Source organism: Cheilinus undulatus, linkage group 7 (assembly GCF_018320785.1).
Source record: "Cheilinus undulatus linkage group 7, ASM1832078v1, whole genome shotgun sequence".
Classification (NCBI taxonomy): domain Eukaryota; kingdom Metazoa; phylum Chordata; class Actinopteri; order Labriformes; family Labridae; genus Cheilinus; species Cheilinus undulatus.
In genome coordinates, this window is record NC_054871.1 from 38,663,095 (window position 1) to 38,735,183 (window position 72,089).

Consider the following 72,089-nt stretch of genomic DNA (forward strand, 5'->3'; position numbering starts at 1 on the left):
GCACCAAGCCCCACCAGGACCAGGAATTGATCCTATGACCAGTGTGCTGAGGACCACAGCCCCTGCAAATGGGCACCTGCCCTACCCACTGAGCCAAACTGAAACCTGAAACCACTCTTTTTGAGTCTTCAGTAAGCATGTGTGGATAACTACTTTCAGTTTTCCCACTGGGATACAAACCATGAATGAAAGCAGATAACTGATTGTTTGTAAATGTTTTAAAAGTTGGCACATAAGCATTTAAAGAGGGGTGAAAATATTGAAATGTATACTCTAAATGTGCAATATATCCTGGAGGATACTGGCTGTAAATTGGTAAATAATTGTCTTATTTTGTAGAAAGTAAAATCATGAAATTGTGTTGTGTTTGCATATTTGCTTTCCAAATTATGTTTACATATCCGCCTATGTAAGAGCTGATATTCTGATAAGTGGTTTGATTTAGATTGAAATTGTAAAGCATAACACTGCTGGTCCTCTGTGCTGATATTTCAAAGGTCATCTTTCCAAAACTGAGGCTTTGGTGCCCTCTATCTTTGAGTGAAGGCAACAAAAAATAATGAGCAGATCTCTAGTGATCATGTGTTTCTTGTTAATTTGATTCATTTGGAGTAATTTGCAGTCAAATGCAGTCACTTAGTATGACAAAGTCATAAATCTATAATGTACATGGAGGTAAAATTGAGCATTATTCTGTTAAAAGATGCTCCCTGATGCTGATATTGTGAGTGTTGCTGAATTATTCAGTTATAGAAATTTAAAAAAGCAGCGCATCACACGGATTTTTTATTTACCACAGTGTCTACAGGTCACTTTCTTTTGGAATAAAACTGTTCCTTTGTTCTGCCTTTTTCTAACACAGTTGTGGCATGTTGTGTCCACCCGGAGTACTGTTGACCTTCTGCGAGGCAGCTACCTGGTTAAAGAAGTCCATTTTCAAGGCTGTTCTTGCCCAAATCAAAACTCCATTATAGATTTTACCTCCAGGGGAACCTAGGGCTCACAAGGTCCTTGGCAATTTTACCTGAGGAAGAAGCTAAAAGGATTTGAATCTCTGAGGATGGGTGAAGAGAGGGAGGGTGTGAGGACCAGAGAGAGGGTGGGAGACGCACCTCAGGACCCGAGCCCCTAATCTTTCTCTTGCCAAGCAGGGAGCAAAGCAGTGCAAAAAATGGAGATTCAGATATGGTTCAGTGGCACTGAACCCGAAACATCAGGGCCTGCAGAAGTGGTGTAAGAAAGAGAAGAGAAACCTTGAAACAGAAGAGCTGAGAGATTGTTATGAAAGGATTGCCAGGGGAGTCGGTTTCAGCTCCCAGAAACAAGAGCTTCCAATGCATTTAACATATATGAAAGAACAACAGCTCTCTCTCCTCACACCATCCGTAACTATTTGTACTAACAAGACAGATGGAGGCCAAAGATGCAGACAGATCACATCAGGACATCTGTCACTTCATGGCAACAGCCTCCTTAATAAGTGACAAGGCTTCCTCACCCGTGGGCACAGGACGGGGTGGGGTGGGGTTAGTGTCTCGGAGCAGCCGTCAAAGTCATGTGGTGCCCTTTTTTTAAACAACTTGTCCCAATTACAGCCAATCACATGCGATCTGTGCCCTTGATTATCATCCTGGGCAGCAGACATCAAAGCGGCTGTCTATGGGCGCTTGACACGAGGCTGTGCAGTAATTAGTGGACTTCTCCGACGAGTGTTTCATCACCAAATGTTTTCAAAATACCCAATGTCTTCATTTGCAAGCAGTGGGGGGAGGGGGTTCATGTCGGGAGAGAATGATGCCCTACAGAAATAATTAAAACATAATTACAGCTCATCAGCTGTGCAAGTGCTCACAAAGTGCTGTCGCTGAAGATCTGCCGCTTTCCTCGGGGGCATCAGCGGAGTAACAGGCCACATACGGATCTGAAAATTCCCAGCACAGACACGTTTACACCAAATAAATGCTTATGTCTCATTACCAGAGATACCAGGAAGAAAATAAATTGGCCACAACAGACCTGATTTAAATGAGTGTCTTCTTGCTGCAACAGTGATACTTATGAGTGCTTATTATCCTCCATAAACACCTGCATTTATTAAAAATATGTTGTCTGCCAAGGACGTAGCAGGCAGCGCACATCAAACCAGAAACCTAGACTGCTCAGCAGGTCGTTAAAGCAATAACTTGTCTCCTTGGCTGATGTGTCAAACTGTATGCTCTGTAAAAACAAGAGATTGAGGAGCAAGTCAACCTTTTAAATTGACATCATGTTAGCTCTGTCCCCAGGATGCTGCACAGCCTCATGGCCATTGCTTCTCTGATGACCACTTGGTACAAATTTGGCTGGCAGTGCGGTCCTGTAAGGGGAAAAGTGCACGCTAAGTGTTTGTGACGAGTGCTAAGGCCATCGCTTGATTCCAAGGAAGTAATGAAGGCTGGACTGTAGGCGGTGTGTTTTCTTCGTCCACCTGATGGCGGACTTCTAACAACCCCAGTGTCAGGCCGGCTTAAGGTCATGCTTCCTCTCTCTGCTGCTCAGCCGGAGCTATCACGACATGTGTTTGTTCCTCCAAGCCCACAGCCGGGGAGCCAAATGGCACAATCGTCACTATCAAGTCTGCAGTGGTGCTGTTTGTTCTCTGTGTGTAATTCAGACAGGGACTGTTTATATGTGAGAATGCTGGGCAGATCATACTTTGAGCTAAAGACATGCTAGGCTAAACCAAAGGAGGAAACATGATGATATACATGCACAGATAGGATTACTTGGACTCATACATATGAGTATTCTGTCCAATTAGATTAATATATAGAAAATAGTAGAGGGCTCAGTACCAAATCTTGTGGTACTCACTTGTAGTACCTCAGAGGTAACCCCCTCAAACTCAACAGCCTGGGTACTGCCTGACAGATCCATACCCTTGAATGTTTTACCCTTTTATTGCTTTACATATTCTTGGGTTCTTCACCAAGCAAAGCGTTATGGGAGAGTGGCAAAGACAAAGCTCCTGTTAAAAAAAACTGAGATTAAATCTGTACTAGTTTGCCAAAAGGCATGCGGGAGACTCCATGGTCAAGAGGAAGAAAGTTCTTTCGTCAGATGAGACCAAAATGGTGCTTTTGGGCCATCAGACAAGACGCTATGTTTGGCAAACACCAGACACTGCACATCACCACCAACACACCATCCCCACTGTGAAGCATGGTGGTGGCAGCATCATGCAGCAGGGATGCTTCTCGGCAGCCAGTCCTTGAAGGCTTGTAAAGGTAGAAGGTAAAATAATTTTTAGGAAATTCCTGGAGAACAATCTTATTCAGTCTGCAACAGAATTATGGCTTGGGAGAAGATTCATTTTCCAGTTTAAAGACAACATGGTGAATGTTCTGGAGTGGCCAGGTCAAAGTCCGGAGTTCAATCCAACAGACAATGGCTGTTCACACCATGCAATCTGAGCCTGAGCAGTTCTGCGAAGAAGAATGGAGTAAAATTGCAGTGTCCAGATGTGCAAGCCTGAATGAGACAAATGAAAAAAATGGGTTAAACATCCAAGAGTGAACACTTTTTATAAGCACTGTTTATGAACAAATAGGGTAACTTGGAATCATAATAACATTTACATGGGAAAAAGTACTACTGGAATATTTTACAAAGTTAATTTCATGCATTAAATTATTTATTTAACTTCAGTTTAGTCAGTTTAGTTCCACTGACATCAGAGATCTCTTTTTTCAAGGGAGGCCTGACCAAGAATGTCAGCAGTCTTTCATCAGCTGTAATAGTTGCATACAGGGAGTTTGGATTCAAGATTTTTCACGAGAGATTTAAAATCATTCAGAGACACCAAATTTTGCAATTTATAGTTTTCACAGTTCTCTGAACCAAGTGGTCAGTTGCCTAAACCAGCGCTTCTCAACCAGGTGGGCATCAGGGCCCACCATCACCTCATGGTTAGAAATCATAACCCATATTTTTAAAATGTTCAGCCACTAACATTTCTTTAGTAAAAATGATGCAGTTTGGTCTCCAGACGGAACAAATGGAAAAAAAAATGACTAAACAAAGTAGAAGGATAAAACAGACATCATCCGTTTTATTTTACTAATTTTCCCAGTAAATAACATACACGACAAATTGGAAACAGCTTTAGGACCCACTTTTGGGTTCCAACCCACTGAGAACCACTGTCCCACATCATTTTACTGAATTAATCCTGAATTGGCTTTCATATGGAATTCCTGCCAAACTCCAAGCATGCCTTAATGTGTTTTGCATTGAGGAGAGACTTAAGTCTAGTCACTCTGCCATAAAGTCCAGATCAGTGGAGGGCTGCAGTGATGGTTGTCCTTTTGGAACTTCATGTCCTTTTGTCAGAGTGACCATTGGGTTCTTGCTCACATGTCTTACTGAGGTCCTTCTCCCCAATTGCTCAGTTTGGCTTAGGCGTTGTGCCAAACCTTTTCCATTTGAGAAATATGGAGGTCACTGTGTTCTTGAGAATTTTTTGCAGCCTTTTCCAGATCTGTGCCTTCCATGGCTTGGATTTTGCTCTAATTTGCATTGTCAGCTGTGAGGCCTCCTATAGAAAGGTGTGTGCCTACTCAAATCATGTCCAGTTAATTTAATTTACCACAGGTGGACTCCAATTAAGGTGTAAAACATCTCAGCAATGATCCAAAGAAATGGGAGGCACCTGAACTACATTACAAATGTTGTTGCAAAGGGTCTGAATATTTATGTCAATGCGATATGTTAGGATCTTAACTTTGTTGTTTTTACTGTGACAAAGCCTGCAGTCCCAAACAGCTGTTCAGATACACTGAGGTGGAAGAGCATGTGGCTGGTAGCCAAAGTTGGCATTGCAAAATAGTGCAAAAAATGCTTCAAAAACTTTCAATGTAGCATGTAATTGAACATGCTTTTTTTTGGCCCTTTTTAACCTTAAACTTGCAAAATTACACAGAGCAGCTGTACCAGTCTGTGGCGCCCTATAGCCTAGATTCATCACGCACATCCTGCTTTAAGGGGCAACACTCTCTGAAATCTCTGGAGGCCAAAGGCACTACTATTGACAAGTACCTCATACAATACAACTTCAAAAATACAAAAATATCCCTTTAAGATAATTATATTAGCACTAATAATATTATTGGTTCTATTTTTGTTCCTTTCCTCCCCCAAATTTCACTGACGTGAGTTAAGACTGCCTCTTTGATAAATTGCCTCAGACCACATTCAAATCAGGTTTAAAAATACATATAGAAGCAATTGATGGCCTAATAAATTACTGTAATTTCATATGATTCTGCTGTGAAAATTGGTATTTTAACATGGATGTGTATGAGACTTCTGGTGTTTAAGCAGCCAGCCTCAAGTGGACAATCAAGGAATTGAATGTTTTTTTTTTTTTACACTCGCACATTGGCTTCATTTTTGAACACTAAAAGTTGCTGCTTGGGTACAAAAATATATTTTTTCCACCGAAGAAAAGCAGATTTTACTACCACCACTGGCTCACAGTTATAGGCTGGGATAACTACATGATTCTGTGTTTTGAGCGAGCTGTGCCATATTTCTCAGCAGTGTTGGGGTTAAACAAAGCATCACACTGGTGTATTCAGATTACTTTTTGTCGCTTTTGCCATCCGAGGAGCGGAGACTCAAAAGTTGGTATACTCTATGGAGACTGAAAAATAAGTGGGTATACCTGCGTGTAATCTGCGTTACACCTTTACCTATTTAGCTCATTATGTTATAAAGCATTAGCTTGTTCACAATGGTTCACAGGTGAGCCTGATATACCATGGTTTTAATGCTACACAGGAGTAGATGTACATGTTGAAATTACATCAATAGAGATCAGTAACGTCCAAATATTTAATGAAAAAACCCAGAGATTTAAATTCATTTCTCAGAAAGATGTTATCCCAGATTCAGAGTATCTGTATTTTGTTGCACATTGATCATCACTTATCAAATTTCAACCCACCAGTATTACAGATAATTTAGATCACTGGTGGGTGGATGCTATCAAAACTCACATGAAGCGGGACGGGAAAAGTCTTCTGTAGAGAGGTGTGCCTTTCCAAATCCCATACAGCCAGTTTTATTTACCACAGGTGTACTCCAGTCAAGGTGTAGAAACTTCTCAACAATGATCATGAGAAATGGGAAGAACCTGAGCTAAATTTCAAGTGATGTAAAGTCTAAATACTTATGTCAATTGGATATTTTAGTTGTTATTTTTCATAAATTTGCAATTATTTGTAAAATTCTGTTTTCACTTTTTCATGATGGGATACTGAGTGTAGATTAAGGAGATTAAAAGTGAATTTTAAAAGTGTAGCACCAGGCGGCAACATAAAATAAAAAAAAGTGAAGGGGGCCTGAATACTTTCTGAATGCACTGTGGTTGCAGAAAAAAATTGCTTCAATGTTAAGATATGTGCTGACAACTTTTTTCCACTAGAGGACAGCACTGTCAAAGAAATGTGTTTAACATGAACGTCTACAAACAGTGGCGAACTGTACTACGGTTCATGTGTAATTATGTTTGACCAGTGCATTTAGACTGAATGGACAGACTATTCAGGCATTTGGGGACACCAAGACGATAATGCTGAGTACTACAATTAAAAAAAATAAAAACGAATTATTCTCCATGAAAATTAAACTCACATAAATATCTTAAGTTGAGCAAAAATCATAGATTTAATTCAGAAACAGGCTCTCTGTAATCTCTCTGTAAAGTTCCTTTTCTGGAGTGTGTGAGTTTCCAGCTTTAACCTCACACATACTATAAACTTAGAAGGTATTTGGATGAAAATAGAATTTGTATGTTGCTGAAGTTTCAATTTCTCTTAATTATTAATTGATTTTTTCTTTTATTTTAATATTTCATAATTCGGTTGTTACACTGAGGAGGTTTGTGGTAAAAAAAAAAATGGACAGCATAGCTTAATAGCAATTCAAATACTATTTTCTTTACTACTCTTATAAAAATTCCCCATCTTTTGCATTTATTTTTTAAAACAATGTCAGACCTGATCACAAAAAAAAAAAAGAAAAAAAAAGACGTATTTTTATATGCTACATAATGGATTTCCTTAAAGGGGATTATCACAGCCAAACTTTGATGTGTTCTAGAGGTTTTTTTTTTTTTTTTTTTTACTGAACTTCCATCCATCCATCATCTGCACAGCTTGTGTTGTTCAGGGTTGCAGGGGCCTGGAGAACTTAATCTATTTAAAATTGCAATTAAATTGAGTTTCAAACAGTGAGGACTATCAGTGATCAAAACCATCTTTGCAGCAGGTTTTAGCTGAATAAATTCTGCACATGAACAACAGTAGAAGTAACATGGTAATGTACAGTTCCTTTAATTGTATAACACATTTTACAAAGTGCTGTGCAGTGAGGAAAACAAATAATGAGGTAATAAATACATACAATGAGCACACAAACCACATGATAAATAAACTCTTTACAACAATAAAACAAGAAAGGAAAGGTGTAAAAATGAAAACATCATTGTGCGTTTGCTGACCACAAGAAAGGCAAAAAAACTACTACCTGCTCCTTTAAGGGAAAGATAGGCCTATAAGAAATAAAGGCATGATTCAATTTTTCAAAAAGGCGGCAGACAGGAACCTTCATTTATTCTAGTGTCAGAGTGAAAATGTTTTACATGTATACTGAAACTGGAATGCAGACAGTTAATGAGAATACAGGATAACACTGTTGTTCTTTTTGTTTATGCTGTTTTTGGATAATACTGCAGTGGTAGGAGCAAAAAATCTCTTGATGTGGAACACAAAAGTAGAAGTGATGATCTCATGGTCCTCTTTCTATCATTTATGAAGTTTCAAACACGCTTTAGAGACCTCTGACCCTCTGTCTCAATACCTTAGACAGGAATAAGTATCATCTATGATGCTGACAGTTTGGATACAAAAGTCTTTTACCACAAAAAAATGTCCCATCACTGTAGACAATCAACACATTTAATGTAAACAGAGTTCACCAAGAAGATTTCTCTGATTGAATGTCTGTAATAAAAAATGTAAAGGACACCAAGATGCTCTATAGCATGTTATTGTTGTTTTTAACACCACATAAAAAGATCTGGGTGTTTTAAAATTAAATTATTATAATTTCTATGTATTATTAATATATAGTACATTATATTATTATCATTTTTTATATGATAGTTAAAATTTCAGGCCTATAAAAATCTAACATGGCTTGACAACCAAAGCTGGTATTCACAATTAACCTTCTCTTTAAGTCTGAATAAATTTATCTGTATCTATCTGTAGAGAATCAAACAAATCTAAAGTTAAAAAACATTTATTGTTTCAAATTCATAAAAATTCTCATAGTTTTAGTGTGGATGTTTGTGCATACAAAAGGTAAAAAATATATCAGGGACATTTAAGTGTTATACTTTGCATCTATGTTAGTGGAACAAATACGGAGGTCAAAAAATAGCATTGAAGCTAAAAACAAAGTGTCAAAACGGCTTATCGAGTCACCACATGCTGTTTTGGATTAATCAGAGACTTTTTCAATTATTCAGAGACCCTTTCTCCTCTGGCATCACACTCAGGGTGGCGAGGTAAAAAGGATATCATAAAATAATATCTTTCTGTCTTATCAGACGATCTCATGCAGGTTGGCCAAACAGCAGGGAGCAGGTTTGCCCCGTCAATCAAGAATAGTCCAAACCTGCGGAAGATCAGCTGGCAAGACACATTACAGCATCATCACATGACTTATTGGGTAAAAAATATATAGTTGTTGAAGATAGTGTGAATTTAACTGGGGAAATACTATACTCCTGGTTACTAGCAGTGTGATTTTATGAGATATCCTAGCTAAGAAAGGTTTAAACAGTTTGTTTTAAAATGGAATAGGAAAGGCATAAATTGCTAACAAAATAAATATATGCTAGGTACTGGCTAGATGCTAATGTTTGCTATTGTTTAAAGGTGCAGTGCGTTATATTTAGCCAAGTAGCATTTAGTGGACAATCTTGGAAAAAATGAAATTATATGAATAAGCATGCCTATCTAAGTTAGTACTTAACCATCTGAATATAAAAGATTGTTTTAACCATATTAACTTAGAATAAGCCATTTATTCATACACAGGGAGGGTCCCCTCCATGGTGTCTGCCTTCTGCCTTGCATGTTTCTACAGTATCACAGAAGGGAGCAAATTAACCATTTATTTTTCTAATAATAGTTGTCACAGTTACAATCAGAAGTGATCATCCCAATCTAGAATCTGACTGTTTGATGTTGCTAACATTGCCTAGTTTTACACACTGTACCTTTAACAAAAGCTAGTTGGTTTAAAATAAGCTATTTTAACTTAAAAGTCTGCCTCTAGTGTTCCTAAACTCAACGGTAAAGCTGGATGTCCATCAACCAGAAGGTTGGGGTGAAAAGTGTACATTGTTTAGCATGCCTTTTCCATCAGCATGTAAATGTGGTGTAAATGGGTGAGCTTGTAAAGTTCTTAGAAAAGTCAGAAGATTAGAAAAGAGCCATACAAGTCCATTTACCCTTTCCCTGTCAGTTGTCTCCTTACTAGTGGAATGGGGTGGGTTAAAATGACTAAAATATAGTCTACATTTATTTAACTATAAACAGGATCATACAGCTTTAAGACCATATGTTTCCCACACTGGGCAAACCAGCAGTGAAAAATGGTCACCATGTGAATATGATGAATTCACCATGGAATTCCTTTCTACTCTGAATTCATTTGCAGCAACTGGACACAATTTTCCAAAAAATAAGTATTTTTCTGGGGTTTTGATAAGGGTAGTGGAGGTTGCTGTTTCAGATTTTAGTTAGTAATCACCTAGTTCTGTTCAACTGGGTTTAAATATGGTGACTGCGAAGGCCATAATACATGAGTTACTTCATAATCAAAGTGACCTAATCATCTGAAGACCCTGGAGCCTTAATGATGGGCATCTGTGGCATCAACCATTAAAGTGGCAGTTTTTCAGGGTTGAGGATATGGGCTAACTGTCCAAATGTTGCAATACTACCAGAAATCAAGAAGACAGTGTTAAGCAGAGCAGACAACAGCTCAAGCCAGACAAGCAAAATTCAACTAAGAAGAATGCTTTTGAAAATTAGCAGTGTGGTTAGGAACTATAAACATATATATGATGTTACCTACAGCTACAACAGAATAGTTGGGCGGAGATCAGCAGGGGCTGTTTTAGTAATTTGGAGTCCCCAGGCAATCTAGCAAAAAGCAACCATATCAAGTGAAAAAAGTATTTTGACACATCTCTTTTCAGGTAGCAAAGCCAGAGAACTAGAGAACATACACAAGTCTGAAATGTAAATACCCAACAGTTCTTCATCATCCCTTAGAACTGCATCTTCACTTTAACAAACCACATCTAAATATTTCTACATAACTCTAGTCTAGGCATAACTTTTAAAATAAAAAATATATATTCTAACTTTTGGTGTAATACCCGTTCTTCTACCTCAAATCATAAGTTTTTATTTATTGCATGCCTTTTACTACACATTAATCCAACTCATTGTTCCAGTAAGTCTACAGGGATCTACATAACTATAACTTGCTTTGTGATATTTTGGGGCTTTGTAGGGCCTTGGACCTCGATGTTGGGGCCAGGGGTCTTCCTCAGTGATTTTTTGGGATAATTGGAAACTATTTTGATACAGCTTGATTCACTCTTGGACCCTTATTTACATTCAAAATAGACACATTAAAAGTAGGTTTAGGCATATACCTTATATCTGATGCACAACTAAAATGACAGTGTCTTGAGGACCCTTGGAGGACAAGACCCAAGGCAATTGCCTACCATTTCCAGATAGTAAAACCACCTATGGAGATGAGACAAAACTGAATGTAAGTTGGATGGAAGTGAAAGTGAAGTGGAGGTCTTTGCATGACCGCTGTTGCTGGTTGATGCATTTATTTCAACGTCCGTCCTTCCGTAAAGTACGGATTGAAGCATAAGTGTAGTGACAGCTATATTATATGTGCATATCTACTGTATTTTATAAGTTAAGGATGCATAAATGAACCTTGGGACAAGTTATCCCAAACTGTACCTGCAAAAATGCCAGACACAGCATAAAAAAGGTAGTGCATTATCTTTAAGTGGGGTTCAAGCATTCAAGTTTTTCCTGTAGTTTATACTGTATATGTATACTGTCATGACTATTTCTTGATTAAACTCAAAATTACTCCAGTGGTACCAATGTGCTGCTTTGATCATTATATAAATTGCTGATACATCATGAGGCATACGAATACTCTGAGCTTCTTGAGTATAAAAATGACTACTTTGTACCAAAGATGATGCTGGACATTTGATGCCATTTGGGCTGCAATTATCGCCCATCACTCAGACACTTGCATCCATTTGGAAAAGAAACACTAGCTTCCTGATTGATGCTTTCTTTGACCTCAATTGGAAGTGAGTCAAAGAGGTGATCCTCCACGATGAGGCAGCTCCGGCGAAGGAGGCCGCACTGACCTAGCTGAGCCGGAAGACGATCCAGACAGTTTCCTTTCAATTCGAGATGCGTAAGCTGCGAGAGTTGGCCAATTTTCTCTGGAATGGAGGGGATACAGTTGTGGCTGAGACATAAGGTCCTTAGTTTCAAGCACTTGAAAAGTTGCTTGGGAACGACTTCAACTTTGTTGGCGTTGATGGCAAAGTGTTGGAGGTTCTGAAGAAAGCCAACCTCCAGTGGTATAGTAGTGATAGTGTTGTGGCTGACATCAAGGTACCTCAACTTGAGGAGAGTGAATAAGGATGAAGGTAAAGATTCGAGTTTGTTGTGTGAAAGATAGAGCGACTCGAGGTTTTTGACATGGCTTATGGAGAGAGGAATGGTGATGATCTTATTGTGCCAAAGTTTGAGGCACGTAAGTCTTTTTAGATGCTGAAAGCTGATGATCTCCTCGATGGTGCGGATGTTGTTGGATTTTAGGTCAAGTTCTTGAAGGTTTGTCAAACTGAAGATGGCATGAGGGATACGCTCCAGCTCACAGTTCAGAAGTTCCAGTTCTGCAAGATTCAGGATTTTCTTTAGACTGTTAAGCACTAAGAGTTTTGTCCCATCATTGTGGATAACCAATTTAATCAGATGTGGAGACAGATCTGTGATGTTTGTCGGGATCTTTGTGAGATTGCTTTTCAGATGCAGAACCTTTAAGTGCCTTAGATCTCGCAAAGACTCAAGTCCAATCATTTTGTTGTTTTCTGAGTTGAGATTACCAACCAAGTAAAGTTCTCTTAAATTTTTCAACATGTATACCCAGCTAGGAATCTCCCCAACATCTGTGAATTTGACATGAAGGCACCGGAGGTGATCACGAAGAAAGATAAAAGCTGTCTGTTCAACTTTGGCAGGACAGTGATAGAAGTGTAGCTCCTGGAGGTTTATCATTTGTGAGATCTTTGCTGTTATCCTGGCCTCTGGGATTAGCTCTAGTTTGAGTATTTCCAAATCTGTGAGATCAAACACAGCATCCGGCAACCCAGAGAGCATAAAGAGATGGAGCTCCAACTTGTCTTGAGGATTGCGAGTCACATGCTGCCTCAACTTCTCAAAAGTCCATTCGTGGTTCAGGCTGATCTCACGAAGTTTGTTCTCACTCACCTCGGAGAGGAAAACACCAAAGCGCTTCGAATAGAGCTGGTCATACTGGTCAACCATGTGGAGGAGGAACGCAAAGTCATTTTTGACATCTGGAATGTCACTGAAGCTACTCTCCTCCCTGACTTTCTCAAAGGAATACTCTTTTAGTGGTCGTCGAAAAAGCCAGAACAGTGTGTAGATACAGATGATACCATAAACACATATAAGAGCGATATAACTAACAAGGAGCTTCTTTAGCATGAATGCCATGTTGTGTGTGCACTGGAACCTTTTGTATCCAGTCAAATGTTTTATTTCAGGCTCGCACACATGGTCAAAATCTATAGAGGCAACAAAAGTCATTGTGTAGCAGAGGATCAGAATGAATTTGACTGTCTTGATGACTGTTTGAATGGCGTACAGCCTGTAAATCAAGTCACTGTCTTCCACATGAGCGCGGAATTTCCTAACCTTTTCAAACAGCGCTTTTGCTTGCTCGCCATCCTTCTTGTCCAGTATGGTCATTGAAGGAATTTCACTAACCAGTTTTTCAGCAGAAAAAGTAACCCCAGATTTGTTCAGCATTGGGGCAGACTGATTTGGACTTCCCTCCTCACTGCTTGTGGACAGATGCTTAAGGAGGGAGGAAGCCCCAGCTATCCTTTGTTTGTTCTCCTCTGAGTCCTCACACGCAGTCTCAGACAGCGCTTTGGTAGTCCAAGGGGATTCAAAACACTTTCCAAGTATGGAAACAAAATGTTCTACTTTGGAACTTGTCTTTGGGTACTTGAACCAGAAGTTGCTGCTGACCATCAGCACAATAGTGTGAATCAAAGCGAGGTATGGGAAATACTTGGAATACCAAGGAAGGGCAACATGGTAGCACATCTGGTTGACAAACACATACTGCTGAAAATCAAGCTTGGTCCGGACTCCTGTAGGCTGAGGCTGCCCTAAAGTACCCGGGGTTGTGAACTGAATCGTAGGGGTGATAATATCAGGAGGCTTTTTAGCCATTAAAGGAGCAGCTTGCTCTCCAATGGCACTTTCTTTGTTCCATAAACTATCAACTGTCTCTGGTGGCTGGGAAGCTAGGAGTCCCCCAGTATCCTCTGTGGCTGGTTCCAGGATAGGGAGACAAACTACCTGGTCCCTGGTTAACTGCATGGTTCCAGAAAATATAGCCAGCATCAACATGACAATACCAAGATAATCCATGAAGACGTCCCACCATGGTTTCAGTATTCGATAAGTTGGTTGGATGTCATTCAGGGAGGCGACTTCTGTGAGGGTGAACATTCCTGTAAAAGAGAATATGCATTAATAAGACACTATTATTCAACAGAGTCTCCATACAAGTCCCATCTGTTTTATTCAATAAGAGTCTCAATACAAGTTCAATCTTTAGTGAAGAGCTAAAATACCAGAGGTGGAAAAAGTGCCAATCTACTGTACTCAAGTAAAAGTATAGTTACTTTGGTTAATATGTACTTAAGTGCTCTGATATGAAAGCCCACTTGGAGTTTGCACAAAAAAATCTGCATAAACAGCCAAGCAGGCTTTCATATGTTTTGCACTGAGGAGATGCTCCTGTCTAGCCACTCTATCATAAGCCCATTTCTGTGGAGGGCTGCAGGGATGGTTGTTTTTCTGGAACCTGGCCCATCTCCACACATCTCTGGAGCTAAGAGTGACAATCTGGATCTTGGTCACCTCATGTACTTAGGCCATTCTCCCTCATTGCTCAGTTTGTCAGGACAACCAGCTCTTGGGAGAGTCCTGGTTGGGCCTAACTTCTTCTATTTGATAAATATAGAGGCCACTTTGATCTTGTGAATCTCCAGCACAGCGTAATTTTTTGTACCCTTCTCCAGATCAGTGCCTTGGAACAGTATTGTCTTCAGGCAGTTCCTTTGGCCTCATGGCTTGGTTTTTGCTCTGTTATGCATTCTCAGCTGTGAGGCTTTCTATAGAAAGGCATCAATTTAATTTAACACAGGTGGACTCCAATCAAGGTGCAGAAATATCTCAGATCCAGAGAAATAGGAGGAACCGGAGCTAAATTTCATTATGGATTACTGAGTGTAGATTAATGAGAAAAAACAAGAATTTAAATGACTGTAGCATCAGGCTGCAACATAACAGCGTTGAAAAAAGGGAAGGGGATCTGAATACTTGCTGAATGCACTATAATTACACAAAACAAGGGCTGGGCTAAATTAACACTTTGGAGGGGAAATGCTCACTAAAATTCCTGGAGGGGTTCTGAATACTTACGTCAGTGTGATATTTCAGTTTATTTCTAAAAGAAAATAAAAAAAGCTAAAATTATGTTTTCACTCTGTCTCGATGGAGTCTTGCATGTGGATTATTGAGAATACTTTTTTTAACTAAAGCATCGGGCTGCAAGAAATGTTTTTAAAAAACCAAAATGGTACTAAATAAAGAGATGTTAGGAAGCCAAAAGACCAGCCCTTATTACTGAGCTGAGCCAAATAATCCAGGTCTCTAACAAGAGATGTAATTCCCATTACTCATGGTTGAATGGACATAAACAAAGCCATGCTTTTTGTTTACAAGAGGAATACAGCAGGTCACATCATCCAGACCACCTCCATATGCAGTGTGAGTTATCTGATATCGAACCTTTTTTAGTATGCATTGTCATGCTTCCACACAAAGCATGAAGGATTACAACAATGTAAACGATATGGACAAAGCCTTGGAAACAGCCTGACATCATACATTTTAAGCCCAAAAGAAAGTGAAACCTCAGATTCTCCACAGCTGAAGATTTAGGCCTAGCTACAACTGAATGTTGTAGGATGTTATCTCTGTTGATATGTCAAATGTGTGACTAACATTTACCCTTTTTGTTTGTCCTAGCAGCTTCACAAAGAAACATTTGAGAGCAGCGCACAAACAATTTAAAGATTGTGAGGACTAGAAAGATATGCAACATTGCATGTGTCCTCCAATCCAAAGAAGGCTTTAATTCGCAGACATATTTAGAAGGGGCAGCGGGGTCAGCCTTGTCAGATTGTTATGGATTTAGAGATGACACAGCCCTGGATGTGGGACACTGACTGCACAGCAAGTTATCTGAAGGGACAGAGCATGCCATATTGAACACATAGCCTATACAGTAGCCTACCTACATAGTTCATTCATAATGCACCCCTCTAACTGTTTTATGAGGTACTGTGCACAGTCTATTGTCTTTCTACATGCTTAGTCTGAATAGGATGGCCATGCAGTTCATATTCATGCCTGGAGGCACTCATTTCCAACTAGACATAACCTCTACTGGCATATTGACTGTTCTGTTATGGTTTAGTTTATCCAATAGAAAAAGCAAATGTGCGCTTCTGTAGTGCTCCCGTGTGAGTTGGTACACAAATAATTTGAAAAAAATGTTCCACCACTTGGACTTCTTGTGTTTTGTACGTCGACAGCATGAAGGTCACTATTTTCAATAAGGCAGCAGAGCAGGCTGAGACCGGCTACAGCAGCAAGACGCATCCACGGACCCCAAAAAAAGAGGTGGACCTGACTTAAAACGCAGCAAAAAATCAGATTTCCATTAGATCAAGGCTGACTCAGATAAAGCACCTATTGTATTGCTATTTTATCACGAGGCGTTAAAGCTAACACTAATGGGGCAATGCATATTGCGTATATTTTAGACCCTGGATGAGACTAGCTGAAGAGAAGCAACCTAACGCACTCATACGTACCTTTAGGAGTCCTGGTCCCGTTATGTCGACGCTAGCAGTACCGAGCAACGCCTCTCTTTAAAAGCCATGTTTCACTGCGGTAATGAAGCCGTCCATTCTTCGCTTCAGACGAACCGTGGGCCTGCTGGCTGGGCTGTAAACAGCTTATCTGAGTCTGACTACCCCCACTCCGCTTCAGATGGTTGGGTCCTCTGCCTCTGACTGGCGACACAGCCGGCACGCAGCACCAGCTGTTCACTGTGTCCTCAGCTAGATGCTATTCACACCCTCAGCGAGGTCTTTCCTCTGTACAACTCATTATGACCATTCAGTTTAAACAGCTCTGCTGCAGAGGGCAAGGACACGTTTGTTTATTTCACAACAGGAGCTGATACGAGTCACTGCAGAGCACTTTAGTAACCTAGCGTGGAGAGATGACCCTCTGATGTTAGGGAGCGTCGCAAAAGAGCAGGTGCTCCAATATCACGAAAATAAGGGAGCTTGTTTCATGAACCGAAAACGCAGTGGGAAAACTCCAACTGCGCTCATTCAGAAGGATCTTGCTTTTCTTTTCTTTCTTTTTCAGAAAATGAAATGAAAGCCTTGTTTACTCAGGGTTGTTGTACCGTCCAAAAATAAATAAATACAATAAACTAAATAAACGTAACTTACAAGCATAATCAAACAGCCACTGATGCACCGTGGGGATGTACCAGAGTTGGAAATGAAGTTGTTTCACCTACCTCCCACTTTGGCTGGTGGATTCAAAAATCTACCAGCTGCTGACATTTTTTAAAAGCCGCTTTATTTTAACAAGCAGCAAAAAGAGATGTTTAGTACCTATAAAAAAACAGGAATTATAGTACTCGTTATTGGTTATAAAAGAAAATGGTCCTACTATCTAAGAAAATGCTGGAATCCATGTTTTTCACATTAATTAGAGGCTGAATGAGTCTTCATTGCAGCCCGGTCATGAAAAATCAGATTTAAATTTATATTCTACAGTAAAGCATGAAGCCTGTACTAGACTACATTATTCTTCTTAGCACAAATCAGGGCTACCATGCGAGGATTTAGAAGGGTGCATGGTCTGTATTAAAGTATAAAGCTAGAGAAAATAAACACAAATAAATATGAAATAAATGCGGGACAAAGTTACATTTGCCAAAAAAAAAACAAAAAAAAAAACAAAACAAAACTGTTTTCATTGAACAAGGGACTTTCTCCCATTTATAAAATCAACATTAATTTTGGATTCATACCACCAAATGTGTCCCTTTTAAATACAACTTGTTTGTCTTATCATCCTTTTCACATAATTTATATGTGAAACTATAGTTGTAATCATCATTTGGCATGTTTACTGGCCTACCACAGATCAGCACCCTGTACGGATACAAGTTCTGTTTTATAGCCTACTTGTGGTGAACGTGAGTAAATATGCCAATGCCTACATTATTTCAGACTATTTTGGGATAAAATGATTTATTTCACTGCTACAGACCTTATTTTCTACCATATTTTTTATCACTGTGCTCAACTACATACAACACAGATGTTTAAATTTCACTCACCATCATGGTAGGTTTCAATGATGGTCAAAGGTTTTCGTCATTTAAAGGAGCAAAAGTCTTACTTCGGTTTTGCTAATAGTTATTTATCAGTATAGATATGGACATACAGTCGTGAATAATTTGATGCATGTAGGGCACTGAGGATTCCTCACAGGGCTGATGTGCCACAACCTGGGCCTGGAGAGGAAATAGAGGGTGGCCTGAGTCAAGATTACATTCAACTCTATCCACTGTCCTCCTCTATCTAATAAAGGCACAAAAATGGCCAAAAATAAATCTTTAAAAAAAAAATACAATTTTGGGATTTTAAATCATATGAATTTTCTCTTTGTTTTATGGAAAGCATCCTGCAACCCCCCTTTAATTTCTTACGACCCCCCTGGGGGTCCCAACACTCACTTTGGGAACCACTAAAGGTGTGTATGTTGTTATTTTTTGACAGGTTATTTTCCAATGCCCCTGGTTTTATGCCAGGACATCCAGAGCACTACCGGGGTTGTGTCAGTCCTCCTTCCCAACCAATGTTGCCCTCAGCAGGGCTTACCATTACAAGTTTACTTCAGCCTCAACTTTTGTCAAACATGTTTAAAATGTATGCACAGTACTGTATATTGATATACAAACAATAACAAGCTCTTAAAATTTGGATGAAAAATGAAAAATGTCTGACTGACTTTCTAATCCTGTTGGGCCCTTCAACCTTATTTTCCCCTCAGTGCTTTGGCATAATAACAGCTTAATCTTCTTTGCTTCATTAATCTCCATTGACCTACAAATGATATCTAATCCCACAACTAAGAGCATACAATGTGAACGTAAGAATTTCAGATGTCAAGTAAATTTTCATGTCATTTTTTTTGCCCTTTGGGCTTCCAAAAAAAAAAACCCACAATAAATGATGTGCAAATAAATCAGTGTTTATTGGTCAATAATATAAAATACATTTTAAAAATACACTTTTAGTAATAGGCTGTAGACTTTTCTTGGGCACATCTTGAGAGCATTAGGAATAACACCAGTATGACATAGTCCTTAAAGTTTAATGCACTTCAAATTTAGCTTTCTACAGAACAGTAGATTTGGCCAAGGTATTTAAATACTTGTGATTTATTCTTTTCTGCATTTTCTCTACTGCAGTCCATGAAACCTAATGGTTTCTATAGGAAAATATAAGGGCAGCTTAAAATATAAAAAAATATAGCATTTTTACATCTAAGTGAGGTCTTCAGTTTAGATTTACATTCAGTAAGAGCATCATTCTATGCAGCAATGATATAAAATGTGCTCTAAGCACAGGTAGGATTACAGAATGGCCTTATTCCCTTTCAGGTGGAGAATTAGATGGGAATCGTGAAATCACTCTTATGCATAAAAGCCGAAGCTGAAGCAAAAAAGTTAGCTTAGCATAAGAGGAAAGAGCCAGCCTTACTCTCTCCAGCCCAGCATTAGTCTTTAACTGTATTCAGTAGTAATTAATTAAATCAATAAAATTCCCAAGGCTTTGGAATAAGAGATTTTTTAAAGGCTGAATAACAAGCTGTATGTTTTTATTTAGATTCAGAGGAGCCTGAATGATGTTTTAACGCCTATTAATTGAGCAAGGCTATTTGTCTCCTCTTGTTTCTGCTTGTATGCTAATTTAAGCTAACCACTGATGGCTGCAGTCTAATTTACACATATCACATTGTTTTTAAACAATTTTTTTTTACCTACATCTCATAAAAGAAGCAAAAAGGTGTATCACCAGAAATGCTCAGAGCTCCCGTAAGGAACATTTGTTGTCAAATAATACATCATGTAAGCTAACAAGAAATAAACAGCCCAATAATACAAGTATGTACAAATAAGAACACATAATTACTCCCTGCTTTGAGGCAATTAGAAAAATAAAACTTAACTTTATGAACAGTAGTATAATACCTAAGTACGGTAATGAGTGAATTTAAGACAGAGATGGGTGCAAGTCTCAAATCTTTGTCCGTAGCTGCAAGTCCAAGTCAAATCTCTTACAGTTTAAATAAATAATAAAAATGGTTGCAATAGATTAAACTAATGCTACTGAAGGTAACAGGAAAATACTTCTACTTAGGGTCTGGGTCCACAGCTGGTGCTTTTGACACTGACCGCTCATTTTAAATACAAAACCTGTGTAGTCCAGAGTCTTCAGCGCTCAGCATCCTGAGGTAAAACATCCCTGGCATCAGCTGTTTAGTATTTCTGTGCCCTCATTTGAAAATGCCTTGCTTGTCAAGGCCCCTTTTCTCTCATTGACCAATCCATGGGTCAGTCCAAGGATTCCTCTGAATTTTTTTCATGCTTTCCCAGTTTCATGCTTTTTCTAGTCAAGAAGTTAACTCTTTTAACTTAGACAATAGTAAGAAGTGCACTGAAACGGAGGCTGTGGGTGCTGCCAGTGGAAAACATGGCTGTGGACATAGACCCTTTTGGTTTTGATGAATAATGATAAAAACTGCTACAACAGATACACTGCATGGACAAAAAGTATTTGGCCACATTTGTTAATCATTGAATTCAGGTGTTTCAATTAGACCTGTTGCCACAAGTGTATAAAATCAAGCACCTAGCCATGCAGTCTCCATGCAAACATTTGTAATACAAAATGAGTCGTTCTGAAGAGCTCTGAGACTTCAAGCGCAGTGCTGTGATAGATGCCACCCTGGCAATAAGAGTACATGAAATTTGATCCCTGCTGGGTACAGTAAACTGTAAATGATATTATTAGAATGTGGACGCGTTGAGGAACAACAGCAATTCAGCCATGAAGCTGAAAACCACGTACAATTACAGAGGGGGGTCAACAACTGCATAAAAGTCACCAACACTCTGCAGATTAGCTGAAGAGTTCTGTACATTCATTGGCTTTAATGTAAGCACAGAAACTGTGTGACAGGAGATTCATGGAATTGGTTTCTATAGCCTACTAGCTACATGCAAGCCTCACTTCACCAAGTCTTATGCGAGGCGTCCTATGGAGTGATGAAAAGCACTCCAACCCTGAACAGTGGAGCAGTGGAAGTGTGGGACATCTTGGACAATGCTATGCTGTCAACTTTGTGGCAACCATTTGGGGAAGGCCCTTTCTATTCCAACATAACTGTGCCCCAGGGCACAAAGCAAGGACTATAAAGACATGGCTTGATCCGACCTCAACCCCATCAAGCACCTTTGGGATAAACTACAACGGAGATTGTAAGCCAGGCCTTGTCGTCCAACATCAGTGCCTGACCTCATAAATGCTCCACAGTCTAGTGGAAAGCCCTCCAAGAAGAATGGAGGCTATTACAGCTGAAAAAGTGGACCCCAGCTCCATATTGGAATAGAATGTCATTACAGTCTTTATTGGTGTAACAGTAAGGCATCAGAATACTTTTGTCCATATAGTGTATAAGCTAATGCTACTGATGATAACAGGAAAATATTGCTACAATCATTAGACATTAAACCTGTATGAGTTTGAGTACATAGATTGTGTATAATTACACTGGATCCATACACTGTTCAAAATGAACTATACCTGAAGAAATCCCTCTAGCCTCTCAAACACAAAGTAATGGTAACATCAAAGTTATATGATCAACATAAACATATTATAATAAGTTTATAGCAATCCTAGGTATAAATGAACTTGCTTCTGGACACTTGGTTTTACCAATTTAGCATTAAACATTTGGGTTCTGACTTAAGTTAGCTTGTTTTGCACTGTTTACTGTTTTGCTATAAGCAGTGGAAGTAGGCCTAGAACTTTTAAAAGGGTAAAACATCCAAGAGGGTGAATACGTTTTATAGGCACTGCATGCTTTGGGCACTGACTTCAGTTGGCTTGTTTATGAATCTGAGAGTATGTACAATATAAGCAAAGATTTAGACAGACAGTAACAACATTTGTAAGGGCCTAAAACTAGTCTGAGGCACTGGACATGTGCTGCCATGCAGAGGCAATACACAGGAGGGATAACATTCACCTTGTTTTAAAAGTGAGCTAGAAATACAAAATAAAAAGACTGGGCATGAGGCCCAAATCTCCGGGCTGAGTCCGAGTCAAGTCTTATGTCACATTTACGTTAACTTAAGCACGTCTCAAATTTAAGCACCCATCTCTGATACAAAACAAATGCTCTGAATTGGTAGAACAAACAGCAGGCACTGCAGCTACTTAAAGGCATCTCACTCAGCCTTCATTTGGTCCCTGACATCTGAAGGCAGAGTTTGAAACAGTGTCTCTTCCACTATAAGGCCGCTACGTTTCAAAGCACGACAGCAACCCAGCTCTTGTGGCAGGAGCTCAAAGTGGTTGCCTTTGAGATCCAAGTACGTCAGCAGAGTTAGGTAGGAAATTTTTGGTGAGAGTATGGACAGCGAGTTCTTACCAAGCTTCAGAGTTTTGAGCTTCTTGCAAAAGAAGAGCTCATCTGGTAGGTTTTCAATTTTGTTACATGTGACAGAGAAGTACTGAAGACTCTGGAGGACTCCGATCTCTGGAGGGATGAATCGTATGTCATTGTTGGACAAGTCCAAGTAGCGCAGCTTGTTGCACAAGAACAAGTGCGAAGGCAGTATCTCGATCTTGTTGTGGCTGAAGTAGAGGCGCTCTAGGCTCCCAAGTTTCTTGATATGCTCTGGGATGTACATGATACCATTGAACCAAAGCTTGAGGCAAGTCAGTTTTCGAAGATGTTGGAAGCTGATGATCTCCTCTATTGAGCGAAGGTTATTCTCTTTCAGATCAAGCTCTTGCAGATTCGTCAGGCTGAAGATTGCATGTGGGATGCGCTCCAGATCACAACGCACCAGCTCCAGCTCGATCAGATTGGACATCTTCTTCAGGTTGTTGAGCATTACTAGCTTGGTGCCATCGTTGTGTAAGTAGAGCCTCTGAAGATGGCTGGAAACATCCACGATAGACTGAGGTATCTTGGTCAAGTTGCTTTTTAGGGAGAGAGTTTTCAAGCACTTCATCTCCCGCAGTGACTCAAGAACAATATTTTTGGACGCATCAGGGCTTAGGGAACCAGTGAGACAGAGATCCTCCAAGTTGCGAAGGCCGTACATCCAGTTTGGAAGTTCCCTGTTGTCGTCAAACTTCACACGAAGCACTTTAAGGTTCTCTTTAAGGAAGGAGGTAGCTGTTGTGTGCAGCTTTAAGGAGCACTGGTAGAGAGACAGCTCCTGGAGGTCTGCCAGCTGAGAGACAGAGGCAGGGATGGTGACGTTATTGATGATCTCGAGTTTTAGAGACTGCAGCTCCGTCAACTCAAAGACAGTGTCAGGCAACCCAGGGAGCATGAAGAGCTGCAGCTCGAGCCGATTGTTGGCGTTAGTTTGGAGTCTCTGACGTAACTTCTCTGCAGTCCACTCATGGTTCAGGTTGAGCTGTTTCAGTTTGTTCTCACTGACCTCGGAGAGAAAAACTGCAAATCGTTTTGAATACAAGGGGTCATACTGGTCAATCATATGCAGCATGAAAGCAAAGTCATTCTTAACATCTGGGATGTCATTAATCCCTGTTTCCTGCCGCACATATTCGAAGGAGTATTCTTTCAGTGAGCGGTAAAACAGCCAGTAAGATGTGTAAAGGCTAGTTAATCCATACATGGCCACCAAACACAAGTAACAGCAAGAAAGCTTATAAAACAGATGAGCCATGGTATGATTACATTCAAAGATTCTGTAGCCTGTCATGTCCTGGATCTCAACTACGCAGCGAACACTATTCTGTACTTTATTCACCAGAGTGCTATTATAGGCAATGATGAGAAGGAATTTAATCACCTTGAACACCGTCTGGCGAACATACATGATATAAAGGATGTCTCCTTCCTCAACGTGCAAACGGAACTTCTTCACCTTTTCAAACAGAGCTTTGGCTTGTTCACCTTCCTTTTTATCAAGAACACTTGCCGATGGCTTCTCAACTACAATCTTTTCAGGAATAGATCGAAGGGACTGCGTCTTCTCAAGATCTCCTTCTCCAGGAGATACAACCATGTTGGACTTTGTTGTAGTGCTCTTTTTGTGGTCCTTTTCTTCTGGATTTTCTCCAGACACCTCAGACAGAGCTCGTGTGGTCCAGGGAGAGTCAAAGCACTTGCCGAGCATGGAGATAAAGTGCTCAATTTTGGAGCTAGAGCCGGGGAATTTGAACCAGAAGTTGCTACACACCATGAAAACCAAAGTGTGGATCAGGACTAGATAAGGAAAATACTTGGCATACCAGTGCAGAGCCCTCTCATAGCACATCTGATTGATATAGCTGTACTGTTGAAGGTCCAGATCAGTTTTTAAGCCTGTCATTTCTCTTGGTACGGCTGAAAAATTGGACTGCAGTGACTTCACATCCATATCAGTTGAGTTCTCTGGAGGTGACGAGGTTCTCTGAGGGAGGCAAATGATTTTATCTTGCATGACCTACAAAGTGAGAAAGAATGAGAAGAGAAAGATTAAAAGCAGTATTTTAGGAGACATTTCAACACCTAGAAGCAATCTGTGTTTACATGCACCCAATGGTGTAACAGTGCAGAAGTGGGTATTATTTGCAGCATTTTATCAATAAGTCACCCATCCTGCAAAGGATCAACAGCCTACACAGCAAACGCTGGAATGTTGATCTCAGTGTTACACATTTCAAGGTTGATTTCAAGTACCGAAGTATAATTTTAACTGCATTCTGAGTGAAATGGTCTTCAGTTTTGGAGTCATTTGACAGTGCTGATCCAACACTGTAGAGAGCTGATTAATCTAAGCTTTGCCTATTGCCATTTCAAACACATGGGTGAAGTTTTCCCATAATACCCCTGGGCAGAGTGTTTAGATGTGCTTATATGTATTTGGATGTTGCCTGTTGCACAGTGAGCACTGCTTGGATTCCTTTGCTCATGTTTGTGGTAGATTGTTGTTGTTTTTGATGTTAGACACTTTTGCAACATGAGTGAAGTTATCCACTGAGTTAATGACTTCTTGCCTGTAGCTGGAGATGGACTTATGACAAGAAAGGTGTGCAAATTTAAAGCAAAGGGCATTACTTAACTTTATCGTAGTCAGTTGACACCCACTTTGCCACAAGTGTTCAATGGACAACAAAGTACATCACAGTATGTCCAGAACTAAAATTGCAAATTCTCCATGTGAACATCTTTAAAGGGACGTACACAACACTGTGGTAAAAATTCACTTTTATTTGTTAAACTAAAAAAATGTGTTAAAAATGAACACTGTAAGAGATTTAAAATATTAACACTTTCCAAAGTCTAAATTTAACTCTGAACCTGTGAGAATCAAATAAACTTGCATATTTAGTTCTCCTTAAAAAGGCTTTTTGTATTTTCAAATCTTCTGCTGCTAGACTTCAGGTACTAAGGATCATTATAAAATGAATGAAGCAAGCTTCATGTGCATGGCTAGATATCCCAGAGAACTGCATAGTATTACCTACCAACACTGTCTCTGATATCTTTACCTAACTAAACATGAAGGCAGTCATAAGTACTGGCCAATCCACGGCCAAGTAAGGCTGGTCATACTTTTGCCTGACTTTATTCTGCTGATTGCACACATTCCTAGTTGAAAACTCTTTAGGGAATTATCATGGTCAGTTTTTTTTGCATCCATTGGGTCCCTCTGCTGGCTGGAAGAAAGAAGGCATGCACAAGAAATTCAGCACTGACCTTACTCCTCAGCCCGCGGCCTACTTCAACTTTCTTCAACGTCTTTACTTTTCATTTGCGCTTAACTCCCTTTAATGCTCATTTTTTGACCCTTATTTAATCTGTGTTTTTTACAGGACTATCCAAACTCACACTCCAAATAAAATAATGAAAAGTGAAAACCTTTTTGGGACATGATTTCTTTGAGCATCCAGATGGGTAGATTTCTGGAACACAAGCCAAAAGGTTGCACGAGTTTATATTTACTTCTCATGTAAATAAAAAGCACAGCTGCTTCACTGCATGCTCATAACAGGAAACAGATACTTTCACTCACTGGAGGCCGGCCTATTGTAGGGACATTCTGCGAACTATGCTGAGCTGCCTCACATGTCACTGTGGACATTTTAATGTGACATAATCTGCCGCCAAAGAGTCAAATAAACAGCCAGTTGTTCAAAACAGCCTAATTTAACTGAACTCAAAGTTGAAAGCCAGCTTGTGAAACAAGAATAATTCCATGTCAGCTATACAGGACTCTGAAATGTTTTCATTTTCACACAGATTAGTCTGTTTTCACCAAATACAGCATACTTCCCAGTCAAGCTTGGTATGAATATCAACTTCTTAATTGATGAGGTCCACTTTCTCCACATCTGCTCGCTGTATGAAGCTGTCAGTAAGAGCTTCTTGAGCCAAATTACAGCAGCAGAATCACGGGAGGAACTATTTAGACTGTCTTTAGCTGAAGAACCTCAATTTATACACCTAGCCACACGTTTTATTTTGGATGCCAACACATTAGAAGGACAGTTTGTCAGTTTAATAGACTTTAATCAGTAATTGTAAACAGTTTCATTTTATCTTTAACTGTAGACACTACCTGTAAATGTATATGGTAGTATGTATATGCTAATATTGATTTATTCCATGATTATCAATAACTTTGTAAATATTTTATTGTTGATTACAATATCATTGGTGTGTAGATAAGTATGTTTACCATGGGCTTCCAATTCTGTAGGGCCATTGGAGCCCTTGCTTCTATGCTAGCCTTTTAATCTTTTGGTTTCATAATATCTAACTACATTAGGAAAAAAATGTAATGTGTGGGGGCTTTTTATCAGGTTGAATATGAATATTAAAATGCAAGCTATGTAAACAGCTTTTGTCATGCTGTCCAACAAGTACGGCCTACCACTAAAAAAAGGAAAGTAGCCAATAGACCTTTTGGAGAAAAATGACTGCTAGGACATCACTCACCACAGTGGACATTAGAAGAGCTGGTGTTGACAATAGGCTGCTACTAGTTTAGTCAACATAAGGTGACATAATAGAAGAAGCCTACTTTGGTGTCAAATTAAGGAAATAACCTCAAGTGTGCTCACAAACAGAGAAACTGGTGAAAACTTGACTGACAGAAACATTTCTCTGTATACACAACACAGGTAGTGATCTTAAAGCATGCCAAGCCATGATGCCTACACAGCAGTCCACACAGATGGCTCTTTGTTTAGCTTTTCACTAAATTGTAAAAATATGACCATCAGAATACACGAAGAGGCATTTATGGTTGATAGTCACCAGTAAACAGGGTCACATTTTAAACTGTAGTTCTGAGATTCACTATCATTAGCCCATTTAGTGCTTCAGTTTCTCTTGAAGATACTTTCATGCTTCATAGCATGATCTGCATATCTAAAACTGACTTTTCAAACTTTCTTAACTTTCCATGTACAAAATATGCACTACATAGATTACCCCTGGAAATTATGATTAAATTTAGCATTTAGCACTAGCATCCACTGGGGCTATTCCATTACATTGAGTTGTTCAGCTCTTCTTGGTTTGACCAAAGACATGAAACTGTGTGCAATGCAATCTTATGAAGAGAGACAGATCCTTCCTTTTGCCACATTTTACCAGTGTAAGATGGCTTTTCTGCTGTTGCCTAAATCAGGCAATTACAGATCAAAGCTGTACATCAAAAATTAGCTAAAAGTTGCATTCTTAACATGAAAGGTTCGTGTTGCAGTTGCTATTGGGTACTTTTGTATCTAATGTTTGAGATACTAAAAAAATATATGGAATGTAGGAATTTGTTAGGAAACATTGTGACTCTATGTTTAAGGTTTTTCAATATAGTGTGTGCATGGGTTTGCTTGAAAATATTTTCATCTGGGGGGGGCAGGAATTGTTTGGAAACCACTGGACAAGTGGTGTCAAACCTCACTCGTGTAAGGTCCATTTCCACAAAGCAGTCCAGTTTGGTTAAGTACAGTTCTGTCATGCTTTAGGTCATTAAACTTTGATCGTGACCATATAACCCCTGACTGCTGATGTCTGTCCAGTCTTGCTCAATGTGATGGTAAATCCATCTCTTTTAAGAGATCCAGATAATCCAAGCTCAGCTCAGTAGAGCTGGTTGTTTGGCTTCAGCACAACTCTTCATTGGGTCACAATTTGGCTTTTTAAAAGTGGATTAAACAATGACAAAATATGGAGGAAAGGAAACTGGCACTCAAATATGAGCTAGCTACTGTGGCTTACATTAAAGGGCTGTTTCGTAGCACAGGCTTATTTGTAAATGGGCTCATCATTACTCGGCCCCTTGCCCCACAAGGTTTATTTGGTTAATAGTACTACACTGTTTCAATTAAAACCATGTTTGTGACAAACCGAGGGTTTTTTATTTGTCAAATGGGCTCACTTAGCCTCTTAGCCCAGTACAAGACTCCCTTCATTTGGATAGATGGCGCAAGAGGGTGTGCAGGACTGAGTATATCATGACATTGATTGCCTCAATGCCAGGTGAACTGGTTAAACAGTGAGAAAAAAAATCCTGAAAGTGCAGGGATCGTACCCAATGTATGTTAAAAAAAATGTTCTGCTGATAATTGAAGCATACAGGTCCACTTAGAGCTTTAATGTATTAACTTTCCTTCGTCCCTATATATCCTGTATGGCTTTACTCTACTTCCTGGCCCTCAATGGACATTTGCAAGTCATCAGGATCACATGAATGCAAAGAGACGTGTAATGAGTGAAACAGTAAATAAATAATAAATCAAGTACTGAGGTAATTGTTATTCAAATATTTTAATTACGGGGTTTATCTCTTATGCTTAAGTTATTAATATGGATTATAAAGTGAGGGGGAAAATGTGCTTATTTGACCAAGGGCAAAATCTGACCAATCAGATTTGACTATGCAAATCTGTAGTCTAGAACAGCCCTACAACTATCACTGAATGTTACTATAAAAGGAATAACCAAATCCATGAGTCGTGGAAATGAAAAAAGACAGTACGAGTACAGTAAGGACAATGCAGCTGAGCTGCAGCACATCACAGATTTAGCTGTAAAGTCAGGTGTGGTGGAGTCTCTGAGGAGCTGATCTGTTGGCTTTTACAGGCTCAGACTTTCTCTCTTTCTCCCTCGTACTCCAAATGAAGGAATTACACATTGAGGCAATGGTTACTGTTACTCTTAGTGGCATGTTGATGGTGTCCTGTGCTGGAAAGTAAACTTGGCCACGTTATTAATTACCGGCTCAATTCACCATCTATCAGTCTGTGTCCAAACATTATTTTACTGTGAACTGGGAACAATGGCTGTTCCTCCTCTCATGAATATCAGTTTAACACACTTCCTAAATATATTTTGGTATCATTTCAAGGGTTTATACAGTGAGTGTTGCAGTAGCCAGAACACATTTCTCCTGTAGGGAGAGAGGGAGCCATGCAAAAGAGTCAGGAATCTTGTGTTTACTGAAAGGGGCTGGGTGGGTAAATGTTTCCACTGGTAACCTCCCGATGGGCTGAATGCTTCCTTTGCTGCATACAGTCCAGGTTGTAAAAGCAAGGAATTAGTGGTTCTGAGCCGGTGCCAATGCAGAGGCACAGCGGTAATGTTGCATTAGAGAGCCTAGTGTATATAGTACAGCTTATTTCATCCTATCCACATACAATACAAACTCATAAAGGATTACTGTGCACAGGCTATATTTGTCCTTTATTTATAATGAGATGATTGTAGTTTAATAAAGGAAACAAGAAGCACAAAACCTCATGGGGCACATTAGCTTGTTCCTTTAAGTAGAGGCACCATGTAGAGGTGTCATCACTGACCTGAAGAGTGCATCCAAACACACCAATCATGAGCATGATCACAGACAGATAGTCGGTGAACACGTCCCACCACGGCTTCAGGACTCTGAACGCTGGCTGCTGTTCAGAGAACTGCCGGAATTCCATCACAGGAATCATGATGCCTTAAAAAACAGGAAAATTGTCCCACATTACTTTCAGTACATAAAAATGGGAAAAAAGTGTGAACACAGAAAGATAAAAAATGATGTGAAAAAGTCAGAGGAAAGGGATATACAGGTTACTTGTTTTTGTTAATGCCCAAATAAAAACATTTTTAACACATTTTGTACAAAGGTGTCCACATTTCTCCTGGAGTAACACTTCTGCCATGCCAACATTTTCTCTTGTGTTTGACAAAGAAAACAGATCAGACCTCCTTCAGCAGCAAGTGTACCAGAGGGCAGCATTAAATTGACTGAACTCACTAGATTAACATTGGCTACTGATACCAGGTTCACGTTACAATTTTTGCAATGACAAATGTTAGTCAGCAGGGTTGATATTGGGTGATACTGATATATCCAGAAATAAAATGTCCATTAATTTGGTTTACTCCCAAATACAGATGAGAATGACATGATTAACATCCTGATTTTATTTTTGATGATTAAATTATTTTACTTTGCACACAGAAACAAAATTATTCCACAAAAACAAAAACTACCAGGGTCTAAATTATCGGCCCCCTCATGCTAATAGTCAGTTGTGTCTCCTTTTTGGCGGATAACAGCCTGCAGTAATTTTTTGTAGTTTTCAACAAGTCTCAGACACGTCTCCTCAGGAATCCCAGCCTATTCTTCCTTGGCCAATCTCTCAAGCTCCTCTAGATTTGAGGGATTTCTGGCATGTATCTTGGTCATCTGTCTCCCAATTTTTAAAGGGACTGAAGTCCGAGCTTTGTGCAGACCAGTAAAAGATGCTCACTTTGGTCTTTTGGGGGTAATATTTTTCCAGGAGAGATTTATGTTTTGGGAAATTGTCATATTGGAAGACAAAGCAACAATGCAGACCCAATTTTACTGCTGACTGCGTGTGGTTTTCTTCCAAAATCTTCACATATCCTTCTTTCGTCATTATTCCTTCCACCTTTACAAGATTCCCAGTTCCAGCTTTTGTTATATTTTGCAATAAATGGTTAAATGTATGATGAGAGTGTTCCTGACTGAACTTAAGCTTTGTGGAGCCAAATTATGAAGCACTTATACTCATTTGATTCTGGAGCAAATCCAGGCACAGTAGCTCTATTTTAAAAGGCTTTTGTGGCATTTCTAAGATAGGACAGCTGAAGGAGACAGGGAATTCTAGGAAGAGACAGAGTGGAGGATTGACATGTAGTAAAGCACTGAATCAAACCCATGGCTGCTGAAAAACAAGGATTAAAGCCTCCGTGTATGAGCACAAGGTGTAACTACTTAGCTAACAGGCACCCCACAGGTATCTGTATGAAACTTTTTAAGCCTCTTAGTTTTCCTCAAACAGTGCAGATTGAATCTGATCTGGTAGTGTTGGCGCCAACACATTTTGAATAAATGTTATCAATACAGAAACTCAGAAATTGTGTAGCTAGAAATAATATTCCTAATGACAATTTATCTCCAAGTTTCTGCAGTAAGTGAAAAGCAGGAGCATGTAAGAGTAAATAGGGGTGCACATTTGGATCAAAACTGAGATCACAATCATCATTTTTTATTTAGAGCCTGTGTGTGTGTCTGTGTTTAGAACTGGAGAGAAGCAAGCTGAGCAGATTTATACTAGATCCTTTAAAAAAAACAACATAATCAAGAGAGTTAGAGAACCTATTGGCATTTCCCATAAAACAACACTGTACATCTTATGCCTTTATTTAGAGAGGAGGACAGTGGATAGATCCAGAAACAGGGATGAGGGAGTGAGGGAAGGCATGTGTGAAAGTAGCCAAAGGATAGACTGGAGACCAGGGCGCCGCAGTCATGGGGCGCCTTAAACCACTAAGCTATCTGGCACCCCCTGTCAAGACGAAATTTACAATTTTTAATTTACATACAAATGCAGCTGATGACCCCTGTCCTAGACTGTAGCAGTACAGAATAGTACTGACAGCAAGAAGCTGCTGAAAAAATGTTAAAATAATGGCATATGATGCTTATTTTTAACACGAGTAGTCACACCTCAATGGTGCATTTATGGAAGGGACAGACTAGTGGACTAGTGTTTCCTGCATACATAGATGTTGATTGTATACAGAGAAAAAAATGTATACTTTGGTGGCCCAGCCAAGTAGAGTGGGGAAAAAACTGCAGATTAAATAACGATCTGTTATAGGTTGATGTATTTCTTGAGATATTTTCAACAGTTGATATGGAGATTGGAGTCTATGGGCAGATCATTATAAATGCAAACTATTGCCATTACTATTGCCGATCATCTGTATCAGTGTGAATAGCTGATAAAATTAATAAATCACAAAGTGTGCTACTTTGGCTCCACTGTGAGGTGTATCCTCCCCTCTGGCTCTGTTTTCTCTCTCCAAGGTCTCACCAAACATCCTGAGTGCAACACCATCTCACTGGATAGCCAATCAGCACTGAAGCCTGAGTGTCACTGACACACTGAGCTCATGGCATCAGTTCCTGTTTTCCTGCTGCGACCTTGTTGCTCTGTGCCGTTTCTCGGGTCAACAAAGCTGGAATTAAATTATTTATTTTCCTTAATTTTTTGTCAATGCAATTTTACTTATGTCACATTGAGTAGCTTTTGTTGTTAGTTAAAATAAATGCATATCAATTCCAAGCATTACAGGTCTCATGAACTTGTAATAATCAGTATCAGTATTGGCCCTGAAAAAAAAAAAAAGAAAAAAACACTGGTAGACCCCTCATCATTACAGTAAACTTCAATTAAGTGTGCAGCTCTAGCATTAAAATTCTCAAAGTTTTTGATTATTTTTATATGACGATACTACAACATTCAGAACAGCAAAAACCTCTTATTTTATTTTCTTTTGGAGTTAGTTCCTTAAAGGGTTTATGATTAAAGAAGACAGTGATGAAGGCATCAAACAGGCTGTAAATCTTAAACCTCTTAATCTAGTTCTCTTGAGAAAAACTAAAAAAGACACTCGATTACATACACAAATTACGTCATCCTTTTAAAAGGGAACTTCGACATTATACAAATGCATATCTCTGTTGTCGTCATCAAAAAATCATTATCCACAATACTGAATATATGGCTCGTTTTCAAGAGCTTGTGACAAATGTTTGGACGTTAACTTAAAAGGCTTAGAGAGCCATGTGAAAATGAATTAAATTCATGATGAACATGCTAAACAAAACTGAAGTAAACCAGACCCCTGTCCTTCTGGTGTTTATGCTGAGCATTGTCTTGGAGCTATTTCTCTCCTGAAAGACTGTGAAGAAGCTGACTTTGTTAACAGCAGCAGAGTGAAAAACGGTGCAGTATCCCTGATGCTGCTTTCTCCTCTCTCTCTGTGTGGTCACCTTCTTTAGAGTGCTTACTACTACAGATGCAGGTGTCCTATTTCCAGAAGACAGTATGAGGGCTGCAGTGTCATTTAAGGCCTTGTGGATGAAAATGCTGCTTGTAGATGTGTTTTCGTAGTACAAATCTCAGCATGAAATATTTTTAGCAACCTACTAAGATGTATTAACAGGCTGTAAATAGCACCGTTAAGATTACATGATTAAACTAAAATATGTAAAGCCAAATAGATGTAAATTAACCACAGAGAATACTCTGTGATACAACAAGCAGTTCAACAAAACAGCTGTTGTAAATGTTTACACCTACCCCAACCTTTACTTCATTATTCATGTGTTTAGCTTCAGGATATTGTTGAATAGGCTGCAAAAGGCCTGAGGGCATTTACAAAAACCATACTTTTGAAAGTTCAACGTCTCTATTCAACACAAAATGTCCTTTTTGACTCTTCCATGGAGAAATTGTGAGTAGCTATTCAGGAGATATTTAGATGAACGTGTACTGCACTGATCATTTACTTTAAAGCACCGATTCAGCCAAAATCTTTACAATTCTTGACTGAGCTCAAGCTGCATCTGGCTATGAACGATCAAGCTTGTTTTTCGATAAACAAACCAGTCGGTAGAAGTGCAAAAACATCTTCTCTACTGAGTAAAGCTTTCAGTGTGGCTCCTTGCTCTTGTTTTAATGAAGAAATGTGGCTATAAATGTCACTACACTAAAGCTACATCTGAGCTAATCACTATACTGGCAGCAGCCATTGTGTTTACCAGGTTCTAGTACAACTAAACCCCACTCTTAACTTTTGTAAACTTGTGTGGAGGAGGTCAGGAGAAGAGGGCAAACACATTTTCCATCATGAAGTGCTTCAGTGGTTTTCTTTAGTTTTGATTTGATAAAGAAATGTGATCTGGTGTTGAAAAAGGATGCACTGATGTGTTGCAAAGCTGATGGATTGGCCAGACTTCATGTCTGTCACCTGATCCATCTTGCAAAGCTCCAATAGAAAATGATTGTGCCAGGTCTGAAAACGGGGCTGACCAAACAGTTTCCCTTGAGGAGAATGAATCGGTAGCTACGAGCACGGTTTAGTTGTAATAGAAGCCGATTGCAGTGGCTGCCAGAGGTGTAGCGATTAGCTCAGATGTAGCTAGCTATAGTATAGTGTCAGTTTTATCAGAATTACTCACTAAAATGTAAAATCTGATTACAAAACGTAAGAGCAGTCTGCTTACAGGAAAACAGCTTGTTCTCAGTGAAAACATTTTAATGCAGCAAGTATAGCTTATGTTGCTCTATTAGCTAAGTAAGCTGTGTAGCTAAAGTCAGGCTCACAAAGCAGCTCTGTAAGCTAATGTTGCTGTGTCCTCTATGTAGCTATGTAGCTTTTGCTAATGTTGCTTATGCTAACTTATGTAGTAATGTTAATTACTTAACTAGAGTAGCTATCTTAGCTTAAGCTGAAGCTAATGAAGATGATGAGCATGGACTAGACCTTTGATCTTTTTCTGTTTATCTATGAAATGTTGCTTAGTCTCTAATGTTTGCAATGTGGTTATTTCATGAATTTAACCACCAGACTTTGTTTATGACTACATTTGAATTTCTTGTTTAAATCTAAAACTGGAAAGCGTTGTATGGGCAAAATAGGCCTACGGCACTTCTGTTCTGAAATAGATGGCGTCTGAGATGTAGCCTGCAGCCAGATGGCTCTGGCGATTGTTTTTTACATGAGTGGTCAAAACCGAAAGAGCATGTTTGAAGTTTTTCTGACTTTAAGTAAAGCTCATAAAATCCCTGGGTCATTGCTGTCCTGCGTCTTCATTTGGCCCTCTTTTGCCAATGCTGCAATTTGAAGTGCTGTTTTGAAATGTTTGAGTCACAGACATGTCTGATAGCATCATAAGTTCCAGAGAAATAAGAGGTAGTATTATGGTAAAGTTAAGACAACACTCCTCCGCTGCCCTTTAAAGTTCTAGTAATAGGTCAAATTCTTGGAAAAATTTACATACAATGTAGTGTGTGTGGTGGCATTTGGGTGTAGCTGAAGCCTGTCTGTAGTTTGTATGAGGAAAAATCCTGTCTCCCTCCAGGATGAGTCAGCCATTGAATGGGGCTGACCAGGCCATATCCTTGTCCCTTCCTGACAGGAAATTTGTCTGAATCCCAGATATCCAAAAACAGACATGTTTGGAACACACCCAGCCCCCAGCACACTAAAGTCCTGTCTCGTTAAGGATGTGGAAAATTACTACCCGCACTGCAGAATGTAAAAAAAAAAAAAAAAAGATGTGAGCTGTTATTATGATCTAATCATGAGCAACACTCGTGAAGAATTCCTGCTGGAAAGTGCCGGTACAGTCAAATAAGACTGTAATTTATTCTGATAACAGCATCATTCGTAAAGACACCAATGCAATAATTTCTGTTTCACTATGAAATGTTAAGGATACAACCTAGTAGCCCGACCAGGGCATGACTTTCACCCTCAACTCTCACGTACAGCGATAAATGAGTAAAACAAGTAGCCTAGTCTCAGTTTAATGCTGTCAGGTAAACATACAGTCATCTCAGAGGAAACTAGTTGACTAGACGCTCCGTAGAGTGAATGTAGATGTCGTAACAATATTCTTTCAATGTCATGATAGCAGTGTTAGAGATTTACCTGTCTTTGGTTGAGAGCTGAGGAAGTGGATGTGAGTGCTCGGCTTTCATACGAGGAGGTTTCGGATCATGATGCGGTTCCCCGTCTCTCTTGGATCCTCCTCGGGTTAAGCATGCACGCATGGAGACGAGTGTCAGTAGCCTTCAGGGGCGGAGACTGTGAGGAAAACCAGGCTGAGACTTTACTGTTTGTGAGGTGTATGTTTATGAGACAGCTGAGGCACAGGCAAGCCAAAAATGCACTTGTAACGATACAACGGCAGTTAGACCGTGTACGAAGAAAGAAGTATCGAAGTATTACTGAGCTTAAAGCGACAGTACGTAAGCTGTTAAAAATGCTTTACGAGCAAATGTGACACAGGATTCTCACTTGAGGATATTGGCAAGTTCTTTGATTACAGTTTATTGAATACGGTAAAATTTAATATAGGCTATAAAGTGAAAGCAGATTAAGCTACAGTGCATTCAGAAAGTATTCATACCCCCTTCACTTTGTTAAATGTTCTCATATTGCAGTATGATACTGTAGTAAAAAAAAAATCCCTTTTCTCATTAATCTACATTCAGTATCCAGTAATGAAACAGTGAAAACAGATTTTTAGATTTTTTTGAAAATTTATGAAAATCAAAAAGTGAAATATTACACAAGTTTTCAGACCATTTGCAAAAACACTCGAAATTTAGCTCAGGTTCCTCCCATTTCCCTTAGTCTTTGCTCCTTGATTGGAGTCCACCTGTGGTTAAATAATTAGACTGGGCATTATGTGGATGTTTCTCTGTAGAAGGCCTCACATCATATCAGGGTAAAAAACAAAATTACGAGGTCAGAGGAACTGCCTGCAGAGCTCAGAGACAGGATTGTTGCAGACAGTTCTAGGGAAGGCTACAAAAAAAAAAAACATGTTAAAGTGAAGGTTCCCAAGAGCACAGTGGCCTCCATAATTCACAAGTGGAAGAAGTTTGGCACAACCAGGACTCCTCCAAAAGCTGGTCCTCCGGTGAAACTGAGCAATCAGGGGAGAAGGGCCTTAAGAGAGGTGACCAAGAACCTGATGGTCACTGTGACTGGGCTCCAGAGATCCTGTCTGGAGATGGGACAAAGTTTCAGCGTGACAACCATCACTGCAGCCCTCTACCGATCTGAGCTTATAGCATAGTGGCTAGAAGGAAGCCTCTCCTCAGTGCAAAACACATCAACCATTGGGTTCTTGGTCATCTCACCTTATTTGTGTCTTTGTTTAACTCATTTCATTTGACATTTTTATTTGCTATTTAGTTTGAAAGTATACATTTTGGTATAAAACGATAACACAAGCTTTATTTTCATTCTTGTATTGAATTATTAGTAATCATAGTGGCCAAATTGAGAATATCCAAATCTGTTTAACAATTTGGTGCTTTGGCATTGAGAATAAAAATAATGTAACCTTCTGGTAACTAAAGTTGCCCATCTCTGATCCAAGAGATCAACATCACAATTACGTGACGCTGAAAAGAAACATGTCAGGAAGCAATATGTTCAGATTAAAGTAGGTTGTAAGATTTACATGAGGTGAAGACTAGAGTAATGTAGAGGTAATAAATAACTATATAGTAGGCGATTAGGGTAAAAGGGTAAAACTCCATGTCTCTAAATCTTACAGACACAGGGACTGTGAAAGCATTCTTGCATCAATTGAGGAAGAGAAAATCCACAACAATTAGTTTGATTGATGTTAGAAAAACGATGACGCATATGTTCTACAGTATCTCTCTGGCCCTTCATTTTGGATCCTTTTTCAGGAACTGGCCCTCATTCCAAAATCTGAATAGCCCTGGTATGCCATCTCTCAAAGCTCCTTTGAAGAACTTTTGGTTTATGTCAATGTATTTGCCCCTGTGGACAAAGACATATGTCTTTTCTCTTTGCTGATCTTATCTGGTAGAATTGTTTTGATACTTATACAAAAACTCTATGAAAGAGAATTTCAGGAGATCTTTTTTGTGTGATTTTTTCTGAAATAATCTTACAGCCATGCCATCTATAAATAACTACCATGTCTGCAGATTAAAGCTTGATAGAAGTTTAAAATAGTCTCTGCACCATCCTATACTTCATCATGTAGTTATCCTCACTTGGCATTACCGTGTCAACAATGCATTCAAGGCTAAGAAAAAACGTGGGAATTCTTTGTTTATGAAAAACAAAAAAATACCTAAGTTATTTTACATGGGTAGACTACATTTTATTCATAGCTAATAAAATCATCGATCAGCCAGTGATGCTTATTTTCATAATTATGAAATTAAAACGCCTTCTTCCGACAACTAGGGCCTATTCGTTTTCTTTTTATGCATTCTAGACAAAATCCCTACGTGTCAGGGTCTTGTATTTTTAATTTAGGGTTGTTTCAATTAAAAAAAATCAATATTTACATCGAAAAAGAAAGAAAATCCACACATTTGAAAAACAGAAATGGCTGACTGTTGTTTTTGTTGCTAGCTTGGTTGCAGCGCTCATAATTCCGACGACAATGAACGTAGCATCACTGTCTCTTGCCTATGACGACGTCTCCTCCTCCCGGACGTTCGGCCGTTTTCAAGCATACAGTGAGGACAAGTAAGTTGTGTTGCAGAGCCGCTGGTTGGTGACTAATTTTCTAACATCCCACGGTACGTGTCATTTAAAGACTAACTGATGTCAGCGGCTTTCTTCTTTGTGACTCAAACAGGAAGGTTAAAGGCACAGCTAGTCCGTCAAGCAGCCATAACTAGCTCCGTTACCGGTAGCTAACAGCGGTACTGTGTAAACATGCACAAGCACCGGCACATGGTTTGCTAACAACACCAATGCTTTCCGCTGTAGGGGAAGAATATACTCCCGCTGAAGGTAAATGACAGGATGGCAAACGTCCTTGAAAGCGTCTTCCCTTTGAATGTATCCTACAAAATGTTTATAAGGCACATTTCACAACAATGTTGCACACGGCGTTGCAAAAAAATGTGCAAAACAATAGCGCCATCGCGTGTTTACAGGAGCCCCAAGGTGACTCCTTTTAGGTATTTATACATTATTTATATATTTAATTTTTCCGCTATCACTTTCGCAACAACAAATCTTCCCGTTTCATTTAAATCAGCTTTGAGCCAAGGTATTGGTCGACATGTCAAGATACGGGCTGAATCATATTGTAACCCTCCCATAAAAACTGATGTAGGGTTAAGTGTACCCATTAAGCCCAGGCACCATTTAAGCCCACTTGCAACTTTGAATGAAATTTTAAAAAAGAGGGGCCTGTCTAATGTTATACATAATTTTGTCCAATCACACAGTTTCTTAATTATATGTCAGTTTTTGTTTGACACCAATCACATTTGTCGATACTGAATAAGGCTGGCCTACATTCGTGCAGTCTCAAGGAGGCTCAGATGAAGTCGCCTCAAAACTTTGGTGTTTTGGGACCCCTCAGAAAAAACCTCTTTTCAACTATTTTCAGCCACTGACTTGGTAAATACATTCATGTTATGTAATTCGAGAGATTATTGATTTGTTTTTTTGTGTATAAACAAGTAGTTTTTTTGTCATTTCTTACTGTTTAGTTTTATGTGAAAAGATGAGTCATGCTAGCGTAGCGAGTGAATCACTAGTCAATACATGTAGCCTTACTGATAGATACACTGCTTAAGGATTAAAAATAAGTACACAAACTAAGTGTTTTCTAATTCATTTTATATAAATCTTCAAATTGAGACACAAAAAATGGTTTGGGTGGGTGAAATATTTTCAAAAAATGTCTTTTTTTCCAAGGTGTGTTTAAATGGTACAGTGACCCAAAAAACAGCTAGTGTTAGCTAACTTTGAACAAGAATTCCTTGATAATTCAGAAAGTTTGGCTAAAGAGACATGGAAAGTTTTACAGCATATTTAGGCTGCAGGCATTTCTTTATACATTTGTTTCATTTTGGTGAGAAAATATTATCTCTATTTCCCTGGTAGTCACTGTAGAACCATTTAAGCCCAGTGTGTTCCATTTAAGCCCACTTTATGTGTTTCAATAGGAAATAATGACATTTTTGATAGCTTTTCACTGTAATCCTGTGTTGGATGTTGTTATACTAACTTCATTAACACGAGTACATCACAGATCACACACTGCCCAGAAGATTTGTTGTGTCATTTAATGTTGCATAATAATTTGTTTACAGTGAGAAAAATGCCAACAAAATGGAAGAATTACAGCAACTGTCCTAAAATCATCATTGTTACAAGCCAAACATTAAATCCAAGTTCAATAAGATATTGTTGATGCACTATATGTTATTTAATACTTTTAAAAACAAATACTTTTTTTGTCAATATTGAATCAAATTTTGTAAATGTTAAATAAAATGTTCACTGACGTGTTAAATACTGAAGTCAATAAAAATTAATTTTAGGCCTACTTAGTCATGTTTGTGGTGGTCCATTTTTACAAGCCAAACATTAAATCCAAGTTCAAAAAAATCAATTTTGTTTAACATGTATAACATGTTACTGAATGAATATGTGTTTACGACCTGAAAAATATAATAATTTTTTATATTTCTGTCAATAAATGTGGTTGTGGGCTTATTTTGAACACACGTGGGCTTAAATGGTACTTTGGTACCAGTTAAGCCCATGCCAGACTTTTGACTTTATTCATAAAATTTATTTAATTTGCTCTTTAAAATATGCATAAATAAATAAATGTACTTTTAAATGAGAGATTAATTCTTCATTTTAACAAATGATCATGTTTATAAACCATCTTTGTATCTATGAAAAATACGTGAACTTAGATTTTGGTGGGCTTAACGGGTACACTTACCTTAAAGAAATATTTCTGCGATATTTATTTAATATTGGTCATAAGAATAATGAAACTTGTGAAAATAATTGTATTCTTTATAAGCTGTCAAACATGTTTCTTTGTTCATTTAAATATACTAAGCCCTATGGAATTGACTTTTTGTAGCAGATAAGTCTTTTGCTATTCTGAAATGTTATAACTGGATCCAGAGGAGTTATAACTTTGCAAAGCAGACTAATTGGCCAGGTTCCAGGTTGGATGTATGAAATAGTGTACCTGGTATGTCAGTGGAGTAATGCCCTTTGGAGCCTTGTATAATTGCAGCTAGGTACATTTTTCCAACACATGTATCATTGTCAGAATCAAACATGTTGCAGAAAACTATTACCACAGGAATGTGTGAATGCGTAATTTCAAATTTCATAGCATATTTATTTGTGCTTTTGTGCAGCATGAACACAGCAAGACAAGTGCTGAACTGCACCAAGTTTGTATGCCATACAGCAAGCATAAACTGCAGAAGAAGGTTTTGCACTTCTCAAGTAAGTTGACTTTTATATGCTTTGAATTTGTTTTTTACAGTATATGGCTAATCATTCGTACAAATGAAATCTCAATATGTGATTGTAAAGAACTGCCACAAAGGAAAAGTTCATGATCCGTTGAAAAAATGATAACATGAATAAATCATACAATGTTTAAAATGCATCTTTTTTGTGTGTGTTTTAGTATTTAAAGATGTCACGACACACACACTCCAAAAGGATTGCAGGACTGGACAAGAATGTCTGGTATGTGGAAAATAAAAAACTCCAAGCAAATTATTTTTTGAAACATTTGTTGATAAAAATAAAAAACTCCAAGCAAATTATTTTTTGAAACATTAGTTGATAAATGATTCTGGCAGCAGCTTTTATTTCAAATTCTTTATTTTAAATTTTGAAGGCAGACATCAATACACAGCATATACTGTAGATGGAAAAGGAGCTGAGTTTCCTTTGCAATTCGGCCTTTTCTTTTTCTTACAACATTGGAGAGGTAAAGTGCACACACAAGGTCAGGCAAAAACATATCACAAAAACACTACAGAGCAGGGAGAAGTACGCCAAAATTACAAAACAATGAAGTTTGCAAAGATTAAATCGCACCACAAGGTCCTTAGATGGTCATCTCCACAAAACCTGTCTAAATGGGTTTGACATATTTATCCCACTCTGTGTTTATGGGGGGTTCAGGAAGTAACCAGCATCTAGTAATAGTTTTTTTTACATGCAGAGGTCAATATGCCAAGTATGTATTTACATGATAATAATAATAGCTTTGATTTATATAGCGCCTTTCATGGGACCCAAGGTTGCTTTTCAGAAGAACAGACAACACGAGGTTTTGGGCAGATTCAGGAGAGGCTGTAGGCTGTGGTGAATAGCTGGTGCATGAAGGGTTCTTTAAACATGTCCAAAGGTGGCACATTGCGTATGTTTTCAGGGAATATGTTCTAGAGGCTATAGTCCTGAAGGCTTTGTCACCATAACTAGGGAGTTTGGTGGTGGGAACAGTGAGAAGGCTCTGGGTCGGAGTGTACATCTGGAGATGTTCTTGAGGTGGAAAAAGGCCGTTTTGGTCAAAGATTTTATGTGGGACTGGAAAGGCAGGGTGAAGTCCAGGATGGTGCCCAGGTTTCGGACCTTGGAGGATGGGTCGATGGGACTACCGTCCACACTGAGCATGAAATCTCCAGCCCTCCTGAGCATTGCTTTTGGGGCCATGACCATGAGTTCTGTTTTGTGTCTAGTCTGTTGGAGTTTGCTCGTTGACATCTGGGTTTTTAATTTCTTGCAGACAGTTGACTAGTCGGTGGGGGGCGGGGAGCTAAGTGAATGTTGTGGTGTGTAGATAAAGCTTTGGGTCATCAGTGTAGGAATGAAAGCTGAGAATGAGCTGAGTTTGTGGATAATGTGACCAAGAGGGAGCATGCAGATGATAAAAAAGAAGCAGTCCAAGGACAGTGCCTTGAGGCACGCCTTGGCTGCACCGACAACTGACGGTAAAGAACCTATTACTAAGACTATAGGAATTATGGCGAATTACGGCGAATTTGCCAAAATGTTGAAGTATCCCTTTAAGGTCTGCCCTTATATTATGATCAAAATAACTCATTCCTGGAGATGCCTGTAAAACCTGCCTTTTACAGAGCATAGTTTATCTTTAATTAATTAGGTTTAAAACCACTGATAGCAGCTTTTCATCTGTGTTAGTGGTTGATAAAATTCATGTGATCACTGTGAGCATTTTACAATGAAATATTCTTCACTTTACACCATGTCTTTTCTGTCAAAATGTTACATTTTAGAGCAAGAAATACTCTTTCTTGGCTGGGCTTGTAAATGATAAAGTATATGTCTCTCAAAGTTAATATCAAGCTATAGAAAAAGGCTTTGATGAAGCAATATAAGGGAAAGTGTGTTTTCCTGTTTGCTTTTTGATCTCCAGTCTGTCCAGTAAAGTTTCATCTTATTGTTTATTCAGGGTGGCGTTTACTTCCTTAGCAGCAGACCCATCCATTGTTAACCTGGGCCAGGGTTTTCCGGACATCCCTCCACCTTCTTATGTCAAGGAAGCACTAGCAAAGGCTGCATCTGTGGACAGGATGAACCAGTACACCAGAGGATTTGTAAGAATAATAATTGTCCTAATTTACACAAAGCAAGCAGTTTTCTTTATCTCTTAGTCTTCCACATTTATTATAAATCCAGTCATACAGAACAGATGTTGCAAAAGGAGCCTTAAACATCATCAGATATTTCTTTAACCCCCCAAGTCTGTGCTGCACAGTTTACTTTTGACATTTGTCTACTTCTTTGTTTATTTTATGTTTAAATGACCTAAGCGCACTGATAAACATAAAGGCAAACATGCATGATGAAACTAATGAAAAATTTCAAAGCATGTTAGCCTTTTGACAAATAAATGCTCCAATATGAATTAAGTTTGTGTTTTTAAAGTTTTTAAATGGGAGCATTATCTAGTCAAGAATATTATTTATTGCCTGATATCAGTCATGTCATTTTAATAACGCTTTTTTATATGAAAGGGTCATCCGTCTTTAGTGAAAGCCCTTTCTCAGGTGTATGGAAAGGTCTGTGGGCGCCAGATTGACCCCTTCAAAGAAATCCTGGTCACAGTGGGAGGTTATGGTTCTTTATTTAGCACCATGCAAGGACTGGTGGAAGAGGGGGATGAGGTAAAGACTTTCTTCACGCTTCAGAGTTGTTTATATTCAAAGACATTAACATATACATTCATAAACCTGCTCTCAGTATTTACTGTTTGGGATGCGTCTTTCTCCAGGTTATCATAATAGAGCCTTTCTTTGACTGCTACGTACCCATGGTGCGAATGGCAGGGGCCAAGCCTGTGTTGATACCGCTACGCCTTGTAAGTTGAATTAATGCTCTAGATGCATGCTTGGTGTATACACTATTAACCTGCTGCAGGGGGAGGATGTTTGCAGATTTTACAAGCCATGCTACAAAGTTTCTTCTGAACTGTTTTAGAAGCCTGGAAAGAAGCAGACAGTCACAAGTTCTGACTGGTTTCTTGATCCAGATGAGCTTTCCAGTAAATTTAACTCTAGAACAAAAGCCATCATCATCAACACCCCTAACAATCCTATAGGGAAGGTAAGTGTGTACCACAGACATCACTGAACTTTTTTGAGTATTATTAACACTTTCTCTCTTGACATGAAGAAAAATATAGGTTCTTTCTTTGTCTTCTCTCTGTAGATTTTTACCAGAGATGAGCTTCAGATGATTGCTGACCTCTGTATCAAACATGACACACTCTGCTTTAGTGATGAGGTTTATGAGTGGCTCGTCTACAGGGGACACCAGCATATCAAAATCGGTATGTTTCCACTTCAGCATGCTTGCTTTAAAAAAGTAGGGTTCCTCCACTGTACATCTACTGTGTCATATTAGCTGCTACTTTCTTCTTCTTTGCAGCAAAGCTAAACAATGCAAAAAGCTTGAAGAATAGTTATAGAACTGATTGCATAGTGAGTTTGCAGGCTCACTAGTAACATCCTGACTTGCTACCAATATACAAATCCTAGCTTGTAACAAAATTGTTCTGTCTTAGATGTAGTCAGCATCCATGTTCTACAAACTTTTGCTCTGCTAGAACTACAACAGGCAATTTAGGTAATGGCTATAAGTCTGCAGCCTGTCTACTTTTGCGGTACGCAGAAGAAAGACATTAAAACCTTCAGCCTTTCTACAGTACTTTGAAGAATCTAATATCATTAATGAAACTTTAAAGTAAAGCATTACCATTGATAAGGTGTAGAAATACCTGACTGGCCCACACAGAGCCCTGACCTCAACCTCATCGAGCACCTTTGGAATGAACTTGATTGGAGACTGCGAGCCAGGCATCCTTGTCCACCATCAGTTCCTGACTTCATAAATGCTCCACAGAATGAATGTGCACAAATTCCCACAAAATACACGAAAATGCTGTGGAAAGCCTTCCAAGAAGAGTGGAGGCTGTTTTAGCTGCAGAAGGCAGACCAACTCCATATTAAAGTTCATGTATTTGAACAGTGTTAATCCAGTCCCTGTTGGTGTAATAGTCAGGTGGCTTAATACTTTTGTCCATATAGTGTACCATTTCAAGACTAAATTCCATTTTGAAAATCCAACCATTTATCTTAATATTGCAGGTTAGCAGATGAACCTTTTGGTCAGTATTAATGAAATAGTTCACTTCATCTACCTATCTTTATCTATTTATCCTATGATATGCCCGGCTCAAAATTATACACTGATACATCACATAAACACACATGAGCACACATTGAACACAAAACATAAATGTAGCGCTTGCTTTGAAGTAGACTTAACAGATTGTTAGCATAGGAGCATATTGAGAGCTACTAAGGCAGGAGGGACTTCTTCCCTTCTCCATTTTCGAGTCCTGTATCTGTGATCTGATGTCAGCAGTGTGAAGTGTGTGGATTGAGGAGGTGATGGGAACCGTTGGCTTTTGTTTGTCTGAGGAAAATGATAGCTCTTTGGTTGAAGTCTGAAATGTCTGGTGAAGGAGAGTGAATGATTTGGAGCCAGTGAGTGTAATCCTGTGGAGTTTGTTTTTGTTGTTGGCTGACAGCACGTTATAGAAACAATGGGGAAAATACAACAGGACAGGCTGGATGATGGTGTACAGAAGCCACAGGACAGGGGAGGTCACAGAGAGAGCACTGAGCTTGCAACATGCTATGCTGGGACTGTTTATTGATGTCAGGGACTGGTCAAATGTGAGTTTATTCAAGCCTTTTAGTATTTAAAGAATTACCAACTAAATACTTAAAAAAACAAACCATTCTTACGTTTCTTGCAGGATTTACAGACAAAAGTGGGCAGCTTATAAATACATAACAGTCACCACATCTTTTCATTATCAGAACACTAAAACAGTACAGGGTTTTGAGCATGCATTTCATAAATCTAACGCTGATTTTTCTTTCTGTCCTTGTAGCCACTCTGCCAGGAATGTGGGACAGAACAATCACTATTGGCAGTGCAGGGAAAACATTTAGTGTCACTGGATGGAAGGTGAAAATAACACACACAAAAAAAGCACATTTTTAAGATAATAAATCATCAGCTATTGCACATCATGTATTGCTTTCTTGTCTTTTAGCTCGGTTGGTCTGTAGGGCCAGAACACCTGATAAAGCATCTTCAGACCGTCATGCAGAATACTCTTTACACCTGCCCAACTCCTCTGCAGGTCAGTTCATGTAACTCCTAAATGTATTAAAAGGTATCCTGAAAAATTAGACAAACAGTATAAAAAGTCGTTATTAGTCTGAATCACTTGGCTGTGTGTCTTTTCAGGAAGCTGTTGCACAAGGTTTGCTCCTGAACTTGGAGATTATGGGTCAGCCTGAGTGCTACTTCTCCTCCCTGGCAGAGGAGCTAGAGGGGAAGAGGGACCGTATGGCTGCAATCCTGCAAGAAGTTGGTATGACTCCTGTCATCCCAGAGGGAGGCTACTTCATGCTGGTGGATGTCACATCTCTCAGTGAGTTACCCAAACATTAAGAGTGACAACCACAGTAACAGAATTCAGTGTTTCACCCAGGTTTTGACATTGGCGGAGGACGTTTTTTTTTTTTCAAGCTTGTTTTCTTTTTCTTTTTGTGTTGTTGTTTTAACCAGTACATCTAACTTAGAAAATTGAAGGATATTATGATACATGATGATTATTTGTGTGAATGCACACAGACTTCATGCAACCTCAAGGGTTGTTAGGGCCCAGGTCACTCCAACCAAAAAAAAAAAGTCTGGATTCACCCCCGCTTGTTACTAACTTTCAGACATGTTATATTAACGGTCCAGCAGCAGAACAGTGTGTTATATTGAGTGAAAGGGGGCAACGAGACAAGGGCAGGGACTCAACTTTTGCCCTGGTAAAAGTCAGACAACTTCTAAAGGATGACAGTATTTCCTTCATCGTTCTGATCGACAGACTGCTTCTGCTGAGAGAGACACTGTCTGGGTTTATAGCTATAAAAACTTTTCCTTGTGAGACCGACGAATCTTAGAAGCAAACATATAAAAAAGGAGGTATTGCTGAAAGTTCCTGCCAGGTCTGATCCTTTCTAAATTCTCTTGTCTGTTGAGACAACTTGCCAATAAAATGCACACTGCACAGCTCCCTCTCTCGATAAAAGCAAGGCTAGATCGCCAATTGATGATGTTTTCCTCCTCCTGCTACATATACAAACCATTAGATAAGAGTTTTTACTTAAATAGAATCCAAATCATAGTGTGAAAAAGTGGAAATGGATGGGTTTGTTACTCTATTTGCACTATGTTTTTGCACCAAAAGAGCAAAGCTCGCTGTGTGTCAATTAAATAAGCTGTCTCTATACTGTAAATAATTCTGTGAAATGTCTTTAGAAGAAATCAATGGACTATAAGAATAAGAGAAGAAAGCAGTCAAAACTTCTTCAGGTAAGAGGCTGAGTTGCTCAGCCAAAATCCATATCCTAACTCTGCTTTACAGAAAAAGAATAGTCTGTCAGTGGGATTTTGTCAAAGACAAAAACTCAACCTCTGTAGGAACATGTGAGCAGAGCTGAGACATTGCTAAGGATGCAAAACGAATAAAAGATGCTCATACATACTGAATCATCCATTTGCACTAATCCTGGAAATGAAGATGTTGATTTAAGTGTTCTAAGTGCTAATAAGAATGTAAATCAAATGTTTTAGGAAAAATATTAAAGCATAACTAAAGATTACCATTAATCCAGCAAAACTCTACATCTGTTATTGGGATTACATCTGATCATTGCCAAAAATGAGAGAATGATTTAAGAAAGAATCCCAAGAACGTCCATGTAAATGAGAGACTAGAATTGAAAACTTATGTCTGCTACTTGTTGCTGAAATTATCTTTGTATTTTTAAAATGCTCCTGCTTTTATAAATGACCTCTACATGGTCCATAAAGACAAAGAAGTGTGTAGAATTACATTTCTACAGTTTGGAACATCCTACATCCAACAAGCAGCTTCATTAGCAGTGACTAATGGACCCCACTCTACAAGTGAACAATCCTCTCTGCTCTGTTTCAATTATAGATCAGGACCTGTCACACATGGACGATGATGATGCTTATGACTACAAGTTTGTCAAGTGGATGATTAAAGAAAAGGTAATAAAATGCACTCGTACCCTTGTTAATTCTAATATGGCAACACTTGCAGTCAAGGCATTTCTTTACTGCTGTTCCTTGTAACAATGTTATCATTTATAGAAACTAGCAGCCATTCCAGTCACAGCATTTGTTGGAGATGAGTCCAAGAAGCAGTTTGAGAAATATATTCGCCTTTGTTTCATCAAGGTAAATACAGAACTGCTGGTTACAAACAAAAACAAAGCTCATTACAGCAATGTTTTATAACTGTTAATTGTCTTTTCTTTACAGCAAGATAGTACTCTTGATGCTGCGGAGAAAATCTTGAAAAACTGGAGTGAGAAATAATGGACAGTTGTGTTCAAAGACATAAGCGTGTCGTGGGGGGGTTGAATAAATGTGTGCTCAAACTGAGGAAACTGTATTCAACTGTGTGGTTTACCAACATTTTATTTTGGAAATGAGTGAAATTTTTTTCATTAGCTTTTAGATCTATATTTTTCTGACCTTGCAGTCAATGTAATCTTTGCTTGGATTTTAAGTGATGCAGATAAATATTAACCAAGTATTAATAAGTGTTAATTTAACTATGATCAAATGATGGATGCAAACCATTCATTCCTGTTGCTTTGCTGTAGAAAAGCTTTGCAAAGAGTGTTAGCATCCTACCACCTGAAGTGTTGAAGGGTCTGCTGACACTTAGCAGGGACCTGTCTTTACCTCCAATAAAACTGTGAAATGCACACATAAATCCTAGGTCTGACAGTAGTATTTTATAGCCTCAGATAGTGTTGTTAAAAAAAAAATGACTTGATCTGCTGCTTAGATTTTATCACTCAGTATTCAGCGTGTAGTTTACATGCACAGTTAGTCGAGCTACAGTTATAGCTTGAGTAGGCAATTTAATTGGACAACTGTCCTTGTCCCATTAGCCCTGCAGGAAAATCGCTTTATTGTCAGGAGTATGTCCACCAGCTATGCTATAGTAGGGGACAGCTTTCAGCTAGTTATGACTGGACCTACAGTGCTGTGAAAAAGTATTTGCTCCCTTCTGATTTCTTATTTTCTGCATATTTTTAACACTTAAGTGTTTCAGATCATTGAACAAATTTAATAAATCAGACAAATGGCAATTTTTAAATGATGGTTTAATTTGTTAAGGACAAAAAGCCACCCGAGCCTATCTGGCCCAATCTGAAAAAGCATTTTCGATAACTGTGGATGACTCTTTCACATCACTGTGTAGGAATTTTGACCCACTCTCTTTTGCAGTGTTGTTTTATTTCAGTCTCATTGGAGGGTTTTTGGGCCTGACTGGTCTGTTTTAGGTCATGCCACAGCATCTCAATTTGTACTTTAATGGCTTTTTTCCCTTAATAAATGAAATCATCATTTCAGAACTGCACATTGTATTCACTCGGGTTATCTTTGTCTAATACTAGAATTTACTTGATGAGCTGAAACATTTAAGTGTGGCAAATATGCAAAAAAGAGAAATCAGAAGGGACCAAATACTTTTTCACAGCACTGTAGGTACTGTTGACCTTCCTAAGAAGTTAGCAGGCAGGTAACTGGTTGTATGCCTTACAGTGAAAATAAAACAAACTTTGCAGCTCTTTACATTTAATACTCCATGCTTTACTTTTGGTACAGATGAGATAAATGCTGTGACCCTTGGTATGTTTAGCATTTATGCTTTTTTACTTCTGGGCAGGACACCTGAGCCAGTCTGATTAAGATTGAGGAGTTTACAAATCAATCTCCAACTGAATTCTCTCTATGTTAGACTAACTTTAAGAAATGTGATTTCTGAGTTCCAGTCAGACTGACTTCACACGGTTTAAAAGTTCTGTTGTGGATCAGTGAATTGACTTTTACTAACTGCATGTTAATGTACTGAATGTAAATTTTAGCTTCAACATCAGTGTTTTTTAAATTGTAAAGCAAACCACAAATGCTGCTTATCACTAATGTATCAAAAAAAGTTATTTTTATTAAAATCTGTGTTAAATCGGCCTGGAATATGCCAAATTTTGCTTTTGTTTTCCTTATACGTTATCCACCTTTTTTGTTTTTCCATATAATTGCAACCTTTTATGTTTGACGTGGTTACCCATGCTTGTGGCTCAGGAAATTCAGCCAAAAACACACCTTATGTGACCTAATAATGACATTTGCTATTCACTGGAACATTTATATTCTATTATCCAGAGAAATCCATTTGTCTTTCTTTTTTGGTCTTATGTAAGATAAAACAATTTACTTCATTGCACCTGCATTAGAAAAGTGGATGGGACAGTATTTGAAATACTTAAAAGGGCAAATTGATTTCTACCAGGGGATCCGTTAGAAAACGTGTTATGTACAGAGGTGTTACAGAAATACTAGACCAGGGGTCATCAATGACATTTGTACAAAGGCCAGCTTTTTCCGAATTAGGCACTTTGGGGGCCAAACTTTCAAAAAACGCTCAAGTTTTTAAAATTATCTAATTAGCATATTTGTGTTTGAATATTCTTTCTTTTGAATGCACGTAATATTTAATTTTTAACAGTGAGATCAGTCCCTTTAATGCAGCCAGCCACAAGGGGACGATTGAGATATTTTCGCTGAATATTTCTGTGGCTGTCATGTCATCTGTCTCTGGGTTTGATGCAGTTTTGTGATAAGTGAAAAAACCCAAGCAAGAAAATTGCACTCTCAAAGATCCTGCAGAAAACAGCAGTTTTTAAAGAATGGACTGATAAATAAATGTTTGACATGCATTTCATTTACTAGCAATAGTAATGATATTTATTTAAAAAATGGCTTATATCAGCTAGTCCAACGATTTAGTCAAATACAGCACAATGATTCATGATAATCAGGCATGTTAATTTGTTATTGTGCCCTGTGTGTAAATCTGCATACACAGAAAGATTTTTCCACCCTGGACAGCTATATCTATGAATATACTTTTTTTTTTTAAATAATTAAAAAAAGATTAAATTCAAGTTATCTACTACTAACAATAAATATTTATCTTAAAAAAACTTTAAAAACTTGACTACAGATGATAGGAATTGTATTTGCTAGTATGTATTCAGTTTTCCCTCTTTAATGTCACAGTCAGTCGAAAGACAGGAGGGAATTTTGTGACAAAAGTAGGTTATTTTGTCACTCCAGTAGACTGTTGTAAATCAGACATTTTAACTCTTTAACACCTGACACATAAAATCACATACAGTGCCTATAAAAAGTGACTGGATCTCCCACACACAGCAGTCCTTATACAATGATTACTTGAGACACATTCACTGCACTCAGGTGATCCCCACTTCACTTTTTGTGAGAGTACTAGCAACAACTGGCTTAATCTCTGTTGATTAGGTCAGTCACTTTAAAGAGGTGAATATTTATGTAGTCACTTATTTTACATCACATGCTTTATTGAATTGACATTACTTGATAGAAATCTGTTTTCACTTTGACATTAAAGATTTGGGTTTTTTTTTTGGAAAACATTATTTGTCAAAAAAGCCAAATTAAATTGACTATGATTGGTTTATCAAATCAATAAAATGGTAAAACAGAAATACTTTTTATTGGCACTGTATGAGAACATTATGTGCTCCATCAGGGCACTTTACACTGATCCAGAATGCTGCCTCTACTAGAATAATTAATAACACCTGTGCTCATCCTGCTGTGAAGTCTAGTTTGACAAAGTGTATATACTGTGTTCCTTTTTTCTGTCTTGTACTGGCTCGCTTGTGAGCACAATAAATGACCACTTGAGGGAGACAACATACTGTAACTAAACTTGCCAATTCACAAGTTTCACAAACAATAATGAGAATGTGTTCTCAGACTTCTTTTGTTTTGACAATACAATGGGTTTTTTCCCAGAAAATATACTCAAATAGTGGAAATGATCTGCAAAAAACTGCTAAAGCTCCATGGTGATTTTATATCTTCAATTATAGTAATGCCATCTGCAATGTAAAAGTTACAAGTGAGCCCCAAAAATATAGTATATATGGCTGAAATGTGTTGTGATATGACAGAATGGTCAAACCCAGGAATCTGTTGGAGTTTTGTGGGGAAAAATTTTGAAAATGCATTTTTTTTGTTGTTGTCTGTGGCATGAAAACAGCATTTATCACTAATTATTACTAAAATAAAGACCAAACAGCATAGCTAGTAATATGGTGTCTACATAAAGGGTTCATATGTTGTATTAAAAAGAACATGATTATTGTCTCAGTCCATACGATTGTGCAAAAAAAGAAAAGGCACAGAAAATAGTTTGCTTCAAGGCCATTGTCCTTGAATGCTCTGAAATTTTAAACCCACAGCATTACAAAAGATTTTGTTTCACCATAACAGAAAACAGATCGTCTAAGCTTTTTCTGTTTTAATAATTAATTCCATGTTACAGTAAATTAAAAAGGTGCACTGACACTGTGATGAGGAGATCATTTAGCACTTTTTAAAACTTTAGTTCTCTTAATAGTGGATTTTGAGAAACAATATCATTACTAGGGATGCACAAAGTTTTATTTTGGATATATTTAGATTTTGATGTAGGAATTGAATGGCTGATATTTTTGAATTGCTTTTAGCTAAAACAGATGTCTCTATACACAACTTTTTATCGTGAAGAATATGAAGTCTTTACTGTACTAGAACTTACCTTTTCTCCTTATTGTGATGGTATGTTTGTTTTAGAAACAGCCAAAACTAAGACAAACAATATTTTATATAACAATAGATAATAGGCAAGTTCTTTTTCAAATGTAGACATTCAGTAATGGTAAACAGAAACTGTTTTACTTGGATTACAGTTACATCATAGGCAAAATAATAAATTGTTAAGTCAGAGTCAGTTTGGCTTCCAAAGTAACAGGTAAACTTAAGCATTAATGAAAATGACTTAAGAAATTAAAAAAGCAATAGAAAAAAGTAAAACACTTGGTGTATTTATTGAATTAAACACATGATTTGAGGGATACAGTTTTGAACTGCTTAACTATTTATTTAGGTAAAAGACAGCAAATATGTACAATGTCCTGGTCATAATTCTGAGTGTCTGAACATGAATGTGTAGTCCCACAAGGCTCAGGATTGGGACCTAAACCTTTTTAATGTATATAACAGTGATTTATGTGAAGTTTCAAAGTCACTGCAGTCTGTGTTGTTTGCAGATGACACCATTTTTTTTTTAGTTTTGAGGCAGATTTAAACATTTTGACTGTAAGTGTAGAAAATGAAACTTAAAAAAAATGATTTGACAGAGATAACTTATCTTTAAATGTTAATAAAACTAAGTTTATGGCTTTTAAAATTCAAAGATGAAAAAATCTCTCTGACCATAGATGGAGATGGTATTAAAAGAGTGTCTCACTTTCATCTCTAAGGTGTGATTGTAGATGATAAAGTCACATGGGAAGCTCACATTGCTCATGTAAAAATAAAAGTGTCTAAGAATATGTTTTACTCTAAACAGAGTGAAGTTTCTGTCAAACTATAAGGCCAGGAGGATTCTGTTTTGCTCTCTTATTCTGCCATATCTTTGTTATTGTATGGAAATCTGGGAATATCAATACATTGGCAACACAAAACAGTTATTTTTTATTAGAGCTCTAAGAAATAAAGATAAAGCAAATCACAGAGAGCACACCAACAGGCTGTTTATTAAGGTGTGCTTGTTAAGACTGAAAGATTTGGTTGGGCTACAGACACTCAGATATGTTCAGAGCTTAAAGTAGAGTATTACCAGAAACACTTCAAAAGTGATTTGCTTTTAGTTCAGAGGATGAAAACCATAGAAGGAAATTGGATTTCAAACATCAGCTGACATCTTAAAAGCAGGCATGTTTTTTATTCTGTGGTTGGAGTCAAACTGTGGAATTCTTTAAACAGTGAAATGAAAAGTTGAGTGAACATATTTCAGTTTAAGAGAATACAAAATTATTAGACTTATGAAAATGCCAAATAGTGTGTTGTTCTGATTTCTTACTTGACTATTCATGGTTAGTGTAGTCAAAGTCTTTGAAATTGTTTGTGCATCTCCTTTGATCATATAGTAGTATAACTTTCTCAGTAATTATAACTTGGCAGACCAGCTGTTGCACACTTGTGTTTTAAGTAAGAAGCAGATTAAGTATTTCTATTCTTCCCACTCCTCTCTGGGGATGGAATAACAAGAAGTTGTGGGTTATTTCTTTGAAAAAAAGTTAACTTTACCATGACCAGAATAAATAAAAATGAAATGAAAATGTATTTTAACAGAAAGAGTAAAGCCAAGCCCTTTTAGAGCAACAAAGCACTTTAGCAACCTGCTGACAGACGGTGAGCCCTGAGTACAAAATAAAAGTTCGTCCTCTTATAGTTTCAAATAAAAGACATTCTTCTAATTTCATGCTGAGTTTGCAGGGTGGTTCCCTGAGATAATCCCGACAAAGTGCTTGAAATAACACAAAAACATTCTTCTCAAGTGCAATAGTCAGTTTAGGTGTTTTGTTTTAGTATATTTCACCACAATAAGAATAAATGTTTTTTTTTTTTTTGTTAAAAGAACATATTCCTATATTTAAGGAATGAGGATGTGAAAAACAGCAGGTAGCAAGTAGCTCTCTTCTGCTCAAAACTCTAAACTTAAATACTTCACAGTAAGGTGAGGCACAATATCAGCATTTCATTATCAGCAGGTATTCGCTTAAAAGTTGATTATTTGTATCAACAGATATTAGAATTTCTGCTGCTATTTACCACAGATATGTCAGCGGTAAATATTGATCCTTTATTGGCTGTAAATATCAGCTGTATAAAAATAAATCTGGAGTTTTAGGCAGGACCAACAGACCAGCTTAGGTCTTCTTTGTTATCCTCATTCCTTCAAGTTTAAAGTGTGTTTTAGGGGCAGAAATGTGTTTCTTTGTTCATCCTGTAACCTTTAAGTGTGTCTCAAGTATTGAAGTATTAGGTTTCATTTAAATTTGTATTTATATTGGTATCAGCTATATTATGTTACATTCATACATATACATGTATATATCGAGAGATATATTTACATTTATATGTATATATATAATTTATTTTTATTTATTTATTTATTTTTTTAACCTTTATTTAACCAGAAAAACTTCACTTAAGAATCCTTTTTTGTTAACAGTGTCCTGGTGAAGATAGGCAGCAGCACAGTTAACAACATTACAGACAGACAGAAAGCAGCCATACTTACAGAAACAGCACAAAAAATCAGATAAGCAAATATCTGTCAGAATAAGATCCCAATCATAAAATCAACAAAGATCAGGCAGAATGTCCTTAAACAGATGTGTCATCCTCCAGGTCATCCAGAATCCTCTTAAAAGTGCTCAGTGAGACCAAGTCGCTAAGTTTGAGGTCCTTTTGTAATTCATTCTAGCAAAGGAAGCAGCAAACTTAAACTTTTTTCCTAGTTCAGTTCTGACCCCGGGGACAGACCGTAAGAAAACATCTTGAGAACAACGAATGTAGGTCACAGAGCTCCTCTGACTGATGGAGGTCTAAAAGAAGGAAGGACGTGTTTTAGTCTACGTGTAGACAAAGAAGACCATCCAACATGTTCATACAACAAACAGTGATGGGTGAGAGCTTAAAAATTAGTGAGGGACCTCAAAGCTCCGTGATACCCAGTGTCCAGAGCATGTAAGCTCTGAGACAAGGCCTGCATGGACAAAACTTCACCGTAGTCCAACACTAACATAGCCTCTTTCTGGACTCAAGAGAGGCAGGATTTAATCCTGAAAAATAAACATTCAGTTTTTTAAAATTTTTTAACCAGCTGCTGAATGTGAGGAGTTAAAGACAGAGATTCATCAATCAAAATACAAAGACATCGGTTGGCTTGAAACAGTCTCCGGCTGTGAGCCCTGAGAGGGGACAGCTAAGGGAAGGCTATGTGGCTTAGCCTTAGCATTCCAAAGTATCTACTGATAATTCACTAGATTCAATTCAATTTCAATATTATGCCTTTAATATTGTGCATCCCATACAGATGCACATCCTACATGAAGGGCAGAAATTTGTAAGAATGGCGTTACTTCCTTTTGTGTTGCCTTAATTGAAAACATGATTATGCTGAAGTATATTCTAACCACATTTAATAAAAAAAACATTCCAAATGTTGCTGAAAATCTTCCACATGTGAAAGAAGTAGTTCAAACTTTTGTGCCCAGTTAAAGAAGGCGTGTTAATTCTAATAAAGTTATCTTGCACCATCTTTTTAAAGTACCAATACAGGACTAAGCCATGCAATGTTTTTATTATCCCACCTCAGATTAAAATAAACAACTTCATCAAGATTTGAGATGCAACCCCATGACCTGGAGTTGACCGTGGGACCACAGAGCAAGAGATCAAATTCAGGCTAGCTGTTAACATTTAATAACCATGAGTCTGTGGTCACAAAAACAAGGACTCCGTTACTGAGATGTATATGGAAAGGTATCTGATCTGTCCAAGCAGAGAGGAGGCAGTCACTTCAGTTGCAGTCTAGTTTCCATGACATCTTCCTCCTGCTAATATTCACATGTTCATCCTGGTTTATCACGTTTACATTAATGTAGGGGTTGAAGGGAGCAAACATCAATGCAGCTCTCTAACAAAGCACTTATCAGTATGTATTTTTATATGATTCTACTTTTATGACAAGGGAAATGTGAGTGAGCTGCTTCTTTATCGGAAAAAGTCTGGGTTAGACTTGCTCTGCTTGGGTTTAATTTAACTTGTCTAGATGTTTTTACAGGAGCCATCACATTTTTTTAACATTAAAGAACTACTAAGAGAGTCAAGCACAAACCCACTTCCTATGTGCCCTTGAGAGTGATTTTTTTAATTCATGAGAATATTCAGTGCCATAAATAAGTAATTCTAGATAGTTTAAATGTGCTGTGATATAAAACTGGTGCTGGGAACACAACACTTGCAGTCAAAATCTGAATAGGATTATTGTGTTGGCTGCTGTTGTCAGACATGTGTAGTGTGCACTTACCAGATCCCATGTGGATTAAATGTCTGTCAGCATAATACCATCATAATTTATGTTAATTGTGATTATTTTGCCAATAATCTAATGTCACAATCCTGTTTGGAGGAGGATTTAGGTTATCGTTGCCCTAAAATGAGAGCTGCTGAACTTCATGTGGCCTGTAGGGGGCCATGTTGATCATATTTTGTGAGTAGCTGAGCTTTGGTGTCCTTTCTGCTTTTTAACCAAACTTTGCCACACTGCTTTATTATGTGCAGGGTAAGCAAATGATGTTCATTGACTGCATTTGTCTTCAGGCATGTATGAAACTTTATAAATTGTGATTATTTTAAATTTTATCTTATTTTCCTTGAGGGCCTTGTGCTGTAGCTGTGTATCAAACACCTGATCACAAGGCCAAAATTTTTTTATCAAGTTGGTTTTGACTGAAACAATTGGTCAAACTCTCTTTTTCCTGGTAAAACAGCACTTTAGATTCATTAGTTGACATAAAGTTGAGATATTCACAAAAAGCAAACAGAATGAATGAATGAAGAATATAAAAATTAACAAAGCAGATAGAAGGATATTTTTTTGTTGTGGCATGTTTAGGTAAACCTTCCTGGATTCTGAATCCCTTCTGTTTGGAAATGTATTCTATTCACATGGGAAAATAGTTTCCTAATCTTATCTCCAACTAAAATATTATCTCAGACTTTCCGAGTTGAGGACATCACTGTGTCGTAATTCTTAGATAGGGATGTTACTTACTAGGGCTGAGCAATTTGGGAAAATAATCGAGTTGCAAATTTTTTCCCCCTGAATATTGCAAATGCAATTTAGTATACATTTATTTTGAAGTTCCTCATCTTATGTATTTTTCAACAAACAAGTAATAAATCACTCTTTATTATAACAAACACAATATTTGGTAGATTAAACTAAGGCTGAACAATTCTGAAACACATCTAAGTGGATTTGTTGACTCATTTCAAATTCAGTATGAACTGTTGTATTGAAGGAAATTGTAATTTCTGTCATTCTTATATGTAATAAAACAAACATGTACACAAATAAGGACAGTGGGGTTTTATGTAAACTTTTCTACCAAAAAATGACACTTTGTATGATGTGTATAACCAAACATCTCTGCCTCAAAAACATGCATTAAACTAGTGTTCTGACAAACATTTCAGGTTAGAGAAATATTGCACTGATGCAATTTGAAAATTGTAGTTGGTCATGCTACTATTTAATCTAAATTTTGATTAACTTCCCAGCCCTATTACCAACTCAGAAAACTAGAGAAAGAAATAAAGTCAGAGAAAAAGACCGAAATTAAAGTCAGAAAAACTGAGGATAAATTTAGGTCAGAAAAATAGATTTAAAAAAAAAAAAAAAGTCTGAGATAATGAGGTCATTAACTCAGAATAACTGAGCAAAATCTCATTTTCTCATGTGAATGCAATAAACTTCGTACTTTTCTAATTATTATGCCCAATTACATCTTTCTTAAAAAGTCTGTCTGGAGCTCCTTAGTGCTAACTCTTCATTATAATGTTGGCATTCTGTCTGAAAAATTTAATTTTTAGGCCAAAGCAGAGACAAACTGGATACCATTGTCACAGTGAATTATTAGAAAATTCCTCTTCAGAGCCACAGACTAAATTCAACTGTAATCACAGGCTAGTAGCAGGCCTATAACACATTAAGTTAAGTTTTTGTAAAGTTAAATAGACCAGCTGATATGGGGTTTATGTGGTCAGTAATGTTTTTTATGGGGGGGGGGGGTTGCAGGTTACCGATATAGAGGTGGTTCATATAGTACATTTCGAGAAGGAAAACAGCAGAGGTGCACTGATTGTGAAGATCAGGGCTGATAAATGCTTGAAATAATTTAGCTGGTACTGATACTAATGTTTATGATAACTTCTTTTAGTGTAAAATCCCACTATGCTAACATTTTTGATCAGAGTTTGTCCAAAAGGTCACTTCTCCTGTCTAATAAAGAAACAGCCATCACTGATTCAGCAGGCAGGTATATTAGATGCCATCATTAAACTGAGTGTACACACCAGGTAAATCGCTGATGTCTGTTTATGCCACATTAATGTCCTGACAGCTGAAGTTTGTCAACAATGCCAATATGGGCTGATACCGATCTTTAACTGATGCATCAGCACATCCCTTGAAATAGACCTGTTACATGAAGAAAGTAGGGATGCACATTATTGGATTTTTGCCGACAGATTCATTTTAGTTGATATCAATATTGATACTGATATTTAAATGAAGTTCAGACTTCTGAGTCTGAGGATGAACACATGAACAAATGGCCTTAAAACACACTTTAAACTGTAAGAAATGATGATCATTAAGAAAAGACTTAAGCTGACATAGTTCTGTTGGTCCAGCCTAGAGCTCCACTCATTTATTTGTTTGAAGGGCCAATATTTACAGCTGATATGAGGCAGATTTTTACAGCCAATGTATTGGTTGTAAATATCAGCAGAAATCTTAATATCTGCAGATACCGATAGGGATGGGAATTGAGAACCAGTTCCAATTGGTTCAATCCATCGACGTCATTTACATTTAATTTTAGCAGTCCTCTTATCAATGTGAACAAGCGCAGAGAAGTCGAGGAAGTAAACATGCCAGACAGTCACAAAACAGGCTAAAGCGGTCAAAGTGTGGCTGAATTTCTCAATAAAGGAAGCAGACAGCACAACGCACGTCTGCGAAACAGTGATTTCATGCAAGGCATGCATCTTTTTACACAAAAACCATTAATTTTGCACGAGATTGTAATTTATTTTTATATGTCCAGAGATCTATGATCCAGAGACTAGTTTTACATTTTTGAGATCTTATCTTTTAAAGAAAATAAGCAGTAGTATTGTATTCTAACTGAAGCTCAGAGATGGGAGATCCAGGGAGCAGTTTGTTTTAACTGAGACATTTCCAACAAAAAAGAGAAACGTTGAATATTTTAGCATGTTCTCCTCCCAAACACTAAATGTTTAACATTTTAAGTGATCAAAACTGTTTATTATAGTCAGTAATTCAAGTGTACTTGTCACTGACTCTAACTGAAGTTGGCACACATCTTGTTTAGTGTTCAGAGAGAAAGACACTCAGTGAATTAGAGCTGCTAACAGTGAAAACCTCTATAGTCTACTTTTTCCAAAAAGAAGATTAACAGGAAGGTATCAATCAGTATTATCAATATCTATAAAATCGTATCAATTCCCATTCATAACTGATATTATGCTGGGGATATCAAGCAAGTCTAGAAGAAACTTAGCTTATTTTCACTTAAATGATAATGCAAAGTTACTTCAAAAGCCATTTTCTCAAATATAACTTCAAAATGTCAACATTATGTACTGTCAGCCAGTAGTGCAGACCACCATGTGGTAGCAGTGATGCTCTGTTACATTTACTACACACATTTCTGAAAGCAGTGTAAGCCATAATGAAGTCAGAGCACAGTCTGCTGGACAAATGTCGTGATAATAATAGTTCAGTATTACCCATGTACTGTTTTTGTATGCAAATATTGTAAATAATGCATATCAATACCAACTAAAGGCTCATATCCATCTAGAAATTTATCTTTATCCATATGTCAGGCCACTATCATAGGTCTTACTATAATGCATAAGTAGGCTTCTTTATCAGTTTAAAACCTCATTTATAAATCTTTACTCTGCACTTATAGATGTCACATGTAGAATTTAATTAGCAATAGGTAGTAGAAGTGGCTCAAAGGGATAACAGATGGATCAAAACATACAAATCAACAAATGACATTTATAAACAGATTTTTCTGAGATTAATTGCACAATACTTCTATTGTTTCTGGGACATAAATATCTGTGAGAATTTGCGGGGTGTGCCACTGCAACCCCAAATGATGTCCGCTCTCACACAGGCCATATGGCAGTGTGTGCCCAGCTCTTATTGCCAGCCCCGGCTCTACGCACACAGGCTAACAGCTTGGTGGACACATAATTAATTTGCTGAGGCGTCTGCCATTTATTTTCCAACCTACATTTTGTTAATTGGACAGAGGAGGTTAAAATCAAATGAGCTTCTCTGGGTATGTTAAGGCTACTAATTGCATGGAATTTACAAGAGAGTGGCTGCTTTTGGGAATACAGAGGAAGAGTGAAACAGGGAGGAATGCAGAAAAAACGTCGTGTTTTTACGAATGTTTTCATTAGTTCTTCAGCGAGATTCCTCAGAGGACAAGGGACAGTTAATGCTTATTGTAAATTAAAGACAAATTTAGCATTACTTGGAAAAAAAATGATAAAAATATGCAAATGAACGACCTTTCAGGGGCTGTTTCCTTAGACAGACATGCCTCACATGGGTTGTATTGCTTGCAACATGTAATTTCTGTTGTCCTGTGTTGTTTACAGCATAATGGAACCTGACATACCCCCACTACCACCACCTCCCCCCAACCCACTTTCTCTGTTGCGTCATTTTGCCCATGCTGCTATTTAATCCACCAAGCAATAACTGTCTCCAGCAACCAAAGTTGGATCTGACTTGGAATATGAATTTAATCAAGTTAATTGACTAGTAAATGCAAATGTTATTAGGAGGCGAATATGCAGCATAAATCTGGATGATGCCTGCTTCTTTTTGTGTTTTGTAAACATCAAACGATGATGATGAAAGTTGTCTAAATGATCACAGAGATAGAAAACTAATTAGAAATCCTGAATATAAAATAGGTCTCTCATTGTATTGTGTTTTCATTTAATGCAGTTCCTTCTTACTGAATAATTAGTAATGGCAATGTACTCAGATAGCAAATAATTAGCTGTAGCAGATAAAAAGCATTTAGGATTGTTACATAAAATGATACTCTGTATATTTGCTGCTTTAGGACTGTGTTTCAACTTGCCTTCCTTTTGAGCTGTTTTGGGGGTTTGAGGAGCTAAATTATGGGTTTATAAGTGCTGAAGCTTGAAGACAGTGCACAAGGGGTTAATGACAATACAAATGATTGCACTCATTCAGGCTTTCAGGGGATGATCCAGCTAGCCAGTGCCTGCAGCAGCTGTGTAGAAGGGTTCGTATGGTGCCCCTCGAGCTGAGCAAATCGGGGCACGTTGTCCACAGCGGCAATCCCTGCTGTTGTTAATCACCTGCCTTCCACCCCCCCTCAATCCCAACCCCCCCCCTTTCCTCTTCTTCTTTCCCTCTCTCTTTCCCCTGCACTGATTTGCAAGCGCAGATTAATCAGAGCATGGGGGCCTTGATGAAATTTTGCTGTTATTGTTCCCAATTTTAGCAACATCTTTTATTGTCTTCATCATTCATTTACAGGAGGGAGACGGGGGGGACTGTGTCAATTATGCAAATGATGTTGCACACTTTTGCAGATTACTTCATTCGGTTGCCATTGTTTGTGAGAATTTAATTATTAAATATTATTATGCTCATGTTTCCTTCAATTTTGCGAAGCTTTGTTTCAATTTGATCTCTCCTCCAGCTGCTCATCTCTCCGCTCTGAGCCAGAATCAAAGCAGTCTGGCACACCAAGGCCAAACAAACTCCCCTCAATTTAATGATTTTGAAGTTGGTACCTCGCTCTCATCTGAGGGCTCAAAAGTATGATTGGAAAAAAGGCAGACTAAATTCACTTTAATGACCAGGAATTGAATTCAAGTTTATTCAAAACTGACATTCAATTATGTCGCACCTAATGATATTTTAATCTCTTTTCTTTAATTCCCAGGAATTGGCTTTTCAAAGGCTTTGTCTGGCAGCAACACAGACGGCCTGAATAAAGAATACAGATTGGTATTAGATCCCAGTGATGATAGGGAAATTAAAGCTTTTATAGTTCACACATTCAGAGGAAAGGCAGTGTTCCCTCATTAGACATTTCAATCCCCGTTTGTTGAAGCCATCGCTGCCATCTTTCCTCTGACATGATAAGTTGGTAATTTTGATAATGCAGTTCTGCCACCTCTGATTGGAAACTGCTTTATTGTGGGAAATCTATCAGGTGAAGATGGTCTGATTATGATTTGATCATTCTGATTGATCCAATAAGTTTTATAGTTTTGCTAGCTATTCAGAATTGTTAAACAGATGAATTTGAGAGAAATCCAGATCATTTCTAACCTTGCAAAGCACATGGATGTGCCTGTTTCCTTGTTTCTCACTGGCGAATCCATCTTGCAAAGCTCCTATCTGAACTGTTTGGGCCCGGTGGAATTATGCAATTATGGTGGAAGAGCTTAGCGTGGATGCTGCTAAAGTGCCAGTTTTATCAGAACTTGACAACATTTCTTTGTTCAAAGAACCGCAGAGAGTTGTCTTCTTTTCAAAAATGACAAAAGTCGTGTACTGACATGTCTACAGTCTCCATGGTTTGCGCTATTCCTCGGTAGCTGCACATGCGCACCTCGGTTGCAGCTACGTCACGTGTTTTGTTGCTCTGATTGGCCCGTAAAGATGTGACAGACAGAACGTTCATCCAATCATCCGAGTGTTTTTTTTTTGTTTTTTTTTTTCAAATCTTCTGCCCTTTCCCAAATGCTTAGTATTGAAGGTTTTCCAGATGGATGAGTGAAACAAATCCATCTGGCGTGTCAGGTTAGATAATTTCAGAAAAGGGATGAGAAACAGAGCTAGTGGCATGGCCAAAGATGGTTGAACTTACCAGAGATCCATTAAAGACACCATGTGCCCTATGTTTGGCCAGTGAGACAAAATTAATGTTGATCTTTTTTGGATTATTGGAAAACCATTTAATACTATCAAATACAAATTCCATTATATGTTGGGACATCTCTTAGTGTTAGGGAATTTGTCAGACTAAAGGAAAAATGAATGAGAAATGGTGCACTGGCTTTTTGATGGGTATGATGGGTATTTTATAGGCATGCATGGTTGCATTGGTTTAAAATCAGTATTGGCTGATATGGGCTCTGATTGCAAACATCAGCCAAATTAGATGGCGTGAACAGATATTAGTAGCCAGTGTTTATCTGTTGTGTTCAGTCAATTTTATGCTGTTATCTGGTATACCTAGCTGCTAAATAACATAGAGGGTTTTTAAGGGTAGAAGTGAGGTGTTGGACAAAATCTGATCAGTTTTCAGGGTCAGTCATGAGAGAAAATTAACACTAAAAGCCATAATTAAAAAATGGCATTGTATTGGCCCTCATCTCTTGTATTTCAGTTTCCTTTTTGTGTTTGTTGGAGGAAGCTGGCAAGTTGAAGTCGAAACACTTTGCATTAATGTAAACAATCAGCTGTTGCAGCTTAAATGTGCACCCACTTGAAAACTGTTGACACAGGCAGATATTTGTAAAACTCTAAAGAGCCTGTTTAGAATAAGAAGGGTATTTGCTGAGTGCACAGAGCGAGACTCCAGGATGGCTAACAGCAAAGTGCCATGGTTTCTCCTTGTTGTTTCTCCTTAAATATGAATATTTAAAGAATTTTTCAATAAATATAACACTAAACATCTCCAGCAGTCAGGGATTGCCTATGCTCCAGTGTTAATTTTGGCAGCTATTTTTAATTTAGTCTTAGTTTTAGTCTTTAAATGAAATTCATTTTAGTTTGTCACATTTTAATCAGTTTTACCCTTTTTAGTTTTAGTCTAGTTTTATTCGACGAAAACTCAAAAAGTATTTTAGTCTAATTTTAGTCCATAAAAAGTCGTCACATTTTAGTCTTTACTTTTAGTCCAAGCATTTATTCTCTTGCCTAAATCTCATACAAAGACATGGTAGTGTGTTCTATGCCCTCTGCCAAACCCGAGGTCCCTGCTTTCTACAGCTGAGAGACAGAATAGATACAGCTGCAATGTTTTTTGACAGATTTTCCCCCAGTGGAGAAATACCACAAATTTTGAATGTCTGACAAAAACTACATTACATTTTAGTCTACTTTTTGTCATCTTGACAAAAACTAAACTTGGTTTTTGTCAGTTTTAGTCATCACAGAAATATTTATGTTAGTCTTAGTCTAGTTTTTATCATTGAAAAAAAGGCTGTAGACAAATATTTGTAGTCATGGTTTTAGTCGACGAAAATGACACTGCTATGCTCTGCATTTAAACTTAGGATCTTGTAAACGGGGATGAAATGACTTGCTGTTTGCGTAAATGGAATAACAGCGTTAAACTGAGGAATTAATCTTTACCCTCAAAAGTAAAGTAAATTTTGGCCAACAAAATGAGTGCTAATGCTAATTTGCCTTGGATACTACATGTAGAAAATTAATTATGAACACTATTATTTTGCCTATCACTATTTTCATTAGTATTACACAATATGTTTGCAACACACTGGCATGTTTGCTGATATGCCAGTATTTACATTTTCATTTTAGCAGATACTACTATCATTACTGATCGATGGATCTAGTACAGACATAAGAAAGACCTAACGTTTGATGAATGAGGATAAAGACAGTTAAAAAAAAAAAAAAAGTAGGTTGACATGGGTCTGCTGGTCCTGCTTAAAACTCCACAAATGTATTTTTACATTAGCTGATATTTACAGCAGATATAGGCTGACTTTTATATGGAAGTATCGGCAGAAATGTACATATCTGCCGATATGACATTTAACTTTATTAGCAAATGTCTGCCAATACGATGTCTTGCAGGTTATACTGTGTTTCCCTAATTGTTGTAGTTTAGTCATCTACCATCTTCTCTCAACTATGCTATGCCTTACATAAACATTTGATACTTTTTTCAGATTCATATGTTCATGCATGTTTAATAATTGTAGATTTTGACCAAGCATCCACTTTAACACTCTTTGAGTTTACCTGAAAATATATATAAGTTTATTTTTACTGTTTAACAAATGAAACACACAAAATAAACTGGTGGTATAATATTTTACGCTTATATGAAGAAGAATCATTTAGGACATACTAAATCATCTTGACTTGGTCAAAATATCTTTGAGGGTAAATTCCTGGGACCTCATGAATGCACTTTATAGTTCAGAACCCTAAATAAACTTAAATATTCTATTTGGAAGTACAAACAAATGTAACTCAAAGTTTTTGTTTTAGAGTTCTCAGGAAAAGTAAACATAAAGGTGAAACCATGTATAGTTGAAGTCCACAAATTCAGTTCTGGCTGTTTTATAAGTAGAGGCTTTCTCTCTCTCTTACAGCATCACTTCCTTTCTCGCCCTTTAGCAGCATGTCCTGCATGTGCCACCTTATTGGTTTCCTGTGACACTGTTTATTCCATTAACATGGCTATTCTCACCACAGGTGACTGGTGAAATTATACACCCACTGCACCTTTGACTGCTACACTTTAAAAGGATAGGACGGGGGTCATGAGACAGCCCCCCTATGAAGGGGAGCGGCTGGTTCAGATGGGGTGGGGGCTGGGCCTGAAAATTATAACCCGAGGAGCACTTTCCCGCTGATTACTCATTGACGTTTCCTGCCTTGTGGGACACTTCTATTTCTGACAGTTGCTCCCGCAGTGGGTGTGTTCAGCGGCATGTCCGGCGCCACTCGTCATGTCGGCCATGACTGTGGCTGGGAGGAACAGCTGTCTGTGTTAACGAGGCCATAGCCACACAGACCAGCGAGGCGGCAGTGCTAGAGCAGACCAGAGCACCACTCTGGCTCCATAAGGCCCCGGGATACGTAAACAATGACTTAATGAGAATGCGTGCCATTACTGTAATTAACACAGCTCACGTCAAGCACTGTCAGCTTTCAAGAGTTTCAGGAAGGTCTTGCATTACATTAAAAAGGCTGGCATGCAATGACCAGAGGCCCTCCCTACAACAGCCACAGCACAGCCTTTACACATAGTATAAACACACAATAAAACAGTACATAAAAAAGATTACAATCTACCATCTACAATTAAGAACTGAAGTGTCAATGTCATTATACACTACATTTAACTTTTATTTTGTGGTTCCACTCTAAATCTCTGCCCTTTTTAAATTCTTTTGATGTTCTAGACTTCTCAGTTTTTCATGTCTGCGATAAAAACACTGAAGTCTGCTCAGCCAATCACAGCAGGAATATGTTATCATTTTAGCTCAAATGGTACATTTGCCTCATTTTCACTTTAACCACTCTGACTTTAGCTATTATGACTTTAAAAATCTGTTCTAAAGCAACAGTTCAGCATCACTCACCTTATTCATTTGACTACTTGAAAGGGGGGGGTCCTACTTACTCTTACTCTTTGCTGGAAAGCAGCATTTCACTGATTGTCCCTGATTTTTTCAAGTTCAACCACGCATAAGTCCACCCTTTTCTCTCGTTTTTACTGTAGTTTATAAAACTAGAAATCACTGTCACATGTCAGTCCAGATAGTCTTTAAAAACTGGAACAGTACTGACTATCCCACCCTCAGATTTGTATCTGCCTTGAGCAGCTGAGTAAGCCATGTTTGAGTCGTCATTATATAACATTGTTTTAGAGAAACTATCTTTGCTAATGGGCTAACTAAGGAGAGGATATTTTAGCCAATAAGGGCCACAGTGTCTAGAAAAACTAATCACCCCTTTGGATATTTTAAACTTTTACTGATTTTATAAATCAGTCGTGATCAATGTAATCTTGCTTTTTTGACCAAAAAAAAAAACCCCTTTAATGTCAAAGTGAAAATGTCAGATAAAAATATTGTAAAATAAGTGACTGCATAAATATTCACCCCCTTCAAGCTAGTATTTAGTAGATGCGACTTTGGCTGCAATCACAGCCCTGAGTCTGTGTGGATAGGTCTCAATCAGACTTGCACATCTGGACACTTTACTCAGTTCTTCTTGTCAAAACTGCTAAAGCTCTTTCAGGTTGCTTGGGATCAGGCCCGAACAGTCCTTTTCAAGCCCAGCCACAAATTCTGTCTTGGATTGAGGTCTGGGATTTGATTCAGCCACTCCAGAGCATTCTTCTTGTTGTCTTTAAACCATTTCTATGTCGCTTTGGCTGTATGCTTCATTGTCTTAGTGGTAAATAAAGCTTCTCTCAAGCCGTAGTTCCCTTGCAGACTGAATAAGATTGTCCTCCAGAATTTCCCGATATTTTGCCACATTCATATTGCTCTCTACCTTTACAAGCCTTCCAGGGCCAGTTGTAAAGAAGTATCCTGACAGCATGGTTCTGCCACCACCGAGCTTCACAGTGAGGATGGTGTGTTTGTGGTGATATGCAGTGTTTTGTGCCAAACATAGCGCCTTGTCTGGCGGCCATAAAGCACTGTTTTGGTCTCATCAAACCAAAAAACTTTCTTCCACTTGACCATGGAGTCTCCCACATGCCTTTTGGCAAACTCAGATTTAATCTGAGTTTTCTTCATCAGTGGCTTTCTCTTTGCCTCTCTCTTATAAAGCTCTTACCCGAGAAGAACCCAGGCAACAGTTGCTGTCTGCAGAGTCTCTCCCATCTCAGCTGCTGAAGCTTGTAACTGTATCTGTCCCCTGACTTATACTTCTCTATAAGCTTTTCTTCGAGTTGCTTGGTCTGTTCTTTTGACTTCATGCTGTAATGGTAGCCAGAAATGTTGGGCAAGCAGCGACTGAACCTTCCAGACACAAGTGTCTTTATATTATAACCACTTTAGAGACATTAACTGCACCCATTTCACTAGTTGTGAGACGACTAGCACCATTTGGCAAGACCTCTGCTGTAATACGTCAGTCACTTCAAAGAGAGTAAATATTTGTGCAACTTATTTTACATGACATACTTTTGTTTAGTTGAAATTACTTTATAGAAATCTGTTTTCACTTTGACATTGAGTTTGTTATTTTGTGATTTTATGTAAAAAAAAAAAAATCGATTTATATTTACTATGATTGATTTGTAAAACTAATACAAGGATAAAACATCCAAGAGGGTGAATCATTTTTCAATAAGTGTAACTGTACAATAAGCTGTCTTTAAATGAAAATACTGATGTAGTTTATACAAAATCACAACTTCTTCCTACGGAGGCTCGGTCAGTTTTGGGTGTGCAGCAAACTTGGGCCAGTGCTTTAGAAGTCCATTGTTGAATCAGTCTAGACCTTTGCCATCATCAAATGATTCTGTAATTTGTCTAATTCAACAAGTTTAAGGTAAGAATGGGCCAAAAAACAATGCCGGCTTGATCGTATACTAAATGAACATCTCTGAGGCGGCTTTCACCCAGAAAGCCGCTGTCTTTGGCACTTTTTTGCAATGTGAGCTTTGGCTATCGGCTATTGCGCTTCTGTTCAGCATATCTAAACAGCTGTTTGCCGGCTTCGTCGGAGGAAACAACACCAGCCTAAGCTTAAACTGGTTATTTCATCTCATTTTTCCATTTCATTTGCTGACACAATGTTTTCCAAAGGTAAACATATTCTGATTGTAGCTTTTCTAGTCATCAGCCATTAGAAGAATCAAGCGACAGCCATGAACTTACATGGATAACAAAATTCCATTCAGCTCTTCCGGGTAAGGGTCAGTTTTCCCAATCTATCTTCAGAAAGTTGATGAAGAACCATAAAACACCAGTATTCAGTAAGGCAGGGAATTCTGGATCGCGAGTGATGCAGGCCACGGGCATTTGTTAGCCGCTCTCCTTGATCAGAAATATCCTGAAGAAATGCAAGTCCCACTCATGACAACAGCACACCTACACCACCAGGTATTTTGGATCTCTCCTGCTTACCAGTCTCCACTAGAGTCTTTCTTTCCGCTGAGTCTCCATCTGAAGTTATTCCTCCGAGTCATTAAAGTATTCCCTCTTAACCACAGTAAACGGCACATCGTCATCACTCAAGTCAAATCACCCATTTTGGTTTTGTTTTAGTTTAGTTTGATGTTTTCTCTGTTCACACACGCTGAGGCAGGAAGGCATGTAGCTGGCAGCTGAAGCTGCAAAATACAGTTGAGCCAGCATTGTTTTCTGGCCAATTTTTACCTTAAACCTGCCGAATTACATGGAGCAGCTATACCTGTCTGTGGCGCTACATAGCCTAGCTTCCCCAAACGCATCCTGTATGAAGGGGCAACGCTCACTAAAATCTGTGGAGACTAATGGCACGACTATCACCCAGTACCTTATGGAACCAGCTTCTAAAATACTGATATATTCCTTTAAGCCACACTCCATAAACCTTTATGGCATCACTCACTTGCAGATAGAGTTGTCAAAATTTATGCTACTTTTTTTTTATAACACGTGCTTTTAATGATACAGCATCTTCTATTTTTTTGCATGTGATTGTCCCTGGAAATACCAAGTTATGAAATAAAGTCATAACCGAGAGACAGAGAGGGAAAGAGTGAGAGAGAGTGCAGTGGTGGACAATCAACTTTAAGATCAAGAACAGAGCAAGTGCCAGTGGTGACAAACAAAGTGGGGATACTTTGAAGAAAGATCTTATTTTCTGATACCGATGTGTAAAACGACAGTTTCATGAAAGGCTGATACCTATGCCAATGTTTTTTTTATCTCTCCTTTTGGTGTAAGATTCTCACAATGCCAACATCTTCTCTCATCTTTGAGCACAAAAAGAGATCACGATTTGTCCAACTGGCCACATCTTCTGCCCAACACTGAATGCTTTCTCTGAATTAGCCATTAGGCGTTCTAAATGTGAGCATTAAATTGATTCAACGCATCACACAACTAGTGTTGTAGTACTAGAGAATGGTCTTGGTCTTGTCTCGGACTCAAGAGCATTTTTACTTGGACTTGTCTCAGTCCCGGACTGGTCTTTAACTTTTCATCCTTTTCATGCTTTTTAAATTAATTTTTATGGTCTTGGTCTTGACTCAGTCTCGGCCCCCAAAAGTCTTGGTCTTGACTCAGTCTTGGTGCACTCTGGTCTTGGGCAAGTTTTGGTCTCAGATATTATGGTCTCGAGTATAACATCTTTACTGACGTGTTAAAGCCCACATTATTTACTAATATTTGTCAAAAGGGCTAACAGTGGCTGATACTAATGTTAAACCATTGCACCTGTGCATACCTAGTTTATGTTTTAAAGAAATCTAAAGCTCTGCACTATCGCACAGGTCCTAGCAGTTTTGTCTGACTTGGTTATGGCTGTGCCCACTACATGTGTCTTTTCTCTGCTCTCCATCACAGTCTCTTGCTGTTTTAATCACCGACTGGCAAATGTCCTTTTAGTATGTCATCAAGATATACAACTTGCTTCCTTAAGATTTGTCAACTATTTGAATTAAATTTGTGTTTAATCACCAGTGAAAGTGATTGTTGATAGACACATCACTAATGTGTATGTACTTATTGTGCAAAGTGATCTCTAGCAAATTCGAAAGAGCATTAAGTGTTGTGTAACTGCTTTTTAAAAAGACTCGTCAAACCATCATTAACTGTTTTTCAAAGAGTCCAGCTTTATTCTGCAGCAAAAGGAGTCTGCTACAAAGTTTTCCTCCTGCTAAAAACTTACTGTTAAGTTTGATGCTTCTGTCAACTTACCTACAAAGAGGAAGCTCACAAAAGACTAGTTATTATTTAGTAGTTTGGTTGAGATCCAGGTCTTCATTGTATATTCTGTTTCTTAACTGCTGCTTTTGTGACTTTGTACCATTATTTTGGCTTTTTGTGCGTACAGTTTAGTCTGTTGGAACTGTGTTTTGAGAGGGAGGCAACATTATTAACTGTTAATCATGGAGTGAAGTTGTCAGCAGGGGTGTT

General features: G+C 38.2%; 3 protein-coding genes across 7 annotated transcripts; 1 reads left to right on the top strand and 2 right to left on the bottom strand.

Annotated features, from left to right (window-relative positions):
• Positions 1–7,414: 7,414 nt before the first annotated feature.
• lrrc8db (leucine rich repeat containing 8 VRAC subunit Db) lies at positions 7,415–17,007 on the bottom strand. The gene is made up of 2 exons (XM_041792194.1): positions 16,388–17,007; positions 7,415–13,951 (listed from the first exon to the last, which is right to left on the bottom strand). Exon 2 carries the CDS (start codon positions 13,947–13,949, stop codon positions 11,394–11,396), a length of 2,556 nt encoding a protein of 851 aa, XP_041648128.1. The 5' UTR covers positions 13,950–13,951; positions 16,388–17,007; the 3' UTR covers positions 7,415–11,393.
• A 1,834-nt stretch (positions 17,008–18,841) lies between these two features.
• Positions 18,842–36,034, bottom strand: lrrc8c (leucine rich repeat containing 8 VRAC subunit C). Its single transcript, XM_041791281.1, has 3 exons — positions 35,898–36,034; positions 29,732–29,874; positions 18,842–24,366 (listed from the first exon to the last, which is right to left on the bottom strand). The coding sequence occupies exons 2-3, from the start codon at positions 29,867–29,869 to the stop codon at positions 22,126–22,128; spliced, it is 2,379 nt and encodes a 792-aa protein (XP_041647215.1). The 5' UTR covers positions 29,870–29,874; positions 35,898–36,034; the 3' UTR covers positions 18,842–22,125.
• Positions 36,035–38,421: 2,387 nt separating this feature from the next.
• LOC121512663 (kynurenine--oxoglutarate transaminase 3-like) lies at positions 38,422–50,431 on the top strand. 5 transcript variants are annotated; one of them, XM_041792044.1, is made up of 14 exons: positions 38,422–38,495; positions 41,159–41,249; positions 41,437–41,498; positions 43,234–43,378; positions 43,799–43,948; positions 44,056–44,142; positions 44,262–44,387; positions 44,493–44,613; positions 46,246–46,322; positions 46,411–46,500; positions 46,608–46,794; positions 48,361–48,434; positions 48,537–48,623; positions 48,708–50,431. In XM_041792044.1, exons 2-14 carry the CDS (start codon positions 41,160–41,162, stop codon positions 48,762–48,764), a joined length of 1,353 nt encoding a protein of 450 aa, XP_041647978.1. In that variant the 5' UTR covers positions 38,422–38,495; position 41,159; the 3' UTR covers positions 48,765–50,431. The 5 variants fall into 5 exon arrangements, 4 of the variants coding, with proteins under 4 accessions (XP_041647978.1, XP_041647977.1, XP_041647980.1 ...); XR_005992128.1 differs by lacking the exon at positions 48,708–50,431 and adding an exon at positions 47,676–47,729 and having other exon boundaries at positions 38,459–38,548; positions 48,537–48,596; XM_041792043.1 differs by having other exon boundaries at positions 38,459–38,548.
• Positions 50,432–72,089: the final 21,658 nt, after the last annotated feature.

Bases quoted from the DNA above. Each gene is read 5' to 3' on its own strand.
- lrrc8db (XM_041792194.1), bottom strand. From the start codon at position 13,949: ATGTTCACCCTCACAGAAGTCGCCTCCCTGAATGACATCCAACCAACT.
- lrrc8c (XM_041791281.1), bottom strand. From the start codon at position 29,869: ATGATTCCTGTGATGGAATTCCGGCAGTTCTCTGAACAGCAGCCAGCG. The intron at 24,367-29,731 runs GTCAGTGATGAC...CTCACTTTGTAG, and splicing joins TGTTTGGATGCACTCTTCAG to GTCATGCAAGATAAAATCAT.
- LOC121512663 (XM_041792044.1), top strand. From the start codon at position 41,160: ATGAACACAGCAAGACAAGTGCTGAACTGCACCAAGTTTGTATGCCAT. The intron at 41,499-43,233 runs GTATGTGGAAAA...TTGTTTATTCAG, and splicing joins GGACTGGACAAGAATGTCTG to GGTGGCGTTTACTTCCTTAG. The intron at 46,795-48,360 runs GTGAGTTACCCA...TTTCAATTATAG, and splicing joins GGTGGATGTCACATCTCTCA to ATCAGGACCTGTCACACATG.